General features: G+C 46.6%; 1 protein-coding gene across 4 annotated transcripts; it reads right to left on the reverse strand.

Moving 5' to 3' along the window:
• Positions 1–19,281: 19,281 nt before the first annotated feature.
• TMEM260 (transmembrane protein 260) lies at positions 19,282–53,743 on the reverse strand. 4 transcript variants are annotated; one of them, XM_054827702.1, is made up of 16 exons: positions 53,586–53,743; positions 47,985–48,016; positions 47,089–47,240; positions 34,050–34,227; positions 31,837–31,950; positions 29,303–29,482; positions 26,802–26,842; positions 26,344–26,427; positions 25,851–25,968; positions 25,496–25,668; positions 24,176–24,347; positions 23,054–23,202; positions 22,015–22,191; positions 21,407–21,460; positions 20,892–20,982; positions 19,282–19,809 (listed from the first exon to the last, which is right to left on the reverse strand). In XM_054827702.1, exons 1-16 carry the CDS (start codon positions 53,707–53,709, stop codon positions 19,537–19,539), a joined length of 2,112 nt encoding a protein of 703 aa, XP_054683677.1. In that variant the 5' UTR covers positions 53,710–53,743; the 3' UTR covers positions 19,282–19,536. The 4 variants fall into 4 exon arrangements, with proteins under 4 accessions (XP_054683677.1, XP_054683679.1, XP_054683680.1 ...); XM_054827704.1 differs by lacking the exon at positions 26,344–26,427; XM_054827705.1 differs by lacking the exon at positions 47,089–47,240 and having other exon boundaries at positions 53,586–53,701.
• Positions 53,744–71,789: the final 18,046 nt, after the last annotated feature.

Raw genomic sequence — 71,789 nt, forward strand, 5'->3', positions numbered from 1 at the left:
CTGCTGCTGGTTTGCTGACGGTTGGCCACATTTGCCATCAGTAATACATGGAAGATCAGTCCTAAGGACACTCAAAGCTTTGGGCTGTAAAGGGGTCCCTGACACAGAGCGGAGCTGATGCTACGACGAAAAGCAGAGCAGAGGCTGCCTGATCCTGCAGTGACTGCTGACAACGTATCCCTTTGAGCTGTGTGCTTGGGGCATCCTTTTTGTTCCCAAGAGCGTACTTATTTGTTAATATGCAGGGGAAAAATACCTTTGTACAGGTTCTCAGAGAAGGTTTCACCGTTTCAGAGATGAGTTCAACCCCGAGTTTTCATTGCACACAGACAGCAGCGCCATTTCAAAGGTCAGTTCCACTTTGTTCAAGTCTTCAGTGTGCTGCAATTACTTTTACTTGAGCATCGGCTGGTTTTACAGGTCTGCTGAGAACTGCTCAAACCAAACCCATGGGTACAGAGGAGTTCCTCCTCTTTGACAAACCTATTAGCAACCAAGCAGCATCTGGAAACCAAATGCCTACACAGTGCTTGCTAGTCCGGAAGGTCTGCTCAGGTAGTAGTAGTATAATGTGTGATTTAAGTGCCCGGCATTGACTGATGCATTATTTCTTCTACTGATGGCTGTGTGTGCAACACACTGATTTTACAGATATCTAGAGAACAGGGAAACCAATTCAGAAAGAAATCTTTCGGGTTCAGGGTATATATGTGTCTGTATATAATGCACTGTAGGATGTAAGCCTCTGGGAAAACCCAGAGCCTTTTGGAAGCAAAACATCTGCAAGATCCCACAACTGAGTGGCTTAGGAGGAGCTGAGAAGCTGACAGGAAAAGGGAATGAGTGTCTTCCTACGAGCCTGCAGCAGAAAATGAGCATCAGGTGGGGGGGGATCTTTTGAGTTATCAAATCCAAATTCCTGTTTGCAGTCATGTCATACGGTCCCTTACTCAAACCGAGTGCTAAGATGCCAGCTTGTATTGCAGAAAGTAGAATAGGCAGCCATTGGACTGGCTACTTCAAACACAAAATTTGAAATGCTGAAAATGCTAAAAATGGTCTTTTGCAATGTATGTGATGTTACATTAGAGACCACAGTTCAAGGAAGGGGCTCAAATAAATGGTTGCCAGTTTCGTGTCTGTCAAGGATAGGAAAGCGTTGCAGACCACCAAGAGGTCAAGACAGAACATTTCATTATACCAAAACCACAGCCCTTCATCTCACAAGTACAACAATGCCTCCAGGGCAGGCACTTCAACCAGGACACACACCCTTCATCTGTGTTTGCCAGAATATGCCAAAAGCCTGAAAAGTGGTGTAAATTGCCATGGTCATCAAAATATGACAGCAGCTCCGGGACTTTCTGGGAAGCACCTCCAGCACCAAACAGGAAACTAAAACACCCTAAAACCCATTCGAGGACAAGAAGGGCCCCCTTTAATCACCAAGTCCTTCCCATCACATTCCCCGGCAACCAAGTCATACAATCTCATTTCACAGGCTGAACAAGCATCAGCTTCAAATGAGCTGGAGCATTTGCCCCAAGGCCATTCCCAAATCTCTGTTGTCTGAGAGTCTCAGACTCTCTTCTGATATCCAGCCTGAATATATTCTTCATCAGTTCATGTCTGTCTCTATTTACAGCAGCACGGCCCATTAAAGCTGGGCAGCCTCATCCCTTTCACAACCAGGCTACACACAACCAGCAGTCACATCCCCTTCAGCACACATGATTAATCCTGGCTGTGCCCATCTCCTCTCTTCATTCCTGCCCTAAGTTCAAAACAGTCCCCTGTTTCTGTTCCCATCTGATGTCCCCAGTCTCAAACCCAGACAGTGCACCAAAGGAGCTCATGCAAAGATCTATCTCAAAAAGCAGAGTGCGCTGCAAAAAGGAGATCGTGTCTTTCACTGCAGAGATGAAGTTGGGGTGGACAGATGCCCACAAAGCCTCCAGATGCTGGGAAGGTTATACCAGCCGAATGCAACCTTGAAGATGTTCATCCTTTGCAGAATGTTGCTGCTTCACACAGTGCTGGTAATTTTGGGAAACTCTCTTAAACTGGGCCAGGTGATTGCTGCTGTCATTGCAAATGTTTTGGAAATGAGTTTCACAAGCAGTCTGGATCTGGGTTGCTCACCTGGTAATTGGGGCACACATTTTTTTTCCGCTTGGCACAAAGCCCCAAATAAGCCAGCTGTGCGGGTCAGCAGGAATTCGTGTTTCCATTTTTTTTTTTTTTTTCCCCTTTTGTTGTAGTATTGGAGGCACTGGTTAAAAATAACTATGTAAACCCACTGCAGGAAATGAATGTTCCTCACTCAGCACTTCAGGCATGCTTCTAGCATGCTTCATCCGAAAGTGTTCGCCAAGGCTGCATGCACGTTGGGGTCAGCCTGCCAGCTTGGGCCATCTTGAGCCCCCAGTCAGCACTGGGTGCAGCTAGGGCAGCACACAGGCAGGCAGAGCAGTGCTGTGTACCCCTCCGTTTCTTAGGAACAAGATGCCCCTGGGGTAGGGGACTCAAGGTGGGAACCTGCCGTCAGGACCCGTGTCTCTCCCGCTCAAGAATCCCATTCCTCACTGTCCTTTGACTAACAGCAGTCATAGGATAGTTAGTCCTCTTAGGTAGAACACCCTGAGCCCCCCAGATGAGTTCCCAAGGTTGGAGATGAATTTGGGATAGGGTTTAGAAATCAAGATGGGCTTTCCAAGACCTAGAAGGCCATCCTAAGCACCTTCCTCCTCTGTGACCGATATACCCATGGCCAATTAGCCAAACTACCCAGCAGGAGGGAGCTGGTCCTCAGGGCTTCACCCTTGGGACTATTCATGCAGGAGAAAATCAGGACCCCTAGAAATGCAAGGCTTCAAATTAAGAAGGTGACCAAGAATCACCAAATTTCTTCCTAGTCATTGTTTTTATTTCACTGCTGCTTGAAGTACCTTTTGGAGAAATTTCAAACCCATTTCAACATTCATGTAGATTTGATCACATAATCGATATATAATCAAATCAATATCACGCAATCAGTATTTATTTGAATTTGAACAAGGATTGTTGTGTATGATGGTAAAGAAAGATCACATCTACAGGTTGTCATCTTGCTCATAGAAAAAATGTTTAAAAACCCCCTACAATCAGCATCAAGTAGATTGCTTGGGAAATAATTTTCGTTCCAAAATGTAATCATCTATATTGGATAGAACAATTTGTTTGTTAAAAAGAAAATAAAAATGGAGTTTGGGAGCTCTCATGTCTATAAAAAGACTACTTTTCCTGGCATTTATAAATATTAATATGGAACGCTAGCGAAGAACAATACATAACAATAATGAGAATCACCAAATCCCATCATTTTTGACATTGTCATATCAACAGCTTAAGGATTAGCAGGTGAACTTTAAACATATTGCTTCCAAATAATAATAATAACAGTAATGATAATAACATCTGAATGAAAAAAACCCCTTACTGCATTATATATTCTTGATGGCTTTCTTCTTTTAATAGCATTTACAGGATCATTGCTTTGAATGTTTGGATGACATGCTCAAAAAATTAACCTGAAGAAGGCGGAGGTCTTCTTATCTCTTTCCATTCTTGCAAAGCTTTGCTTAGCCTCGTCTTTGTTTCCCACTAACCCCTGACACTGACAGAGTCAAAGGCCTATCAACTAATACCCTAATTTCAGGAGGATTTTATATATACATATATCTATGCGTGTCTGCAAATGTTTTGTGCACGTGTGTACATATATGCATAAAATGAAGCAGTGTTTTAAAAGATAAAGTTGCACCAGGTGTCAGTTTTCACACCTCTTACTAAATACGCATGGTAAAAAACGATGCCACAATTTCATTGAAAATCCAAGCTATTGAGATCTAATCGCTCCTTAAGCTGTGGCTTTATTCAAATCTGGATCACCAATAGGGCTTGGGATGTAAATGAAGTGCAAAGAGAAATAAAGCAAAGGCAAAAAAAAAAAAATCTGTGATAGCCCTTTCCTTCAGCCATTTGATTCCCAAGTCCTTATCAGTCAATTAATGCATACTAAAACTTTAGTGGCAGCCTCAGTTTAACAGACCTAATAGCTAGAGCAAGTCCCAAGCATTAGCCAAACAAAACACACTTTCAGCAGCCTTAATATGAGACTGAAAAAAGGTCAAAATAGACAGGCTTTACAGAATAAATCCTGAAGATCCATTCTAATTTCCACTCAAGGATCTTTTAAGCAGTTCTTGGATGCTCTTTATGGTACTTTGATCCAAGCATAGTTTCATTAAAACTTTGTGGCTTGGTATTTTTAAACCTGATAGCTTCACTAAACTAGTTCTCAAAATGTTAGCTAAGCCGCTATGCATAAAACTACTTTACTGTCATGGTGTCTTCTAATATCACCTAAGTACAGGCTGTTGCAATTTTGAAAATGAACCTTTTCTACATTCACTAGATCTCAGCTTGGGAATTTTTGCTTTCGCTCCTGAAGGCTGTCTCGCAGTATAAAGGGAAGGTGCTGCCTTACCCCCTTCTTCTCCCCCTCCTTGAAACCTAAAACTAAAATTAGCTGCTGTACCTTATTTGTTCTGGAAGCAAGTTACACAGTACTTTTATCCACCATGGTTTCCAATTGCAGGATTAACACTAGATGCTAAAAAAACCACCCTAGAAAAATAACAAAACATTAAAAGTGGTTTAAAATCCAGTTTAATGATGGCAGGATAAATTCCCTAAAGACCCAGGAAAACAAATGTTACTTCCCACCTTCATAACGTGGCATGTTAATAAATCTGATTTAACTGCCACAGATAAAAACCCCTGCGTCTCCAGAGATTGTCCTTTGCTCCCCTGAAAATGAGGATAGCTGAAAGGTTAGGCGACAATTTTCTTCCTTTCGCCTGGTGTTCACAAAAGCCTTGATTTCTCGAGGAGCTTTTGTGGTGAGTTTGCATTACAGTAGTTAGGAGAATTACAGAAAGATGGCTTCAGAAGAGGCTGGGCTGAGTTTTTGAGAGAAAATATAAACAAAGGATTATTTTTAAAAATAGTAATAACAAAACTGAGGAGATGGGATTCGCACAGGCACCCTGTCCAGCCCTGCTCCAATCTGAGCCAAGGGCCAAACTCCCACTAATTTTCCCGGGAGCAATTTGGTCAGTGTTGGGAAAAAAACCAGCAAAACTTGCAAGAGAGCCCAAAAACACTTCTCTGGGCTTTCGGGTGGGAGACTATTTCCATGCATGGTGGGCATTTCAGGCCATGGTGGACATTTAAGGCCAAAACAGGAGCTTATTTCTATCACCGTAAATGGAAGTGCAACTTCTGTTACCTGCGTAGTCACTCCCAGTCCCGCACGGGTACAAAACATCACCCTGAAATGGGCCCAGTGCTGGTTTTAACCACAACCCAGTGGCTCTCTTGGGCTGCCCCAGCCAGGGGCTGAGCCCAGGATCCCACCCTCCACCTCACCTCTGGCCTCAACCCAAGGAGGCAGAAGTGAGCCTTTTTGGCACCCAAAACCTCAGGAGATATTAATGGTTTTGGGAAAAAGCCTGTCCCATCAACCACTTCTTGGGCAAGGGTTGCTTTTGACTATCTAATGGGATAGGCGCCCACATCTTTACTCTTTAATCCCTCAGATACTCTCTGAAAAATCCATAAATTACCGATTTTGCGAGCAGCCGTTGCATGGTGGGTTGGGACGTGACTGTCCCGCTCCTGCCTGGGTCCCCATCACCTGGCAGAAACGGTTTGGTTGTTTTCACTGCTTCACACACCTCTGACGGGTCAGCAGAAAATCCTGTCAACTGAACGTCTGACAAAAGCGTCCTGATGTCAGGTATAAAGAATGCCACCTACAGCTTAATGTCTGCAAAAAACCCTCCGACTTCGGGCAAACAATGAACGTTTTTGTCTTCTTAATGCCCAGTATGCAATCGAGTGGAAATGCTACTTCCATCCTTAATCTACAAATGAAATTAAAGTTGTTGAAAGACACATGATAAACCAGGATCCTTTGTTTCTTACAGAAGAGGGGGAAAAAATTGAAACCACTAAATATTTTAGCAGATTTACTAAATTTCCAATTAAATCTGGAATTATGGCAGAGCCTGTATCTCCCTCTCACTCCACCACACACATTTTCTATTTAAATAAAGTAGGTTAGACGCGGCGCTCCCTCCACCCACCCACCAGAACAGGAATATTAATGAAGCAGATCTGTTGCCGGCACGCTGGACCAGCGGGGATGCTCGGGCATCCCTGGGCCGTAGTGCGTGGGAAGGGCTGGTTTACAGGGGAACAGCCCCGGCTATCCGGAGGGAGCGGGATATGCTAGGCAAGAGCACCCTCTGCCCGCTGGCAGGAGGGTCTGGCTTTATTAACATGCCCCCCATCCCTCCCCCTTCTTCCCTTTGCCGAGGAAAGGTCACGGGAAGCAGCTTACACAAGCCAGATGAGGTGGAGACCAAATCAGGACCAAGATTATATGTCAGGTACTTAAAGGCAGGAGCGGAAGAACAGCGTGCAGTGCTGGTGCATGCTTTCTGCCTGTTTTTAGCCCTTCCTTCTCATCCTGCAGAGCATCAGTTGTGTCAAAGTAAGGATAACAGGCATCCCCTCGCTCCAAGGTTTCCAGTATATGTAGCCAAGTTGGCTCAGACTTGGCCAAAAAGGTTTGAGAGACATGGATGCACTTATGGCTCTTCCAATCTGGTCCAGTCCTGTTTGAAATTAAAGGGGAAAGGGATGTGGTGGTTGGCCCTCGTGGGAGAAACAACCTCACTGTCCCCTCCTCTGCTTGGGGGAAAGGTGGGGATTTCTCCCCAGCCAGGGGTCAAACAACAAGGGACAGGCAGACCCGCAGGGAATCGCTGACCCTGAAGCCTAGACCAAAAAAAGGTAAGATCGGCTGTAAGAACAGGGTCAGATCTGTACTGGGTCAGGTCTTGGGTCCAGCCAGTGTGTTGTCCCACCTCCACCACCAGCCTCAGTTGGGAAATGAGGTGATGGAAGAAGCACAGAGCAATGTTCCCCAGCCACATCCCTCAGCTTCCAGCAATTAGTGCTTTAGAGATGCCTTGAGCGGGGCTTTTGCATTTAAGACCATCTCCTCTATGTTTTGGCTCTGCATCCCCTCTGACATCTGTGGCAATGTCAGCTCAGAGACGTACAAACACCAAAGAGGCCAGGGAAACATTCGCCATGAGCGCTGCCTGCAGCGAGTGAGACCAGCCGCGGAAGTGTGCTGTACGGGCTGGGCTGCGTGAGCAACGCGCGGGCGAGGATGCCCACCTGCACGAAGGCAAAGACGGACCTCCCAGCGTGGCTTTTGGTGCAGTTTATCCTTGCATGCTTTTCGTCACCCCTGGGTACCGCTCACAGGCACAAAGCTCTGCTCCACCTGAGCGAGTCCAGAGGAGGCCATGAAGCTGATCAGAGGGCTGGAGCACCTTTCCTGTGAGGACAGGCTGAGAGAGTTGGGATTGTTCAGCCTGGAGAAAAGGTGGCTCCGGGGAGATCTAATTGCAGCTTACCAGTACCTGAAGGGGCCTACAGGAAAGATGGGGAGGGACTGTTTGTCAGGGAGTGTAGTGACAGGACAAGGGGTAATGGGTTTAAGCTGAAGGAGGGTCGATTTAGATTAGATGTTAGAAAGAAATTCTTTACTGTTAGAGTGGTGAGGCCCTGAAACAGGTTGCCCAGAGAGGCTGTGGATGCCCAGTCCCTGGAAGTGTTTAAGACCAGGTTGGATGGGGCTTTGGGCAACCTGGTCTAGTGGAGGGTGTCCCTGCCCATGGCAGGGGGTTGGAACTGGATGGGCTTTGAGGTCCCTTCCAACCCAAACCATTCTATGGTTCTGTGATTCTATGATCTGCAGGGATAGCTGAGGAATTTCCTCCGGGCTAATGCTACGGCAACACACCTCAAGAGAAAGCAACATGCAATTTTGGAAAGTGTTTCCTGTCACCTGGTGAAAGCTGACCAGGGGAGACCAGAGGAGCATTTACACACCCACTCCTGAGTTTCTCCTCTGTTTCTTGGCCACCAGGATGAACCAGGACATGCCACTCGCTTCTCCCAGGAATTTGGAGCTGGCTTGTGCAGCTGCCTGCTCAGCGCACGCCTTCACCATAACGCTGGGCAGCTCTCGGCACACCAAGCCATCCTCAGAGGGACCGGGAGGCAGTCGTGTGGGGCAGGAGGGACTCACAAAAATTGCCTTTGCTTCATCACTGACCTTTCATCTACCTTTCTTATGCATTAGCTAAGACTTTCTGTCCCTGGACATTCTGTGCATCGCTCCCTCCCGCTTGGTCTCTGCTCCGGCCGCTTGTGACATTGCTCAGGGTGGGCACCCTCCTCTTTCTTCTACTCTTGGGCACCATCTCGCACAGGAGAAAGTAGTTTCCTGGTGCCACTAAAACAAAATCACACAGAGGAAGATTCTTTTTTTTTTTTTTTCCTTGCGTAGCAGCTAAGCCAACGCAAAGTTAGTACAAGGCTTTGCCATGGCACAGAGCGGTTGAGAATAAGGCCAAAGAAATCAGCAATTGCGCTTATTTTCTCCTCTTAAAAGCAACTCAGTTGGTCCATTGCAACTTATTCCCGCTGTCTCTATTCATATCTTTTCTTCTAGGCAGCTGCCAATTGATGCTGCACGTTTGTTTTGAGTGGAATATACCAGCAGGCCTGAGCTCTAAAATGTTGTTTCGGTCATATTTCAATATTTAGCTTATACACACGTCTGTGTAAGGCCTGGTTTTTCACAACCTTGTACGCCAAGAGACCTAAACAGTGTTATTTGCTTGTGGTCAGAAAATGCAAATTGCAGCTGCAGAAGGGTTTGCCACCTTGTGTGGGATTTCCTACACTGCAGATGCCCGCCCCTGAGCTGGTGACCTGGGCTCCCTCCAGCGCTGACTGAGAGAAGGGGGTCCCCGACCACCCGATCCCCCCCCCCCCCCCCCCCCCCCCCCCCCGATCTCCCTGGAATCGCTGCCTCGGGATGCGATGAATCACCCCGCGCCGTGCCGGCGGGGATGCAGCCTGGTCCCCTGCCAGGAGAGGCTTCCTTGGGCTGCTGGGAAGAAAGAAGGCTGAGTTGTGAAGGGGATGGTGCAAGGTGGGGATTTGGAGAGGTGCCTTCCTGCCCCGCTGCTCCCACCCTGGAGATCCAGTCAGGAGGTAGGTCAGGATACGTCCCATTTTCCATGAGACATCAGTAAAGCTGAGAAAACAGACGCGACCACCTGAAATTCGAGGGAAGCCTGCAGAGATGTTCAGTTATTATTGCAGGGATGTGCTGACCTTCTGGAGTCACCTTCCAACCCGAGCTGGACACGACCTGCAACCATGGAAGTGTTTCCATCCTGTACCTGTCAGGGCAGGAGTGGGGGAGAGCAGTGACATCGAGGGGTCCCAGCAGACCGGAGCACAAAGGCAATTTGGGGAAGTGTGGGCCAGCAATGGCAGCTCGGAGACAAGCCGTGATAGCAAAATCCTCATCCTCTCCACCATCTCCCAGCGTGATGCTCGTGATCCTGGAGAAGATCACGAGGCAAGTAAACTCTTTTTTATTCTTCCTGTATTTTTGTATGTCTCTGCTCTAGTAATAAAGGACTGCGAAATAAATCTACCTGCCCCAGAGAAGACCTCAGACCTTGTTTGCAGTGGTAGGTAAAGGTACATAGGCCATTTTCTGTAGCTCACTAGCTAAATCAAAAATAGTCCTAAGAAACCAAAACCATTGCTGTGTTCAGGTTGATTTCAGGACATTTCAGTCACAAGAAATGCATCAGAAATATACAAAAAAGCGCAAGCCAGCATGTAGTTATTATCATTTTATATTTTCAGAATTGAGGTCTGAAAATCATAGAATCATAGAATCATAGAATGGTTTGGGTTGGAAGGGATTCAGGGTTGGTTTTGGTTTTGTTTGTTTTTTTTTTAAACAAGATGTATGACTTCTCATTTTGAACATGGACAGTTTCCGTTTAAAAATGGACCTGTAAGGGACAAGTCTGTGAAACCAAAAGGCTCAAATAACCCTCCAACTGATGCAAACCATTTCACTGCAGCATCACAGGGAAATGTTTCAACAACAGAAAAGATAACCTAGTCTAATCCAAACCGACTGCCCTCCAAAACCAATAATTTCCATAATTCCCAGTGGGAATTCCTCCTCATCATTGCCATGCGAGTGGTAGAAATACCCAGTACCAACAAGCTGACCTGGGTACCTCGGTGGGAGATGGACAGCCCCAGACACCAGGACGTTTCCCTTGGCTAATGCTGGAGAAAGAGCTGCAGAAGGAAGGTTTCTGATGGAGGTTGCGGACAGGCTAATGAGAGCAAGGGCCCCCGTGTCATGAGCTCATGGAGGGAAAACAGCCTCTTCTGACCAAGGGAAGTGGACGCAAAACCTCCTCGTAATGGGTTCCGTCAATCTCCACGGCTTTTACTCCCTCTAAGGGGAAATGGAATTACCTGCCAGCCGGCTTGCAGGGAAGGCACTGCTGCAAATTTACGCCATGTTGGATGAAACTCCACCAAAGGGAAGGGCAAGAACAGCCTTTCCTCCTCCTCGGACCTTGCATCTCCAATTTTGGGGGTCGTGGGTTGGTCACAAGAGAATAGCAGCCCCCATTACTTTCCTGCCTCATTAGAGCTGTGGGTTCCAACTTCTCGCCAGTCTAAAGCTTGGTAGAAGGCATGGGAGGCATTTGGGGTCTGAGGGACAACCTTGCCAGCCCAACAACGATCGCACAATGGCTTGAGATCACAAGAGTTCTTGGCTGCTTTCTCTTTGTAGAGATCTCCACGTAGATCTCGGACCCCAGCCTGGACTGGGGGACTCCACCATCTCTGTCGCTAAAAGCAGAGCCAGCAGAGGTCCAGGACAACTTGCTCCTGCAGGTCTTGTAGGCACTACCATGGGTTATGCGATTAAACAGCGGCACTAAGTTTGCAAAGCTGTCAATCCCATACCTTTCATCAGCACTTAATTCACAAAAAAAAAAAAAAAGAAAAAAAAAAAAAGGCAAAAAAAAAAGCGCCATACCAGCCCTTAAAAGCTTTGGAGCTGCATTTTCTCATGGCTGCAGTAATACTTACTTACAATATGGACTCTAGCTGCTTTTTATGTAACTGCTGCTCTTAATCAGCTCAGTATTAGCAGCTCTAACCTGCTCTTGCTTGATTTATTTTATTTTATTTCTAAAACAAACATAGATTTACAATCTCTCTGATTTCCCAGCTTTTATGCCACTCCACTGAGGCGCTTTAAACATCTCATTTATCTCCCATACGTTGGGAAATTACAACCCCCTCCTCTCCAAAACAAACAAGCAAGCAAAAAAACCTCCAGCTAAAATCTACACAGTTGGAAAGTGTTGATTTAAACAATAACCCTGAAACAAGATAGGGAGAGACTAGAACATGAAAACAGACCTTTTTTTTTTAAACTTGCACAGATTGAGCTCTGAGGTTGTTTGCATCAAATGTTGACTTGTTCCAAGGCAGCATCTATTTATATGTTGTGAAACGGGAAGGAAGCAGCGTGAAATATATTTTTCAGTTGTTTCAGAAAGACTGCGCCGTTGCATTTGTTCCAGGGCACGTTTCCCTCTCCTTCCCTTCCTGCCCACTTCATCTGTACTTGTGCGAAGGGGGTTAGAAGCAGTGGGAATAATTTGAAGTATCCTGTTTTCCGAACAAGGTTTGGATGGGAAGCACGTAACATTTTTTTCTGATTCTTCCCTAATCAGACAGATGATTTGAGGGCTATGCTTGTTCCTGGTTGATGTGTTTGCTAATACAAAGGACTGTACTTCAGAAAAATATCTACCCATTTTGCACTAGTGAAAACAATGCTGTGCACCAATGTCCTAGTCCATTTTAATAATTGAATAATTCACTGAATGCAAACAATAGCAGGTTTTAAAAAATTTTTTTCTCGTTTTAGACTTCTCTTACATCTTTTCCCTATCTCTCTCCCGCCTAATGCAATCATAGACTCTTTACGCTACAGTATGTGAAACTAATGGGAAACTTTCTCTTCCCAATTAATATTGTGTTAGACATAAATAAGCAACTCACATTTTTCCATAAATAAAAGGGACAACATTCCCCTCCTCATAATTATCATCGACCTTATTTTTTTTTTCCACTCTGTAACAACATTTTTTATTTACCCACAGAAAGCCATGTAAAAATACTGCTGGAAGAACCCGATACTACAAGATGCATCGTCTCCCTATTAGCAGCCAAGGTTTGAATTTTTAATTCAAGATATCACCCAAACACTGAACGAGCTCACTGTACTTTAACGAGCAAACCCAGCAATTTCACAAAACACGAAAGTCTCCTATGTATTGATGGGGAGGGGTGGAATAGTTCTAAATCTAAACCCTCCATTCCAGACCACATCCCCAAATGTAAATAAGCACACAAGCATGTTGCTACATATTTTTACAGAAATAATTACAAACAGCCTTATCAGCGGCGGCGAATTCTGCAACGCACGCATCATTTATCCGTTGTGCCCTCTGCTGGATAGAGCACACAAGGCAAGCAATATTATTTCCAATTAATTTTTGGCATCATCACTTGGCATCTGCTTTAGGAATGCAAAGCGTGAAATTTGTAGTAGCAGGTTTAATATTTGATCCAGCCAAAAATATTTTTGCTACAAGGACTTACCTTTGGTAGTGTTTTCCTCCCCGCTCCCCCTCCTCCGCTCCGTGTTGTTTCGTTGCCACCAAGCCTTGTTTACGGTCCAAATGAAAAAAATCTGCCACCGAACACCATACGTGGCAGGAATAATTTCATGCTGTGCAAAATTTGTTTCATTTCACATCCTGTAAGAATAATTACTTAGCATAATGCCACTTAAGCTGTATTTCTAGCTGCAAACATTAAGGAAATGGTAAAAAGCTAGATCCCGGTCGGGAGAAAAAAAAGGGTATTTAGGGGTCACCGGGGTTTCTTAAAACTAGTCGCTTTTAACACCAGGGACAAGAAGAAGAAGAATTAAAACGTTATAAATGATGCCACTGAATTAAAAAACACAAAAACTCCCCAATATTTTCAATGATATCCGAGGTCACCCATGTGCTGGGAACCTCGACAGGACACTGCCTTCCGAAACAGAGGACAAAACACCTGGCCCATATTGCCCACGTTTCTCACGTTTCCTGTAATTAAGTTTATTTGAAGGTGAGAGTTACCCAAACAGCCCTAAATAAAAGAAGCTGGATCCCCCTCACGCCATGTCATTCACTCTAATTTTTACGTGATGGAAAATAGGACTGAGTAGGTTTGGAGGAGAGTCGATGTGGTGGATGAGCAGGGTGTATTGACCAAATATCAGCATAAGTTGGGCAAAAAATACCTTAGCACTTGGGGGCGGTGCGGTATGCTGTGCCAAAGGAGGCTCCGACCTCCCTCCTGGGCCCCCACAAGAGAGAAAAATCCTCTTTCGTATCTAGTCAGAATTATTCATGGTTCACTCTTACCTTCTAGCAAAACCAAACCGCAGTCCTCAATCAAATGCAAGACTGGCACGGCCTAATTAAATGAGCTCAATTAAGTTTAAGCATCAAAATTATGATTGTGGATTTTAAAAAAAATAAATCCAGTTTTCTTGATGCCAAACCACAGCTTGGAATCAAGTAGCAAATTCTTACTTCTTCATTCCCAAACGTCGGCAGGAAATAATCGCTTACAGAGAACTTCTCCTGAGAAGTACCTTGTCCCCCTCGGTTTTTAACCAGCAATGACAACGCTCTTGGACACCAAGTATCCAGGCTGACCTTCATCTTCTTCGACCTTCCTCACTCACCAGCAAACCCCACTTTTGCTGTAGTTTGACCAACAAGGATTTACTGATAAAATTCACTGATAACCAGTATGTTTGCGTTGGGTTTGTACAACCCGACAAAAGGCAAAACCTCGGATTTGTTAGAAGCAGGCTGTGAAGGATCGCTGGATGGATGGAGGCTGTCAATCACAGCACACCATCTCCAACCAGCCCTCCGCCGGCACAAATTCCCCCAGCTCCACTCATCTGAATAAAGTTATTCCAATTTATACTCATTCTCCTTGTTTTCACTCTGTTGCAAGAAAGCCTTTATTGAAATGTCAAGTTTGAATATAACAGGAGTGTCAAGAGGCAGCAAGGGAGAAATAATAAATTTTAGGAAAAAAAAATCGCAACGATTTGGGCACGCAAGTCATTCTTCTGGCCTGGAAACAGGCAGCAGATCCTCCCTGGGGAGGCTTTATGAGCAGCAGAGTCCTTCAGATGCAATTTTTTTAAGTGGCTTTGCTGCTAAATCAAAGCACAGGACAAAAAAGGTCCCCAAACCCATCCAAAACCATGCTACTCTTATGCGTTTTCCCCCAAAGTTCCGCAAGCTGCTGCTGTATCTCACCAGCAGCGATGTGTTACAACTCTAAAATACCCAAGAGCACTCAAACTCTCCCGTAGAAGGGACAACACATGGAGGACATGGTGCCACCAGCACCCTCCATCCTCACTGCATGGCCCTTCGTGGCCGTGGAGCTGGGCAGCATCTCGCAGCCATCTGGCAGGGGCAACACCACGAGTGCTCGCTCCGGCTTCGTCGGGCAGATCCCAACCAGACACCCTTTTTGGAGTGTACTGACAATGATGTCTTCATTCCCTACCACAAGTGGTGCAGGAGCTTTAGCCGCCTGTTTGCTCATGTAGCACCGTGCCAAGCTCCCGGTCCTGGAAGTCTCTGGAGAGACGATGAGGGCTCCGGCATGGGTGGGCTTCACTGGGGTACACGCATTGGCATCCCAGTGGGAGATGCCATCCTTAATGTGGGCACCTCGTTTCTTGAGTCCTCCAAATGCAGAGGCTGGGGAATACGTCAACAGGATTTTGTGCTCTAAAATCCTCAGCTCGATGTCTTCCAGGCTGAGGTGGCCCATGACGTTGTCACTTAACACATGTAAGATGCTTTCACGACCTGGCAAAAGTTTGATTCTTTATTTAAAATACGCAATGGGGGACACGAGGAGAGAGGGCAATAAATACGTTTAAATTAATGCAGCATTTACCAAAATCAACATTAAAAACAATTCACATGAGAACATCCAAGTGCCTCCATGCTGAAATATTTCCCATTTATAGATCCCATCACCAAACCTAGGGAAGACTTGAGGACAGCCAGGATTGTCCGTTGGCATACAGAAACGTCAGCACCGCTCTGCTCAACCCTTGAGCGTTTACAAACTGTCAAGAACGATGGTGCCACCTTACAGATCTTCTCCCAGGCTGCTTTTGGGAAGCCTGGCCCGTGAGCAGGTTTTGGTAACGCGCACGTACACATCTAAGACACGTGGACTTCAACTGCAATTTAGCATGGATCGCCCTCTGCCGCGTCTGGCTCCGTGGCAAATATAAATTGCCAACATCCTCATGATGGACAAGACCAACAATTTAGCAGTTGCCTCTTCCCCCCCCCCCCTCCTTATTTTTTTTAAAACACCGCATTGAATCCCAACGGGATTTGGGGGTTTTGTTTTAATGGTGAGGCAAGAATTTGCTGATCCTCCCTGTGGCGAAGTTACTTTCAAGTCAGTGAAAGTTCTTGGCCTGCGATGAAAAGTCTTTGCCAATTAGCGCTCGACAACTTCAATTCATCCCTCCTGGTTCAAGATGAGTAGGAACCTAATAAGGCTGCGATAAAAGGGCAAAAGGCACCGAGTACCCAAAGGGGATTAATGGGCTCTTCCATTTATTTGTCTTCCTAACAGCTGAACTGTTACAACTATTGACGGTCTTCAAACGGCCCGGGCGCGCGGGGTCTCCAATGGCCATCTCCAGCTCCCCGGCCCCGAGGGGCGAGGGCTTCCCCCTGGGCGATGCCAAAACCAACAAAGCCCCGGGGATCAGGTAATGAAACTTCAGCTTTCCTCCCCCCGCCACCTCACTTCTCTTTGAGATTTATTTACTGGCAGCTGACAAGGGGCAAATTCAGCTGGAATTGTGTAGTCAAGGCCCTGTCAAGCCTTCAGAGGCACCCTTATGTCGAATCACCTTCCTGACTGGCATGTCGCTGAAAAGCCCTCGGCGCTGGTCCTTAACAGCTCCCGACAGCACAAAGGACACTCCAGACAGATGCCTACATGGCATCCTGCAGCATTTTAAAAGAGAATTAGTGGTTTTAATTATGGTCGTCGTATGAAAGGAAACCATGCAAGCTCAGCAGGAGACCTTTGATCAAACCCTTTTGCTAGCACAATGCCGCGGAACTGTGACTATTCCTAGCAAGGGGCCTTTTCTCGCTGAATGACTCACCAGTGATCTTTGAATGCAGACAAGTTCCTCGCCCTCCCTCTTCATTAGCGAGCATTTCTATACAGGCCCTATATAGTGCGTGGAGTCTCGGAGCTATACAATGGGGGGGAAAAAAGAATCCCTACAGATTCTGGCCTCTACTTAGGAAGTGCTGAAGGACTCTGAGTGACTTTATTCATTAAAACAGGTTGCTATTAATTAACTGTCATAATAAAATAAAGAACTATTATTTGCATTTCTTAGTGCGCTCCCTTTAGTAATATGTATAAAAGATGCTTGTAACAAAAATGAATTTATAAGGGAGAAAAAACCCTCAGAAGTCTCTTTTTTTTTCTCCCCCTCCCCTTTTATTTTTTTTTTTTTTTAAAGGTCTAGGCAGCAGGAGCCTCACTAATTATTGGGACCAGTTTTACAAGAGAACAAATAGAGGTAAAACACAAATATGAAAGTAATTAGGAAAATGCAAAATCCTGTTTACTTGGCAACTGATTCATGCAACTGAGACTAACGAAGAGCAAATCAGCTTTGCTTGTTTGATAAACTTAAGGGTGCCACCTAAGAGGAGCTGATAAAAATTAAACTTCTGCCAGCATCGCTCAGCACCGCCTTTTAGCGAACAGGCTCAGAAACATCCACGCAACTGCTTCGTCTACAAGCACCAGCAAATCTCATTTGAACAGATTCGGAGGGAGGAATTTTTCTGACTTCCACGGCTGTTAAATCATTTCCCCTTCGCGATCGGCCATCAGGGATATCTTCGAGCTGAACAGCCACGGACACCCCTGTCACACGTGCACGCCAGTCGCACGGACACGGCGCACGTGAATGGCACGGTTGCAACCGGTTTTTGCTTTTCTCCCTAAAAAACATCATGTTTCCACTGCTCTTCACACCTGGGGAGGCTTTTGCCGGTGGGAAAGTTCTCCTTGTAGTTGACGCCACTGCTTATTACAATATATGAAGATACGTTACTCGCCGCGGGCCGCGGGCTCGGATACCTTTGTCCAGCCCCTCTTTTCTCCCGAGTAGATAGTGGAATCCACAAAAGCTTCCAATTATTTCAAGACTATGCAGCTAAGGAGAGGCATCTAATCAAGATAAAGAAAACCCTCGGCTCAGTATATTTGCTTGAATGGATTTTCAATAATGCAGGTAACAAAAGCATTGAAAAATTGGATTCCTAATGCTTTTCTGCTAGGCTGAAGGACTGATTTTGAGCAGGGAGAAGAAAGCCAGCCCTGAGAAAGCTGCACAGAGGAATGTATGATATTCCCCCGCTCTGTACAAACACTTCTGTGGGGATTGAGAAAAAGGAAGAGATTTAAGTGAGGCACGGTCGACCTGAAATGTAGTCAATTACAACACAAAGAGTTAAAATGACACCCCTGAACTGTTCCTCTTCCTTCTCTCCCCTCTGCTTTGTGGCTTTGCAACCCAGAAGCCATAGTTTAATTTCTTTTTATTGCTCATTTCTCATCTGCTGTTTGTACAGAAATCGTTTATACAAGGAACAGGGGAAATTGCTATGGAAATCGCACCATGAAAATAAATCAGAGCGAGAGGCAGAAAAATAAAGGATGGGGTTTTTTTGCAGCCGGAGTTAAGAGATTCCTAGATGGCGGTCTGATTTTTATACAGGCAGCATCCAGTGAAAGTCAACCTGGGAAAATTCAGCACTCGGAGAGAACAACAACAAAGTAGTCCATACTTTTAAAGGGATCTATTAGGATTAGTAGCCGCACGAGCCTAAATCTGCACCTACATGCGTGCACAGCAGAGATCATGCATGGTACCCAAACTAGACTGACAGAGCATCCACACACAGCACCCCTCGCTCCCGCACGCATCCTGCTCCAGATGGGAACCTTCCAGAGGGGCTGCTTGATAATGTGATCTTTACAGAAGTACTTCTTTCTTCTCTGAAAATTTTACTAGTCCGAATGAATTCCTGGACTGGCAGCAATTTCTCTACAATAAAACACTGGGCTGAGATCTCACAGAACCAGAGAGTGAAGTATGAAAATTCAGATGAACAGAATTTTCCAGTAACAATACCAGAGTTTTGGGTCTGTTTTAAGCATTTGAAGGTCACATCAATCAAGAGTATTTTGAAAAACATGTTATTTTATGTCTTTTTTTTTTTGAAAACAAGTAGCTGAGCTCTTGTTAACCAAGTCACTTGGATTTTGGGGTCAATTGAAAAGCAAGATGGATTCACACTCTGTTCTTTTGGTTAAAGCCCCCAACATCCCTAAAACTGCAGTTCTGGCATCCCCTGCACCTGCGAGGACGTGGCAGAGTAGAAGAACGTTGTGGGCTCTCACGGAAAGAGGTGCCACAGCGCCGGTGCCAAGAGCCACGGGGAGAGCGGAGTCCCAGGGGAGCTGCTCTCGCGTCCTCGGGCAGGACCTCACCACCACGGTCGCTCTACCCCAGGCGGACACGGCGCAGGAGATGCCACGCTGCTGCCTAGTCACGGTGCTCTGCAAGGGAAAAAACAAGTTGCTTGCTCCATCTTGGAAAACTAGGAGAAATAAAGTCTATCCCAGCATAAAATCCCAGCGTAATGAAAATAATTGTCCCCACAAAGTGTGTGTGGGGGGTCCTTACCCACCATCCCACGCCAGGACATTGTGTCTGCAGCACCCCGGGGCACAGGCGCAGCAAAAGAACAGTGAACAATCACGCTCCAGCGAAGGGCACCGTCCCATGTGCTTGTCCTGATGGAAACCACCTAACCACCCTGCCCCGGGACTATAAAAACACACAGACACACCACAGCTAAAGAAAAATGGCTGTAGAAAATATCTTGGCTCGGTAACAGAAGAAATATTTAAAGGCTAAATATATTTTTTGCATCTATAAAGGATGCTGCCTTCATAAAAAAGAAAAAAGATTTTCACAGTACAACAGATTCACAGGTTTCTTTTAAAAGAAAACTCTCATTTTTGAAACCCAGTATTTTATTTAGCAATGAGCTTTTTTCCCCATACGCAAAACAATACAAACAGTTCATTTGGCAACAGCAATCAAAGACCAAACAACAGTACGTTCCTGCAGAGGCAATCACGCTTGATTTCTTCTCTGCTGCCACTTCTGTCGCCTTTCAAAACCATTCTCATGTTGGCAAGGACTAATTCAGATTTTAAGTCCTGACTTCAAAATTTCCGCACTTCAGCAGGCGGGTGGAGGACCGGGCACTACCCAGCTCGCCGCCTCAGATCTTCTTTCATTTTCCTCAGCCCCTGCAGCTCTTTCTTCAGGTGCTTCACAGCCTGCAGAATATCCGGCCGCTGGGGATCGTCCTCCGCTTTCTCGGTGTACAGAAGAAAGTGTTTCACAGTTTCAGAGAGCAACACTTCGGGATCCACATCCACCCGACGGAGACGCAACATCCTCTCACAGGCGATGGCGTAGTTTTTGTGCCAGTTCACTGGGTGATTTGGATGAGAGTTGACAATTTCTTTGTATGACTGTTAAAGGGACAAAAAAAAAAAAAAGAGGAGGACAAATTAATTGAACGAAGGGGACCAACAGCTCTTAACAGTGCTTCAAAGCTGTCCGTAAAAGAACAGATGCTATTTAGATGTCTGAGTCCAGAGTCGGAGCATTTCTGTAACTCACTCCGTGTTTGCCATGCGACGTGCAATAGCGTGACTCAGATAGCCAAGGGGGGCTGACACGTGTCCCTTCCTACAGCAGCTGTTTGTTTAGAAACATTACAGACGACGGTGATCACCCCACCGCACGTTATGCGCTTCCCCGAGAGAGGTGGTACACCAGCCTGGGGGGAAAAAAGAGATTTAACTGCTACGCCTGGAAAGACATTGGCTCAGTATTTCAGGAGATCCCGACGTCTTCCACAGGACTTAAGCAGCCCGTTGACTTGAGTGGGAATATGCATAAGCTCAAAGTTCACCTGCCCAAGAACTTTGCAGAACAGCAAAAATCACAGTAAAATGGGCAGGAGATGAAAGGAAACTGTTTGTTGACTCTTTGCTGGGGTATGAAACACTCCTCCTCTCTGCTGACACACACTGATCGTTTTGTGCATCTGTTGGCATCTTGGGCAGTCGAGTATTTCCAGAGATACCTACACCAGCTTATGCGTGTTATTCTTCGGTGTGAAATGCAGCAGAATTAATTTGCAGTGATACGACTGTCGGATTTTACACTTGCTGGCTCAGATGCACGACTGTGTAATGACAGGGAGGACAAGGGCATAGAGGGGACTTCAGGACAAGCAAGCTCTTGGCATGGGTTTGGAGCCCAGCACAGACAACATAATTATAGCAAAAGCAGGGTATCGACTGGTTAGCTTTTGGCATCCTCCGTGACCGAGGGGGCAAGTAGGAATGGATAAAATCCCTGAATAAATCTCTTTGAATCTGTGGTTTGGATGAACGAGGGAGAATGCATATTATAGGGCTGCAAACCTATATGGAAACACTGTATTTCTATGGAGTTGAGACATTAAAGAAAAAAAAAAAGAAGAAAGAAAAAAAAGGATGAAGACTGCAGGGATCATTCATAGCCACCAAAATGTATGACTTACACTGTATGCAAATCTGTAAAGTTGTGATTTAATTTCTGCAGTCACGCTGGCAGTTTCTGCAAGGTCAAATATAAAGAAAGCTGTTTTCATCCTAGGAAAACAAGAAAAACTTCCATATAACAATCGCTTAACGTAACCAGCTTGCATCACGTGGCTACACACATCTTCACCGTGTCCATACAGCTCTTTCATTGTATGGGACAGTACACCAGCTTCTCCATTTAATTGTCAGCAACACAAATTTCTCTCCATGATATATTTTCTCACCCTATGCCCAAACTACCCTCCGCTCCTTCGAGATACTCTGAGCAGAACCTTTTGGTGAACAAAACCACCACTTTCCTGAAGGATGTGCCAGAAGCCATGCACCCTTCATCTCATTCTGCCAATCTTTTCCTTCCACATTTAGCTCCAATGAGGCCACGCACCACCAAGCTGCCCACTTGGGTGTGTACTTCCACGCCAGTGAGTTGGCATCGCCCACCGGCTGTTGGAAGGGAGCAAAGGAGCATCACCTGGCTTGCCACATCTCCTCGTTGGCGACAGCTTCCCAGGAAGAGGGCTTGAAACTAAATGGGAACGAGAATAAAATTCAGCCATCAGATCCACGTCACCGTGTTTCGCCCACCGTGCAATCAGCCCTTCTAACCCAGGCAGATACAGACCTCCCGGGCAGGAGAAAACCCATCATGAAGCCTATGGCTCTGACAGCAAGGAATTCAGCTGATCTTCAGTCATTCATAAAACTTTATTCCTCTCTCTCCATAGAAGGAGCCTCTGGTGTTTCACAGCATCCTGGCTATCCTCAAAGTGAGAGGTGCTTTCTACCATCCATCACAGTACAGTCTATGACATTTAAAGCTTTGGATGTTCCAAGTCCTCAATGTTTTTTGGCTCCTGATCAAGTTTTAAGATCAGAATTGGACCTGATATTTGACTAGGAACATCCTCTCTGGTTTTAATACTAATAAAAATACCACATGCATATTTAATATATATTCCAAACCACAAAATACTATGATTACGGCTCATGTTTAATTTCTCTAACACTGCAACGGATGTGGTTATGCTGCTGGCAGAGGAACGATGAGCAGGAAGGAGCAGAGTCACCTCTGTCTCGTACCTGCCGTAGTCTTCAGTCCAGTTATAGAGATTTCTTGTAAGATGAATCCACTCCTCTGGGTCAAAGACAACGTTGGAAGGAACCAACTTTTCACACGTACCCCATGGCCAGAGCGAATAGCTCCTTCTCCAGGTCGAGTCCCCTTCATGAAGACCTATGCAGACAAACACTTCCTTACTGCCAAAAAAAAACCCAGAGAGAGCAATCGTGAGGCCATGCCAGAGACCCCAGGCCACCCCACCCCGCACCGGTGCAGCAGACAGGTCTTAAGCAGCACATTTTCTGCAGCACGGATACCTGTCCGGACCATTTCACATCGGAAAGGGCACGTCCTCGGGTCGGTCTGCAAAACAGCCCTCCCGCTGCGAGCGAATACCCCAGCTGGCACATCTTGTGTGACCAGCACAGGAGACACATCCTCTGCCCTACGTCGGACCTCACAAACGTGCCAGAAGCTGTCGGAGAAGCCCGTTTCTCCCGGACGGCACCTGGCAATGCTCTTCTGCCTACCCACACTCACAAGGCTCACCCTGGCTAGTCTAAATGCAGATGCTATTCTTATTCATGTGAGTATCTAATCCTTTCTCCACTCTTACTAAGCTATTTTTATATGATGATTATTCCTGGAACACATTCATTCTATGCTAATCAGTTGGCCACAATGTTCACGAAGGAGAAGCAGCAGCAATTTGCTCTCCAACCATCATCATTTTGAGTACATGGGAATGTTACTTTTTTTGTGATGAATTGTATCAACGACAACAACAAAATAATCAGGAAATACTCTCGGTTGATCACCTTCTTATTTTTCCTTCCTAAAAACCAAAGCAACCTCAAAACAACGAGCAACATTATATCCAGATAGAGTTACTTCTGCATAGATATTTGCTTTAATTGCAAAAATAATCTCACCACTGGGGAGGAAGTCAGTGGAGAAAATTGGTCTTTTGGATGCAGTACCAAGCTGTTCCATAAACAATTTCAAGAAAAAAAGGTTGAAGATTTTAGGAAAGCCGTTACATATGAAAGAAATGCTTACTGTTTATTTACTTGGAGGAAACGATGGAGATTAAAAGCAAGTGTCCCATCGGGTAATACTCCTTCCACAGGATTCCACCGGTTCCCAGGAAAATAAACGCCAGGTAAATGCTTTGCCAGCTTGGGTAAATACCATTCATAAGTCATCATCTATCACCAAAAATATAAGCAAAATTAAAACAAGAAACAAAGTTTTCATCCATTTTACATCCAAAAGCTGCAGAAAATGGTTTCTGCAGGAGGAATGACTCAGTAAGGTCACCCCCCATTTCAGCAATTGCCTGGGACCACACCATCGACCAGGTCACCAGTGGTTTCTGATCAGAGGCACGCGGTCCTCCCTGTTGAGGGGGCAAAGGAAATGCTGGGAAGAGACACAACAAAGTTTTGGGTTGGTTAAATATGAGGCGTTGGGTTTTGGGTTTCTCAACAAGTCACGAACCCTTGCACAAACAAGCGCAAGGACTGATGGGGCAGTGGAAGTGGTGGTGTACCCGTCTGTAAGGGGGATTTTTCTTCTCCCGTTTCTCAGGAAAAAAAGAAAGTGCAAACAGCACCCAGGGACACACAGCGCCTCCGTTTTAATGTAAAAAAACTAGAGGCAGAAATCTGCAAAACTACCTTTGGGGGACCAAGATAACAGAGGGGGTGCAGGGAATGAGCCTCAGCATGGTAAAGTCCTTGGGAGCAACCCCAAAGCCACATCGCCCATGGGGCAACTGCTGACCTGCTGCCCTCCAGGCTGCTCCCAGAAGCCTTCTGCGGCCCCAACATCTGTACTTGGGGGCAACTGCAGAAAGCAGCAGGGACAAAGCTTCCTCAGCAAGGCAAACACCAGTCCTGTGCCACATCTGGGTATCTGCCATGATGAAGAACTTGGGCTTCCCCTTCTCTCTACTGGCTGTCACCTCCCTGTCGCCTTTTTGGGCTTGAATGGGGCTTGCACACCACACTCCATCCCAGAGCTACCCACAATCCTTAAAAAAAAAATCAATTTTTTTCTGCATCACGAGTTTTATTTGAACAAAGAGACCCCCTCGAGGAGAGAAAGGAACAACTGAACTTTTGCTTCCGCTTTTTAAATCTGTCTGTTGCCTCTTTTAATATTACTTTCTGAACCTACCTCCTGGTCCACCAAGGTGATATCTGGCCTCATCCCTTCGCAATAATGAAGGTAACGAAGAGCATTCCCGGGTAAGTCTCCTCTTAGCAAGATCACTGCACCCATCGGCATAGAGGACAGCAGATTCCTTGCAAACTTATCGACAACATAATTGTTGCTCTGATCACAAACACTTAAGAGAACAGATAAAAAACAGTATCTTAAAAAAACGTATTTGCATGGCTTTGCGTATCTTCAGAACAATTTTATGCAATAGGTGAAGTCCTTTGCCTTGGTCAGATCTTGCTGAAAATCATCATCTCCATATCCGGAGAAACCAAGATACAGAAATGAAGCATTTAGACTACAGTCCCCCAGAAATCAGCACCAGAGACACAAGCCACTCGAGTTTTGCCAAAATACACACTCATTGCACGCCTTCACCTTAATTCTGATTTTTTCTTGGGCTAAACCTAGAGACTTACTAGTTGGAGCTGGAAGTGCCAGCACAAGGATGGTTCTATAAAGTATATGAAATCCTCCCCACCCTTTTAATTAAAGATTAAAAAGCCAAGTATTTGTACCGTCAGGTAGAAGTAGCTTTACATTACCTGAGATTAAATTCTTTTTGTTACACAGTCGTGTGTGCACACACTCCAGGTACAGACTCCAGAAGAGGACACTCCATGGCATTGCTCAGGACATGGGAAAAGATGTATGCAAAGGAAGGATTCCCAAATATGAAGTTCTGCGTGTTCTACACTTCACCAGTTGGTCAACCTCTACCTGAGCATCCCTACTACTACGCTGATTCCTACCCGAGCCACTGGAGAGTCTTCAGCATGGTTATGGAATAAGGAAGACCTACATTACAGATCTAAGTCTTCGAAATGGGAAAAAATTAAGAAAAAATGCCAGGGCACAAGGTTTGCAGAAGCAAAGTGAGGGAAGGAAAAGGTGACTGTTCAGGTCAAATGAATTCTGCAAACCTTCTTAGGGCATAATGCAGAGATTTATGAGTTTCTTTCATTAGAAGTTTACGTATCTACAGAGTTTTCTTCCTTCAACCTACACGACACCCCCGCAGACAGCCTGGTGTTAAGCGTTTCGTGGTTTTGAGGGCGATCAAACAAGGGCGTCCTGCAGGCTGTGACCACGCACGCTCAGGTGGGATGTCAAAACTGCCTCTCCCACTTCAAGCCAAGGACAAAACCCCCAGGAGCAGGGCTGGGGGGTGGGGGGGGGGGGTACGTTACAGCAGCACCCCGACTGCACGGCATCCCGCAGCCCCGCGAGGCTGCGACAAGACACGTGCCCCCCCGGGGGGGGGGGATTCGTTACCTGTAATTTGCCCAAACTTGAGAAGCGACGAGAGCAAGAGCGGAAAGCCACTCCAGCCACGGCGGTGCCCGGCTGCCCTCCAGCACGGCGCTTCCGACGGAGGCGAGCACGGCCAGCCCCAGCCCCGCCAGCACAGCCACCACGGCGCTGCTCTGCAGCCAGAATCGCTCCACCTAGGAAACGAAAAAATCCCAGGGATCCCCATTTCCGTTTCCCCAGCTATAAGGAAACAGAATAAATAGCTGTATTTTTGCACCTTACGCAGCTTCAAGGCAACCACCTGCTCCTGGTTAGGTGGTTTTAAGGCTTCTTCCAAAAATTTATGCGCCAGAGCGGTTTTTGGAGTGGAACTTACCACGCCCAGAAACAGAGGTTTTGTAATATCCAAATTTGCTCTCCAAGCAAAGAAAAGGGAATAAAGACAGAGCATTCCGGTGAAGAGCCAGATCACGGGTGATTTCTGCTGCTTTGTCCTATAAAAAAAAAAATAAATGTAGCACTCTAGCGGCATGATGAAAAAGGAGACAAAAGTTACGCGCGCTTGAAAAACAACTCTCTCTCTGCATACCTAAATGCATTTAAAACAAGGAGCCAATGAGCCTTTCTTTACCTTTGCAATTTATGAAACTTCTGTTTTCAAAGCACAAACCCCTCAGGATTTCAAGAGTTTTAAGCTTGCCATCTACACAACCCTTGCCACAGGGTTACCGGGAATATTTTGCTTTTAATTAATAGACGACCACAGCCAATTGCTGAAATTTTTGCAGCAGCAAGCAGAAGGCAAAGCAAGCCGCCCATGCAGCCAGCAAGAAAGCGCACGTCGGAGCAAACGCTCTCCTCCAACTTACGGCAGTGCTGTGCTCACACAAGCCACAAGTGCCAGGGCGAGGACGGGAAGGGAGAGCTCCGACTTCATCTGTGCCAGCTGAAAACTGCGGAGAAATTAATGCATGGATGCGTCATCCCCACATCGTCCCTTGCACTCAATTAAAGTGTCAAGAGAAACAAGGAATAAGCACAACATAACAGTCGCACTCTGCTGTGATTAAGTCTCCCAGAAATGGGAACAAGCTCAGTTTACGTATCAGGATTTTGAATGGAAAATGACTGGGGAGGGAGATCCAGCATTTTTCCTTCAATGGAGATGACAGACGGACGTTCATGCATGCTGTCCCTGCGCCGGATGCACACAGCCCCAGCTCTGGACCAAGCCAAGGACAGGCAGGACAGGAACCTCTTTGGCCAAAATGACAGCAGCATCAACAGGTTTCTCTCCACTAAAAGGCACAGTGAAGATTTTACTCACAGCAGCATCTCTCTCATGCTGGATCCTGTCTCGGACTTGGCCTAGATAACAAAGAAAGAAAACCCCTGAGAAACCCACACATCGATTGCCATGTCACTGGGGCAAGAAGTCTTTCCGTTTTCTGTTTTGCAGAGCCCTGAGCGCACAGGGCTCCTCAAAACTCCTCCAGGTGGTACACCAAGGTGGCCACAGGGAACAGGAATGGCTTAAACGATCAAAAAGACAGCAAACTCTATTCAAACCTTCATGGCAAGGTTTTCTCCCACATTCCTGTTTTCCATTATGCCACTGTGCAGGGTTTACCACCTGGATAAGCATTTCTTCAAGGTGCTACCAATCCATTACCCTGTGACTTCAGCACATCATATGGTTTAGCTATGATTTCCACTACATCATAGAATCATTCAGGTTGGAAAAGACCTTTAAGATCATCGAGTCCAACCGTAAAGCTAACCCTGCCGAGTCCACCACTAAACCACGTCCCTAAGCACCACATCTACACGTCTTTTAAATACCTCCAGGGATGGTGACTCAATTGCTTTCCTGGGTAGCCTGTTCTGATGTTTGATAACCCTTTCAGTGAAGAATTTTTTCCTAATATCCAATTTAAACTTCCCCTGGCACAACTTGAGGCCATTTCCTCTTGTCCTATATCCACACAGTGCATTTATTTTCTGGGACATCTCCCCACAAGCTGAGACAAGCACGTGGGCCTCAATTCCTGCTTGCTTACCAGACTCGCCCCTGTCCCCTCTGCCCTGACGGAGGCAGAGCTGTGTGAGGTTTATATGAGATACACGAGAATTTTTATTGCAGAGACTGCAATCCATGACATGAGTCTGGGAAAGAAGACCTGCTCGGTGGAGGTGAGGAATTACCTTCGTAGGTGCTTGTTGGAAAAGCAGTGGCTACCAGATAACAGATAAGGTAAATGGATGCAGGACATCTGGAAGGAATATTTAATCTCCACAAAAATGGAATAGTTAATTGCATTCAAGATTTAATTTAAAAAAAACACCAACAAGAAGTCTTAGAGGATGGAGAGCCAGCCCACAGCTCCTGAAGCACCACTGCCACCTCCCTGTTTCTGGCAAAGCCCCACCTTGCTGGCACCTGACACCTTCTGCCCCCAGACACATCCCTTGCAGGAGATGACATTTCTGATCCTCGACTTACAGGTGGAACCCTCTCCTGAGTCTTTTCTCTGTTGTTTTGTTGTTTTTTTTTTCACCCTGCCTGCCTTTAAAATGGAGCCGTGGGTCGCAAGGGCTGTCTGTCCATCCAGGCAGGACTCTGGCATTAGCCCAACTGGCGTCGGGACCAAACGCTTAGATTTTGCTGCATTTATTGCTCCTGCTTCAGACAAGTTCGTCGTAAATGTGATTTGTAGTACAGGATTACACACAGTCCATCCCTAAGCCTCCTGAACATCAACTTGAATTCATCGCATTTGATGGAGAAAGGAGTTAAGGGATTTGCATGCCTTGGTATCGCGCTGCCCAACCGAGTCTCATTCTCAGGAGACGGCTGGGAATAGGACAACAGGGGAAATCTCAGAAGTCCTTCAGAGGATGGATCTTATCTCTGTAGGAGTTTCAGAAAGATTAAGTGGCAGCAATAGGAATTATCAAGTCTTTTGCTTCACATCCTACAGCCACCCGGCTTCCCGAGAAGGATGTAATGGAATGTCAACGGTGCTCGCCGCATCACACCGGCCGGATGCGGCTGCTGCACACATGGGGCTTCATTTCTGAGGACGTGGGGCTTCAGGACCCCAAGGATTGACACGCTATGTAAACCATGCCTTTTTCTCCTTTCCCCCCTCCCAGTGGTGCGATTCCCCAGCCCTCTGAAGCAGGAAGGACAGAAGGGTGCCGGGCACTTGCTTTCCTTGGGTGGCCGGAGCCAAACATCTAAGTCAGGGCTCAAGGAGCCAGATGCAAACCCCACGCTCTGCAAGCAACCATGCGCTACCTCCTTCCCTCCCTCTGCAAGAGCACAGACCAGTCAATAACTCAGATCTGAGGATTCTGAGACACCCCCCAAACCCACCATTCATTGCAACTCAGTATTAGTAAGTTAAAAGGAATCTTTTAAAAAAGTACAACGAACTGCTTGCGACCTCCTTAAATAGCTGAGTTTAAAATTAAAAAAATAAGACAATTATGTCTGAAAACAAGAAAAACACAAAACTGATGTCACCATCTCCCTCTAGCACAGGTTGCTCTCTGGGATCTTATAAATATGAGACACCTGTACAGCTCCCAGTAAATAATACAGCTCACCCCATAAAGGCAAAGAGAATTATTTCTTTGCTTTCCCAGCCATGTGATCCACTCCCAGGAAACCTGACAGATCAGAAGGTCAAAATCAGAAATAATTATTTAAAAAAGAAACCATTTTCAATTTCTTCCCCTGCAAGCCATTAATCCTCACGAATGGAAAGGTTCTGCTATTGCATAAGTTAAAAGAAAGTAATTTAGAAAATGACCCTTATTTACCAGATTGAACGTCCCATATTCTTCCCTGAGAAAGTGGGTCAAAAATCCTTGAAAAGTCGTCTGGTCTCCCCATGTCCAACGGGCTTGATTGAGGTAGGACGAAGCCGGCAGATAGAGATAAGGCAGCAAACCAGCCAAGAAGCATAAACCCAACTTCAGCAAATGGCCTAGGGACAATTCCTGCACCAAAATATGTCATATTGCATAACAATGTTTATTTTAGTTTAATCATGCTGGAACTTCAAGAACAGATAAAGAAAAACATCAAATATATTTACACAGAGCTGATCTCTCAATTTATAGTAAGTCCCTACAAAATGCTATGTTAAACCTTATGATTTTGTGGATTACTAGGAAACTGCATCAAACTGATCTCCTTTGCATGGCAGGGTGAAATTTAAGTGAAGCAAATAATATTAGCTAGGACTCATGAGTATCATACTCATTGCATCTTTCACATTTAAATCATGGCATGACATGCATAGATGGCTGAAGCACTGCAAGGCTGAGATAACCCACTTTGCAGCGATTAAGAGTTGGCTGGTATTCCATCTGGCAAAAAAAAAAATTAAATAAATAAACCCCGCTGCTCTAGTACAACTACACACATCATCACCATCATCAGGAGTCAGTTTTGCCATTTACTTTATCGCGATTACACTGGCTAAATTGGATAGGCCAACTTTTGGGGTGGGATTTTCAAGACTGCCTAAGGGGTCAGGAAGACAAGACTTTCAAAGGGACTTCTGTGCCTAACTCCTTTAAGTGCTTTGGAAAATCCCACCCTAGAATATTGCACGCTTGCTTTATCGTTAGCCACTGCCCTGTCAATCAAAGCACTTCTTCTGCAGTTGGGGTTATGGGGAAGAGGCACCATTCAGAGCAATGCTCTACAGAGCAGAAAAAGTAGCTTGGTAACGGTGGTGGCCACAGTTCCTTCAGAAGCAAGCTGGCTCTTTTTTACTGAAGAAGGCACTGTTTTCCATCAAATATCCTTCTTATCAGGTGGTTTTCTACAGCAGGCACTACCGGGCTGTCTAAAGTATTTCCCGGGAATATTATTATTGGCACAGGTTTGTCCTTGCTGAAAATCACAGAGGTGTCTCTGGACCTCCCCGATTAAAAAAAGAAACCAAAACCAGGCTTTAAAGAGTACAAATAAATCGCAGAAGTGAAACATCATTTTGTTGAAGGAAATACATAGTCAGAAAGGGGTTTGCTGGAGACATCGAACAGATTTTGGATCAAGATTGTCTGAGTTGCATCTTATCTCTCGCAGCTTGCATGCATCACTCCAGGTTTAGTTATACCCTGCGCCATTACCCAGGACCACACCTGATTTATCAGGTCGAGGGTAGAAAAATACAGGTAGGACCGGCCAAGCAGAAACCTGCCCAACTGTCAGCTGCGAAAGAGAGCTGGGGGGGGAGCAGACGGAGCCTTCTCAGGGCCACACGCAAAGTGATGAGAGCATCTGCCCTGCTGGTTTCAGGGTAAAGTAGAATTTCTGCAACACGTCTACATCCAGCCTGATGTGCTGACTCACAGAAGATCCCCTGCCGAAGACAAGAGCATCGCAGGGCCCCTGAACGTCATCTGGGAGCCTCATCCAGACGGATGCATATCACTTTCACAAGCCAGGCATGTAAAAAGGTGTTTTCACCTTCTTACACAACTAGCAAGCTTAATAGAAGAGGTGTAGAAGGAGGGACATCTTGAGCATGGGATCTCTGGTAGGAGACGAAAGGGACATACTTGACCAGATCAGGGGCTCGCTGTTTCACCGAAGGTCAGCCTTCCTTTGGTCTTGTCCAGCTGGCACGAGCCAGGCGCTCCTCACCCAAGAGCTGATCTCTCGTAGGACTCACAAGTCCTGGCTGTGCCAGAGCTGGAGGCACGTCCCAAGGAGATGCTGAAGAGGACTCACCCCTAGAGACAAGGATCTGCACCCTTACTGCTGCGCTGCTTATTCGGGCTGCGCCTTCAACTATCGACAGCAGTCGCAAGATGCTCTGCAACCAGCAGACACAGCTTTCATTGTGGAATCAACATACCGAAACTCATCTCCGAATGAGTTGATGGCATGAGAAAGCCAGTGCCCTCAGCCAGGAGAAGCCGTGGCCAGACTGCGCATGCCTGTGACTTCTCACCAACAGATATATTCACCTGCTTCCCCGTTTGCTCGGTCACTGAACGTGCTCTTACTTCCTACATGCTGAGCAGCTTTTAGCTCCGAGTATCGGTCTCGTAGTTGCGTATGGGGTATCTGCTAGCAGGTGGGGCAGAGCGCTGCTGTGCCAGGACACGGGGCAGGTCACAGGTTGCTGGTGTGAGCAAAGCCTCTGAATCATCATCGCTGTCAGCTCTGGTGTCAGACTGACGGACCGTAGCTTCAGAGGGTTCTGACCGACTAGTTTAGACAAACCATTGACTGTCACTGTTCGTACATCAACATAAAAGCGGCACAAGTGCTTGGAAAGAAGAATTACTCGCTGCCTTACAAAAACAGAGGCACGGGTCAGCAAAATACATACCGTCTTTCTGAAAAGCCGGGAGAGAACCCAAGGCACAATACAAGCGATATAAAGCACTATTGTGTGCTGATTGCACAAACTGAGCCCACAGCAAAAGGCACCAAGTTTAGAGACCTGAAAGGGGGGAAAAAAACAAAACCAAACACCTTCACAATTATTCCTTACAGTTTGCAAAAAACATCCAGAGATCAAAAGGGCGTCAGCACGCTTACAGGAGAAAGGCAAAGACATCGGTGAGCACCAGTCAAGTGTAATACAGGCTGGTTTTGATTATTTACAGGGAGATTTCAGTTGTTTAACAGAAAACATTCTTTAAGAAGTGTCCAGCTGAACAGCTATGTCCCCATGTATACAGAGATCCTATGTCGCACCATCACGTATGTCAGAACGATGCGACGGGGTCCAATTCCTGAACCCCTGCCGCACAGGGGAGGCTGCCCAGCAGTCAACTTCAAAAGATGTCATTTTTTCAAAAGCCATACCCTAAAATAATGCCATTATGTACAGAGATCTCATTTTATATAACAGGAATGATTTTTTACCCCTTTTTCAGGCACAGAGAGCTAAAGCGAGGGCTACACAAACTTCCTGAGCAAAGGGGAATTAAATGCGATATCCCTCATTAGTCTAAAAGCTCGTTTTCGAGCATCTTTGAAAGAGTTTTCTGATAAAACGGGTAACATATCCAGACTAGGCAGCACCGTGCAGGGCCACTGCTCCTCCTCTGAATTTGCCTCCTCCATCACTTGGTCCACGTTACGACCTGACACCATGCCCCAGGGCAGCTCCTCAGGGGGCAAAAAGCCACCAGAGTCCCACAGACATTGTTGGACAGGAGCCGACAACCCATCTTCACCTTCCATCTATCATCAGAGCATCGTCTCTACTATTTCTGTCACCGGTGACGATGGCGTGCGAGATGCAAAGTCTTGCCTTGGTGTGGTGATGGGATCACCTGGTAATTTTTAATTGACCAGCAACCAACGTTGAAGGCTGCCTGGCCATGGAAACACCTGCCATAACTTCTGAAAAACACTTGTGGGCTTCAGAGCTGCCCTGCGGGACCCAGAAAAACTTCAGTAATTTTTCAAGTATATTGATGAACTCCAAGCAAGCCCCTGAAGATGTTTGCACAACCATCTGATTTATGAAAAGCGCTGTGTGAGCTTGCTGTTGGCTGCCTGGCTTCTTCAAGGCATGGGATGCCAGACACCCAAAAAACATTGAAACAAGCTCCTTAACTGCTCCTGAAAATCCCATTGGAAATTGGGCACATGAAACATGGAAGCAGGTTGGAAAATGCCCAACTCCATCTTTGTGGAGTTCAGGTTGAAGGGATCTTGGGACAGTACTCATCAGGAAATAACAAAAAATAAAAATGGTGAAACAAGGTCTCTATAACCACTGATAAAACATGTTATTTGAGAACCCGGGAAGCTGAGTAAACTACCACTGCAGACTTCTGAAATTCTAGCCTAGCCTGACAAAAATCCTTTTATTCACACAATTTACAGGAGTCACAGCAGGCAAGTCAGTTGGAAGAGAAGAGATCAGATGTTCAGGCAAACAGAAGTAGAAAGAACAAGACTGCTGAGTAAAAATATCACTTGGCTGCCTAGTCTGTTTATAAAGTAGAGAATATAGCATGGAATTTAAAGTCTCTGTATTTAACAATGCCATTATTTTAGGGGCACGTTTAATTTCAAAAGAACTGATCGAAAATTTGGTCATTTCTGTTTTTTCAGTAGAAACCTGGGTTTCTGACTAGATGAAGTTTTCCATAAAATATATCTATTTACCCCAAGGCAAAACAGCAGTCCTGAAAACAAAAACTTGAACACCCACAGCCTAGTTTGAGTCTTTGATGCACGAAACCAAACTTTGCACTAAAACGTTTAGCTGAAAATTATTGTGCTTTTCCTGATTCCACCCTGTGTGTATTAAACAAACCAACCCCAAACCCATCCAACAGGTCCCAACTCAACTCTCAACCCTCAAGCAAAGCAGACAGGTTTTTCAATGTTTGGCACTGTTAAACATCCAGGTAGGGCAGGGACTGACATCACCCAGCACCGGTACTGACCCCAGTCCCAAAATTTGGCCTTCTTTATTTAAATAAAACTAAATCAACACTAAATGAATAGGAACTTAAACAGACGCGTGCTAAATAATTGGAAAAAAAAGAACTATTCACTTTGCTTGAGATGTTTTACCTTTGATCTCTCTCTTGCAGTGGATGCCTCCTCAAAATGCGCGGTGAGAGCCATCAGCAGCCCCACAAACAGATTGTTTAAGCTAAAAACCTCCGCCGCGATGGACCACTGCCATGTTAGACGAGAAAATGAAAACACCCCCGCAGCAAGGATTCCTCCAGCATATGAGCCAGAAAGCCTGCAAACACAGATAACATGAAATCTTCTTTTCCAACAAAAAAGCCTACTTTATTGTCCTTTTTTTTTAATTTTTTTTTTTTAAACATACTGTAGCAGCAGAAATGATGACTGCCACCCAGCACCCTGCCAAAATATTATATGGTTAATATCTTCCTAATAATTTCTTTGCACTGCATTGCAATTAGGAAGAGCAGGCGTTAGCCAGCCCGTCTATTTGCAAGCCACTCAACACCAAAGACTCGGCTTCTTCTCGCAAGCGCCATGAAAACTTCCAGTATTGAATTCGGTTCAGAAACCCCGATGAGCGACGGCCCGGCGGGTCGTGGTACGCCGAGCCAGGGAGTCACGCTTCTAACGGGATACTCTCCGTGTGCAGCCTTAAATTCATCAAGGTGCTGAATAAAGAGCGGATTAGAGCTCTTCGTGATGGACAGCATTAGCAGAGCTTTCCCAGGGGGGGAAGGTTGGAGCGTCTCAGGGGTGGGTGAGGATTGTGGCGCCCGGCGTCCCGGCAGGGTCAGGAGCAGGGAAAATGGGGAGCCCACGAGGTGGGATTTAGCCCAGGAAACCTATGACACCCATTCTGCAATAGCGGCTCTTGCCACCCGGTCGTGTCAGGGGCGGCTCCGGCTCTGCCTGTTTGGAAGGTCTCCCCTTCGGGAAGTCACCCCGAAAAGGGCACCACAACCAGCTCAATTACGCCTTATCCAAAGACAGAAATAGCTGCGGCTACGATCAAAGCTCCTCTCCAGAAATTCACCCTCCTGCTGCGAGACCACAAATTGGGTTATTTCTTTAGTCCCACCCCAGGTACGCACGCTTCCATTTAGTCCTAACGTTTCCAACAGGTTTGAAGCAAACTGATGATAGGCTAGCCAACTTCGTCATCAAGCTACCCATGTAATTTGTTCCTAAATACTGGCCATATCCTCTAGCATGGCCAAAGTCCCCAGTTGGCTTGTTAAGCCCATCAGGGATCAGAGTGGATGTCCATATAGGACTTGATTATGGGGTTCCTCACATAACTCTGAGATAAATGGAGACCAAGTCAACAAAACCTACAGCCCCTGCAAACAGAGATGAGGGAGCTGCTGGCACTGCACTCCCTAGCAAGGGCTCCTCTCCTTAGTTACGCTTTCTTTCCACCTTCCCAAAACGACCTCAGTATACTGAAAAGCCAAGCTATTTCTGTAGATGTCAAAGAAGGACTTGCGCAGTTGGAACGGGAATTTTGAATCCATTAAAAATGGGAAGTAGGGTGTATGGGGATGAGAGGACTGGGATGAGGGCTTGGGAAGACCAGGTCTCTACTGCTCCTCCTGCCACTGACACTGGACATCCTGGGTGGCCTGGGACAAGCCACTCTGCTGCTGTCACCCCAGGTATCTGCAAAATAGGACTAATGTTTTTTATCTCCTTTGTAAAGCATTTTCAGATCTGCAGCTGCAGGAGGTAGCTGGAGGGTGAGAAGCAAGGCAGTTCAGTTAACACTGGAGAAAAAAGAAACCAAGTTTCAGGTGTCTGAGGCCAGAGTGAGATAAGCTCAGGGTGACACAGAGCTTCAGCTCAAGATTGTAGGAAGGGGTCTTGAAAAATCAATGGAAGGGGAAAACGAAGTCTGAGAATTCCCAACTGACAGCAGGTGGGACTCCTTCAGACCAAATCCATGTCTGCAAAGTAGCCTATAAGCTTTCAGCCTCAAGGGCTCTGGTTGTCCTCTCCTCCTCCCTGTCACTAGAAGGACGTGGCACCTGAGCTGAAAAAGGAAAGACACAATGGAGTTTACAGGAATCAAGTCAGGAGTGGCTTCTGTTCCTGAAGAAAAATACCAGGACAGGGTAGCGGGGCCACCAGTATTTGAAAACCGATAGATCCCCGATACACAAACCCCACTACACAACATCCTTAAGTTTTCACAGAATCATAGAATGGTTTTGACTAAACTCTTTAAACAGCACAAACTTCCAGTTAGAAAGAAACAACTTCATAAATCCCTTTGAAATTCTTGCAGGGAAATTATGTTAAAAAGAAAAAAAGGCAAAACAACCTTCCCAAAAACCTTGGGATGGAAAGCAGCATTTTAGGCAAATGTCCCAATGATTTACCAATTCTCCTTGTCTTTCCCAGAAAAGACTCGAGCGTGTCATCAGAAATCAAGTGAGATGAAAGAAATCCCATCCTGTTGATAAAAAGTCACAAACCTGCAATTCAAGTTTTATGAAATAAGGCTTAAGCAAAAGCTACTCAACCCAAAGCTTAAAGACTTATTCCAGCTATGTGGGGCAGGGGACACTTCTGCTTACTGTCCAGCGCAGGGTCAGGATCCAGCACCGAGCATGTCCACAGGTCTGTTTGTCAACAGAGCTGGTGTTGCCTTTAGTTTCCTGTGAAACTCATGGAAAAGCCAGGCTGCTAAGCTTACTTTGTAAAAGCATGGAGCACTAAGCTCCTACAAGTATACTAGATGCTAAAAGACCAAATGGAAATGTGTTGCATTCTTGAAGAACATCAAGACAGTAGCGTTGGGGAAGGCAAGCTGGAGAACAAGAGTTTTTTTCCAGATTCTGTTACCAGCAATGGAAAAATGATGGATTTACAAGTCTGCTGATTCAGAAGGAAACACTCTGGGAAGTGGAAGTGATCAGTCCAGGTATCTCCAGATGAGGATGAAGACAACCCGGCAGAAGAAAAACCACGTCCAGCAGGTCCACCCAATGCAACAGTTCACAGTGCAAACTAGCGACAAGCAGAAATGAATCCCATGCAACTATGTCAGCATGATGCCGGGGCCAAATTAAATCAACCCTGCCTTACTGCGGGGCTGACATGGTTACACTGCTCATTTTGATCGACACGAGGATCTCCATGCACCACTGCACTCTGCCATCTGGCAGCCTCTTGGTCCTCTCCAGCACGGAGTGACACTGTGCTGCGTCTCTCCTGCCTTAGCATAAAGACGGCCCCCAACCCACACACTGTTCAAGGAGGTGACAAAGCAACTCAGGTACAGACAACACAGGTCAGCCACCTACAGCACTTTGGACCAAAGGGCAATTTCAAGGTGGGAAAGGCACTGGTGGGTGTTTTGTCAGGTAAGGCAGAAAGAGAAGAACAGAAAAGGCACAAAGATGAGAGTAAAACAGAGATGGGAAGAACTGAAAGAACAAAAGGATGGAGCAGAGCTCTAGACCCAAGGTCAAGAAGCTTGAAGCCAAGAAAGAGGATGAAAAGATCTGCAAAGAAGGACAGCGCAACCTACAACTGAAGATGCTGTTGGTGACAACATGTTGCATAAGGACATTAGGAAGCCGGAAGATAACGGCTGCTTTAATTACAGGCCCAGACAGCATTTTTGTGGCTAAGACAGAGTATGTTGTGGAGGAAGGTTAGCACAAGAGGTAAAGAAGACTTCCCATAACTCCAGTAAAAGCTCGACAACCCAATTACCTATGTTGAGATGGAGAGGGAACAAGACCATTTTTTGTGTGGAAGGTAAGAAGGGTTGTTCTCATGGTATATAGACACACGCCTCACAAAAATCAAACACCAATGTCTGGCACAAACATTATAAATAATTCCTGCAGTGAAGCTTTGCTGGACAAGGAGCATGCACACACGCTTCGGTCTCTGCAACCCAGCCTGGAGACCCACACTCTTCCATCCACATTGGCTGGAGGCTCGTAGGTGTACTGTGGTCAGAAGGAAACAGTTGGGGTTCTTTTAGTTGCTTAACACCATCTCTCCTTTCGACAGTACATCAGGGCTTCAGAGCAGAGAGTAGCAGAGGTTTATCTTCACTTGACTTCTACTCATGCTTCTGTCTTCAAACACATTTTTCAAATACAGTTGAGGTGTTAGAAAAACCATGGCAAAGACCCGTGACAGCTGGATCCTTGACCGGTCTCATGTAAAACCAACATGTAGGAGGGCTTTTTCCCATTGCTTCTGGGGAGCAGGGAGGTTAGCTTCCTGCTCCCCCAAAGCCAGCACATCTCCCCCAGTCTTTGGAACCGGGATGAGAAAGAACAGATGACTGGAACGAGAGAGAGGATCAAGGGGTCTCCAACAATGAAGCCATGGCAGTGGTTATAACCATCCGGTGTTCGTCTGTCAACACAGTGTAGGCATAAAGCTATCTTGCAGCGACTCCCTCAAGAAGAGAGGCTTTACAAAGAGCAAAAGGTGGACAGAGCCCCGCTATAAGGCTCTGGCCAGTGACAGGGGGAATCCTGGGCTTGGGCTAGGTAGGGACTATCTCTTGGAGAAGAAAGCTGGGTCACCTAAAAGAAAGCATTCAGAGTAGTAACACCCCGCCGTAAGAACAACCTCAGCGCACAGAAATCAGCTCATGAAAGAAGAAAAGATTTGCAGCCAACGCAACAGTGGGAAAGTCTTCATAACCTCTCCCAGGGGTACTACAGCTACCACCACCAGGTCCACTTCGAGAAGGACTGAAGCACTGAGCTTGAATAAAAGCCGCCTTCTGGGCTCGTTCTTCTTACACAGAGGAAAAACCAAGAGAACAGCTTGTATTTTTGATTTTGCAAAATAACTAGTTTGGGGCAAGACTTGCTCAAAGCACATGGAGCACTTTTTCAAAACAAAACAAGGGGGAAGAAGGTCCCTTCCTATCGCTCCAATAACTACAACATTTGATCGTTCCCATCATCTCAAAACGCACTCAGAAGGGACAGAAACAGTCAGCAAAGGAGAGGTTATGCAGTCCTTTGTGAGAAATATTTTCCCATGGCATCCCTAAACATAAAAGACTAAAAAAAAGAAATAAAAAATTATTATTTTGTTTTCCTTTTCAGGCACCCAAGTGAAAGAATGTGCAGCTGGGCCTCAGCTCCAAGGACGCAGCCAGTAGAAACTTGCTTTAATCAGGAATATTTCAGCTGCATGTTTTTGTTAAGACTTTGCAGGAACAATGGGGAAAAGTGAAATTCGGTATTTTAATCTGGTTTTGCAATTATAGTTATTAGCTTCTCATTTGTTGGCAATCACTAAAACATATCAGTTTGCGATTTAAAATTTAGCCTCTCCTCTAAGTTTGGTAAAACCTTCTATTAGGCAAGAGCACAGGTTACAGCTATATGCATTTAACAAAGAACTCGATCAGCGCTTTTACTTTTTATTTAGAAAATAATGGCAGACATTTTCTATTTGGTACTTTGCAAAAACTTATTAAATGATTGGTATAAAGCTATATATGGATGGGAATTGGAATTTAATTAAAATTCGTTAAATGCAATCTGCAGTGCACTGGATTCATAAAGAAGAAAAGTAAGATAATCGGAACGTTTTATATTTGAAGCTGATGTATTAAACACTGGAAACACCTATCTGTACCTAGTGAAATAAGCGGATTATTTCTGCCTTCTGTTCCCTCCAAAACTTTACAGGTAGCAGATCTCAGCCTCACATCTTTTTTTTTTTTTTTTTTTAGTCAGTGGAATAAGAAAAAACTCTCTCACTTTCAAAAATCTCCACTAATAAACTGATTTTTTAAATTTTTTTTTTAAATTTCAGTCTCTCCCTGCATCTGCAGATGATGACCCTGACGTCGGTGGTTCCCTGTACAGGCTCCCAGTACATCACCAGCAACTTCTGCCTCTGCACTGCTGTGACTTTGCTTTGCAGCAGCAAAGATATATCCCTTCAATGTATTTTTAGTTCATGGTATAACAGAGTATTGCATTAAAGATTTAACATTTTGAATTTAACTTAAGAGGTTTCACTTGTTTAATTTATAAAAAAAAATTTTTTTTTGATGTAGGCTAAAAAGAATGGGACTTGACTCAACAACAAAGCTTTGCACAGATAAATTTTAGATGTGCACGTGCATTGCTGCTGAAATAGAAAAACTATTTAAAAATAAAACACAAATAAAAATCCAAACACGAGTTTAGGACCTAAGTAACAATAATTATCCTCCCAAAAAAACCCCCAGTCCCTCTGGGTTTGCCTGCCTCTTACTCACAAACACTCGATGGACAAAAGGCGGTTTCTCTTGCTCTCAGCGCTGAAGAGCCAGTGCAGGTACTACAGGGAATAGAAAACCAGATTTTATTCTTCCTCAAGGACCTGGAGATGAATAGCCACTTAAGCCCTGCCCGCAGCCTCCGCTCCCGGCGCCGGAGGAGGAGGTAGGAGAGCACGGCTTGGCTCGCCCAGCCCGGTCGAGTCTTCGTGGCCGCAAGGATAGAATAGAAACCGAGCAAACGGGCAGGACCACCATAAAAACCCACAACCCCCAGATGGGCACCGTGGTTATAACTGACTGCCATCACGCGCGTCAAACGGGGGTTTAGCATCACGCGACTTCAGCGCTCCCGCGGACCCGCAATGTCTCGGGGTGGGGGTGAGCAGGCAGCGCTCGATAGACCCCCGCATCCCGCTAGGGACTGCCACCACCCATTGACCCCTCTTAAAATTCTCCTATGGAAACACCACAAGTCGAAGAAGGGATGGCCCAGCCTGGTTAAGGACTATTGAGCTAGTGAGGATTTCGGCTAAGGGGAGCCGGTCTTTGCACCCTCTTGCACACGTCCTCCTGGACTGGATGCGTCCAGTAAGGACACCACGATGGATGCGTCCAGTGAGGACACCATCTCTGTAGGATCGCAGTGAGTCTCTGCCTGTCCCCTTGTTAAACGCAGGCCCACGGAGGTCACTAGCACGTGCAAGAAGCATCTTGCATGCCACCCCTCGGGTCCCGGGGCCGTGCCACCTCAGCTCCTCTCACCGGGAGGACCAAGCTGCCCCTGCGGTGGGGTGGCCCAGGCTGGTGGCAGGGACCTCGGTGGGTCCGGACACCAGGGATGGAAAGAGCCACCCCGCAAGGGCTTGGCAGGGGACCAAGGAACGGGACTTCCCGACCTCAAACCTCACACGCTCCTGGACAGCCGGCACCATGCCGGAGCAGAACCTGCCCGCCTGCAGCGGCCCCTTCCCAAGCAAGGTTGGTAATTAAATTCAACGTCCCCATGCCAAGCTATCCCAGAGCAGTTCGGTGAGTAGCACAACTCACAACAGATCGATAAAACGCAAGTACAGCTGCGCTACTTTAATAAATACCCCCCCACAGTCGCACCTCTCTAATAACGAGTTGTAAAAATCGTGCTTCCAGCCACTAAAAATGAGAACTTCTCTCCCAGTGTCTTTGCAAGCAGAAAGGGTATATTAGTTAGACCCATTATGTGATTCACAATCCCTAGAAAATAGGTACGCCTTTATCCGGGGCGCCTGTAATAACCCCTGCCTACTTCCGGCAGCCAAAAACCCCAACCCTCGGTAGGAACTGACTTTAGCTATTTAAATGTTTTATAAGTTTTTTTTTTTTTTTTGGTAATTGCAGAAACTTTTCCTAATCTGACATTTGTTAAAACCCCTTATTAGAAATTATGCATCCACAGGAGAAAAAAAAAAAAAAAAAAAAGAAGGGGGGGTGGGTGGGTGGTGGCGGTGGAAAGAATAAAATATAAAATAAAATAAAAATGAGCTGGCTTCACAATTACCAAGTCAGCCCATGCAGCCCTTCGCTATTGTACGGAGTGGCATAAACCCCCCCGGCGGCCTATCAGCTCCCTGGCAGGCAGGGGGCTGCGCTATTCAAAGCGAGAGATACAAGCTGCAGGGCAAAAACCTGGCAGCTCCCATCTGACCCCCCAATCCCCGGCTGGTGACAGCTCCAAGCTCCATGGCAAATTAGCCCTTCTCACATTACAATTGCAGGAGACAGATTCCATTAGCGGTATCTGAAATTGAGTGGAGAGCTGCTCCGTTATCAGACTTGACTCATAAGCGCCGCTATTAATCAGAGCTATGATAGCATTTATATATTTCAAGCTATCTGCCGCCGCTGTGATATTCCGCTACAAAGGGTTGATGGGACTTAGGGAAGGGAACAATGGAGCTTTCTGGGAAAAGCAGAGTAAATCAAGAAAGTCTGTGACTTCCGCACATTCTGAAGGGATTGCGGTTTACATAAATTTTCTCCCAATTGGAGATTGAGCTCTTCCTCATCTTACACATGGGATTTAGTTGTCACTCAATGGTAACAGCTGTGAAAAGGTGAAGCGGCCCACCGCTCAGAATATTGCCTCCGCTTTTAAAGCAATTAACCCATGAACAGGAGGATACCTGGTGATATCAAAGGGATTAGGCCAGGCAGTGCATTATTAACATTTCCTTGAACTAATTCTAACTCTGACTAGCTGTCAGAAAAGACTCTTCAGTCTTTAAAAAAAAAAAAAAAAAAGAGTTTTTTGCCCTGCTTTTTTTCCCTCCCTGCTTCAAAACGAAGTGGAGTTATTGCAGGCTAATATGCCTACTTTAGAGCAAAAGGCAAATGAACAGATTTGGTAATGTCTTCAAACAGACTGAACTCAGTGCTGGTTCATTATGGGGACAAGGGGGGGGAAAAATAAATATATATGTATATGAACATTAGTCAGAGGTCACGGTAGATATTCTTCTAAAAGCAAATTAATGCTTGAGTACCTTCCCTTCTTCTCCCCCTCCTAAAACTTCGTAACTGCTTGTTACTAAGCGTAGCTGCATTTGAAACAGCCAAGATCTTGGTGCTGTGCTACAACGGCGATAATCTATGATAATCTGTAATCTGGAAAAATACAAATATGCCCTGTAAGGAGATTCCGCCTTCCCCAAAGCCCAATATTTTAATTTCCCACGATGGTCGAGGGGGCACCGGCATGCCAGGCGGGAGCGCTCCTCTCTCATCCCTCCGTCTTCCCCAAACCATGCCCCAAAAAAAGGAGTCAAACCATCTGGGGATGACTCCCGCTCCACCAACGCCGCGTACCCGAGGGACACGGAGTATTTCCCCACTCGTCGCAGGCAGCAGACAACTTTTCCCAGCACCAATTAGTTTTAGGGGAGCATCGGCCATGAGGTCTCTCCGGGGAGGACCACGAAGGTGACCACCCTCCTGGTGCTCCAACACACCTGGTCCTTCTCAGAGACCTTCCCACGAGAGCTCCAGGACACACGGCACCGGAGCAAGAAACATCAGGGCCGTCAGGATGGTCAAGTGCCATTTCCAAAACACCTTGGTGATTTCAAAATGATCAAATTATTTTTGATGATTTCATTATAAAACATGCTTAACGCTCCTTTTTGGTGGTGGTGGGAGAAGAGTTGCCTCCAGTTTTCATATACATCCATAGTGTGCTGCTTGGAAGGTTTGGGAAGCAGGGAATACATATATACATATATTAATATATATATAAAAGTCCAAAACTTAGCATAATACCCAGAACTTCAAACCAAAGAGACGTGACCCGCTTAATTTAATGCAACATTTTCCCCCTTTTCAAAAACCCGTGTGCAACTCAGCCAGAATAAAACCGGCAAAAACTTACCGAAAGTACTTGGGCAATGACACCTTCTACTCTGCTACCACCCCTGCGATAAATTAACTTTGTATATTTAGATACAGCAAAGCGGCCAAGCTATGAAAGGTATACACGGGGAAAAAAAAATATGCACTTAAAGCAGGGAAAAGCATCCTATTTCTCTTTGCAACAGAGAATGCAAAGAATGCATCATCTGTGCAGAAAATGACACTTTGGCAATCATATTAGAAGAAGATAATTGGTTTACTTTGTAAACTTGCTATGCTTTGCCTCCCACAGTAAAACAAATAAAATAGTTGTTTAAAGAAACAATCCTATAGCCGCACTTGCTGCATCCTAAAAACATAAAGCAGCTCCCCCCTCTTTCAAAGCAAAGATGAATTATTTGCCTCAGTTACAAACAGTCTGAGAAAACTCTTTGTAAATACCATTTTACGATAATTACAAGCAATTTATTAAGACTGTGCAGAGGCGGGGGGGGAAACCCCTCATATTTGAGAACTGATTCAAAGGAGTAAAGCGCTCGTTCGGCGATAGTCTGGATTACTGACAAAAGGGCTTTCTGCATCAACGCGGGTCGACGTAACTTTGAACAATCTGGGCTTTAAAAAAAATAATAATTACATGAATAATATCATATAATATAATGAATAAACAAAGAAGACGATGGGGTTGCTTCCTATCGACCCCAGCAGTGCCTGCGCGGAGCATCCCTCCAGCCATCACCAGGCAGAGGAGAAATCTGTTTTAAGGAATAAATTCAATCCTAATCCCGCACACGCCGTAACATCCCAACCACCACCCAGCCGCGGAGGGAACCGCAACTCTTTCCTCCAGCAGTAAAAGAAATTGTCCCGACCCACTGAGGAATAAACTGAGGATATGCTTCTTAAATAAAAGGGGGGGGGATAAAAAAAAAAAGGGAGAGATTTACTGTACAGGGATGCTGGGAGGCACAGAAAAACCCCGCGAGGGTAAACAGCAACCCTGCCCGGCTGGTGGGGAGAAAAGAAAGGTTTTAGAGGTTAAGTTCAGGTCAGACGACAAATGAAATTGTAACAACCCAAGTGACATCGTATAATGTCTTCTTCCACTCGATCAATAGGGCAGCGTCAGCCCCATTACCATAGAGATGGCTTCCTCCCCGCAAAGGGTGGCTATTGTTTGAGCAGAGAGATTTGCCACTTGAACCGTGTTGCTCCCGAAGGATGTGTACTTCATCAATTATTTGTATTCCTAACATCTACATATTTTCATATTAACATCCACATTTCGTGCGGCATGAGGAAACGGCGCGCTTTTTTTTTTTTTTTTTTTTTATTTCCCCCTCTGGTACCTTGCGGGGGTCACCCCATCAGCTAAATTTTAATTAAACTACGAAAATGCGGGGGGATTTGATAGACCGGTTTAGATCCTTTGTGAGTGCGGACAAGCCCGGTTAAAACCAAAACACGCCGCCTTCGGATATCTACGGCTTTCACGCAGACGGTGCCAGTAAACACTTTCTGAAAGATTTTTTTTTGTTTTTAAGTAGATGGCAATAGAAAGAAAAAAAACTTTTTTTGCTAAATGAATGTCGGAAAAAAAGAAATCAGTTTTCAGGGGCTTAAAAGGAAAAATACAACACTGTCATTTGGAAATAAAACTGACTTACAATTCATTTCCAAAAAATCAATCGCTGCTAGGCTGAATAATTGATTCTGTCAGCGCCCTGTATCTATGAAATAATTTTCTATAAGTCCTAACAGTTTCTATGATCTCTCAGTTCCAGGTTTTCCATTCTTTCGTGCAAGTTTTAAATTTGACAGAAGCCACATCTTCCAAATCCAACAAAAAAATACATTAGACCTCTAGAAGTGTAAAAATAATTCCCAGATTTAGCCTGTCGTTTCTCTTCGGTATTCTTATTTCTCTAACACGATGATCACATCGTTTCATACACACAAAATGGGCACGTAAGGAACTGTCACGTTGGTGTTAAAATTAAAAAGCGGGGCAGATCTTCACAGTAACTGTAATAACGGGAATAACCGTAATAAAAAAAAAAAAAAAATCAGAACCCGATATTCAAAAGCTTTAGCAACTCCTTGCAGGAGTTTTTAATATAATCAAAACGAGTCGCGCTCTGACGCTGCGGCTGGCACTGTGCACGGGAGGGCAGCGCCACTTCCAGCTCCCCAAATACGTTGTAAAATACAGGATATTAAATTAAATACGTTGTAAAATACAGGATATTAAATTAAATAACGCCGACTTAATTACACGTATTACCCAACAGTAAAAGCAATCACTTTAAACGCCTATAGAAATATTTGGGCATTACTCGAGCGATTCCAGCAGGTGGGCTTTGAAGCCGATGCACTGCTACGTGAACGGCGACGTTGCAAAAAGCAACTCCTCTTCAGCAGAGGAAGATGCACCCGGACAGACGGACCCCGAAGTTTAAGTGAGCTCAGGGGTCTCGGGCTGTGCAGGATCTGTCCCCCCTGCCCCCCAATTTATTCCTGCTTTTATTTCTAGGTTGCTCTCGCTCTCTGAGAAGGTTTCCCCGAGGGGCGATGTGGCTCTGGGAACGGGTGGGAGAAAAGGGCTTTTGTCAAAATAATCTCGGTAAGGAAGCGTCCCGTCTCATCCCGAAACGCCCCGATATCATTTCAGATTTCCCTGTTTGCAACCTGCAAACGTGCCCTATTTTCCCTGCAAAAGAACATCAGAAATTGTTTGTACGGGTTGCGATAATCCTCTCAAATATGGGTCAGGCTGAGGTTAAGAGCAGCCACAACTTGCACATCAAAGACGAGCGGGGTTAACAAAACCCCCCCAACCACGTGCGCATCCCGATTGTTCCCTTTTCTCCCGACGTTAGCAGTCCGGAGAAAACGGATGGGCTCCAGCCGGTCCCATCCATCCGTGTGTGCGTGTCCCCCCCCGCCGCAGACAGCGGCACCTACGCCGGGGGCAGGCGGCCGGCACCGATGCTCGCCCTGGTCCTTGGGTACCACCGGCAGGCAACTGCCCATCCGCCTCCGCCGGGAGCTGCAATTAAACCAAGTTCACGGTTTCCCGATAGGTGAAGCTCATCCTGTTAATTTAAACAGACCATCTGCATCTTTCGAGAACGACAAACTTCATTAGTTCTGGTTAGTTAAACCGAGCGGTGATTTGTGATAATGAGCCTGAACAACCTGTCACGTCTGTGTAAGGGAAAGGGAGCACTTTTTATTATTACTATTATTATTATTATTTAACAGAAAGGGGAGGGGGGGGAGAAAAAGAAAAAAAAAAAAGAGGGACCTTTTGTGCAGGAAAGAAGGTCAAATTCAGATTAAACCGCTGTTAGGTTAATCAGAGGAACTAATTACAGCTGGGAAGGGAGGGGGGAACGCTGGTCCGAAGGCCAGAGGGGAACAGAGGGAACCTTCGGAAACATCCGGAGCCGACGGGGAAAAGCCCCGCCGGCATCACGCCAATGACTTTACCTGAAAACCGTGTAAAAAAGCAAAGAGGCGGCAGCTGCTCCCACCAAGCCGCAGAGGAGATTGACTCTGTAGGCGGGGGAGCCGACGGGCAGCAGCCCCGTCGCCAGTTTGGCCAGCAGCGTGAACAGGGGGTAGCCAGGAGGGTGGGCGACCTACGGACAGATCGATACGGGGTTGAAAAGGGGTGAAATTCTATGAAATCGAAAAGAGAGCAGCACGCCGGGGTCCAGCGGCAGGAGCCAGGGGGGTGTCTCCGAGCGGCGCCTCTCCCCGACCCATCCTTTAGTACCAATTTTTAACTCCGCAAATATTTTTCCTTAGTGGATTTGGCTCCATGCCTCGCCCATAATAATGAGGCGGCGAGAAAAGGAGGTGCCACCTTTCATTAGCGTGCCTTAAAGGGCTCCTTGTTTGGGTTCACAGTATATTAGGGTCATTCAAAAGGCTGTTTTTTCTTTTTTTTTTTTTTTTTTTTAAAAAAAGCAGCTTCTCAACTATTTTATTGGTTAGCAAGTTGAAAGACCACACTGCTATCGGATTACCACCGCGCTGACAGTCCTAAGGTCTTGCCTAAAGGGATCATGCACCATAATAAAGTTTATTAAATAATAAAACTTATTAAAATTGTTAACCCGATTTATTTTATTCTCCCCAGCTTATACAAAATTTGGGTTGATAATAAGCCAGCTACTGTATATACAGTAAAGGCTTTGCTTTATAATTTAGTTTAATTGGATTTAAAACTTGAAGTAAATTGTCGCGTGCTGTACTTATAAGTTAGTAAAAACTGTGGTTTGAAAATAAATTAATCTACTTTACTCCATGCTTAATTAAACTTCCTTAATTCCTAAAACTGTTAATGAGAGCATTGATTAAACAATAAAACTAATACTTACTCCAAGCTCATATGCGGCTGTGATCAGCTCCCCTGTGAAAAAATAATGTAAAACCAATAATTACTATTAGGAAATGACACTCCTCCAAAGTTTTCAAAATCCAAATGCTTGCATTGGGGTTTTGCATTAATTTGACTGGATAAAACTGTAAATCTGTAGAGATTTAACAGCATGAAATTTTCTAAGAATATTTTCTCCCTCTGATGTCATTGCACAAAATATCTTTTGTATGTTTTCGCGAGACTTTTATGAACAGATAAGTGAAAGTATAGGTAGGCTCGGGTAAAGAACGGCCCGAGATATTCAAAACGCAGACATTTGTGCATGCGTATTTTTAATTTAAAACCAATTGACTCAATAACTCTGAAACACTACAGCTTGCAACGCTTAAGCTGCATTGTCTCTTAAATAACCCCGTTATTTCTCATTAACCATCCCCCTCCCTGAGCTCTATAGTTTTAAAAGAGGGAAAACAGAATCATTGATCGTGCAAATCTGCATCCACGTATTTGGGAACGCTGCTCTCCCTTGATGCTAAAGCAATTCTTGCAGCATCTGCTCCGCAAGTAACTCTTTTACCTGCATCCAGCTGCCGCTCCCATTAGAAACACCGGTTAGATTTTGCGTTTCATTTGTATTTTACGCCAAGACAAATAACTGCCGCAAAAAGATCCACGTTAGCATCATAGTTAATAATACTTGACGTTTTTAGAGCACTTGACACTGAAGCATTTTGCAACGCTCCCGAATGGCGTACATTAAATACGTTCAATAGGCACAACGCATTCAGGGATGAAGGGCACAACCAAGGGGCGACAAAATGAAGAATCACGGCTGGTTTTCCTTCTTTCCCTCAAATTTTGTGATCCAGTTTTGCAGAGCTTGGTCTTACTGGTCCTGCTAATTTTGCAAGTGCCAAGGTCACGGTGGCTTTGTCCCATCGTTAGACGGTAAAGACGCAAAACGAAGGGCGCTGCTGGCTTTAAACGCTAAATTAACAGTATTTTAAATTTCTGCTCATTATTACGCCCTTACCACCCAACGCAAAGGAGGAGGATTGTACAAACGGCACCTTTAAATATGGACATTACAGTCAACAACAGATTTTAAAAGGAAGATGCAAGGCAACCCGCCACTGGTGCTGGCAACTGCTGTAAAATCACAGCTATCGCGACGCCTGGGGACAGCCCTGCGGCTTTCTGCACAAAAACCCCTCTCAGATGGGGATTTTACCGCACTTGCAAATGCTGGCTACTTTTATTGCTACTCTATTTTAGGAAAGTTTCAACCCACTGCAAGACGGCCCCAAAAAAAAAAAAAGCGGATGCAATGGGAAAACTACGTATCCCGAGCTGAGCCCGCTGGCAGTCGGCAGCTCCGATGTTTCAGGGGCACAGCGAGGCTGGGAAGCAATCGACCCTCCCTGCACGCAGCAAAAGATGATGCTAATAAAGGAATCCCTAAATTCGGCGTCGCGGGGGTTCCCCAGCACATGCTGCTCTGCGCAGCGGCTAACGGTGGACGTCCATCGCCCTTCGTGGGGATGCTGGTCCTGAGCCAGACATGGCTCCACCTTCGTTAAAGTCCTTCTGGGATACAGCAATACGTGCATCTACACCGGCTAAAGATTAAGATTAAGTTCACGCACGTTGCTGTGATATTGGTTCATATCATGGGCAAGAAGAACCCCAAAGCAATAGACATAAACCAACCAGCAAGCTGGAAAAAAAAAAAAAAAAAAGAATAAAATACTGGTGGATGCCATCGCCAAGCTTTGAAAGCCAACAGCACAGCTTTGCCTCGTAAGAATTAAGGTGAAAAAAAAAAAAAAAAGAAAACTTGCAAAAATAAACTCCCAGGCTGCAGGCTCGTTGACTTCCACTTCCACTGGGAAAACCAAAACGCGCACCTACACCCGACACTTCAGACAGGTTAATTCTCCATCTCCCACCCACGTGCCTGGGCCCCACTTACGGTCTCCCTGGGCTTTACGAGCGAAGATACGGGCTGTGTAAGTGCAGAGTACTGCTACTAAATGGCGAAACACACCCAGGAACACTACAGCATCCCCGTTTTGCCACAAACGTGATGTCAATGTATTTCTCGTGGGAGAAAATGACCTGCGGCACCTTCAGCCGCCGGCTCAACTTGAAGAGTTTATTCCCGCGTAATCATGGTGTAAATACGTTTCTGACCGTCCGGTTCGACTGCCCAATAAAGGGGTTCAGGCAACGGGCCCCACGCTGCCTGAAAATGGGTTTATCCCCAGCAAGGTTGGGAGCTGATGTCCGAAACGTCAGAGGGAAGGTTTGAGTTGTGGGGTTTGGGTTTTTTTTTTCTTTTAACTTGAGTTTATTTGATCCCTTTTTAAGCTGTTTTACCATCTCCGGATGTTTCCGAATTAGCTCTACAATTCATTCTCTCCTTTCTTTATTATAACACTAAGTAACACGAGAAAGCTGCCAATGAAAATACCTATTGCCTTTTACATTTTAGGATTACCGCAAACTTCAGGAACAATTAAAAATATACCGATAGCTTAAAAAAAAAAATATATAATAATAGGCTCCCTGCCTGAAAGCAGATACAGCAAATCCTTAAGCACCTCTTTACTCACACAAGTAGCTTCAGTGCTTTTGACGGCACAAGTTTGAGCCCCGTGCTCAGGAACGGGCAATTTAATCGCCTCGAGCGGGGATGTGCAGAGACCTTCGAGGGGACTCCGGCCAGGTGGCAGCGCTGGAGCATCCCACGGGCCACAAAAAAACCAGGGGAATAACCCAAAAAGTCTTACGGCAACGCGCTGGAGTGGCTGCCAGCTGGGAGAGGCACGAGAGGACAGCGGGGACGAGCCCATCTCTGTTCAGCTCCAGTAAGCACGTGCAATTCAGGCAGCAGATTTAGAAGAAAATGCAAAAAAAATTAAAATAAAATAAGGGGACATGGGGAGTGAGGTTGCGGGCTAGCTGGGGGACACCGTGCCAAGAGATTTCCTCTAATATAAATTCCCTCTAAGGCGGTTAAAGCCCCAGTCCCGGGGCACCTCTCTGCTGTGCCCCTGTTCGCAGCACACACGCAGTTAGCGTCCTTGACACCTCTGACAAAAGTCATTAGCAGAGAAGTGATGCACGCTGCACGTATATACACATATTTCTATACGCACAGCAGCTGCGCTAGGAAGAACCAGGATGCCTTCGGAAATTAGGGAAAGAGCAATCCCCCCCCCCGCCTCCAAAATGGGATGAAATAACTGCGATAACCCGGGGGAAGCAGGGTGAAGCCCACGGCTGCTCGCTCTACCTACCGGGATAATTCACATCAAGCAAGGAACGAATCCCAGCATCGATCCGTCACCTCATCGGGAGAGCCCGCATCCCGCTTTGTAAAGGGTGCTAATGGTTATTTGCATCCCAGAGGCGAAACTCAAGCTCGAGCACAATTAAAAACCAGGTTCCCGAGGCTTCGCGCAGCACGAACAGCTCAGAGCGCAGGCACCCTGCGTACGTACAGACACGCGTTTCCCATCAGGGAGCACTTTAAAAGACAAAATGGTAACAACTGTAAATATGTCGATGATCACGTATTAACTGATACAACCAGAAGGAGCAAAGCCGGCCCCTTTCACAAACTTGGGAGCGAAAGCAAAAGCCACGAGGGACAACACAGCGGCCAGCCTGGCCAAGGCACGCCTCGTCCGAAGCGTGGGATGCACGCTCTACGGAGAAGGGATTTAAAAAGAAATTCTTTTAATACAGCTCTGACAACAGGGTGCCTCTGATCCAAACATGGGAACGGGGAAAACGGACAACGCAAGGTTGCGCCAGTGCCCATCTCCACGGCAAAATCCCTGCTCTGAGAGCCGGTTAACGAGGATGAGCTTGGTGTAATGAAAACGCAGCTCCGTCCCGTTGTCTTTAAATCAAGTAACCCTCACTTGAATCCCCGCTCACCTTTACATTTGCGTGTGAAGAACACACGCTGCCTTAAACCCCACGAGACAAAACCAGCCTGCTTTCACCAAGCAGCACTGTCTTTCACGTAACTTTAAACGATAAATAACAGCAAATTTCAAAGAACTGTAGTTAAAACGTATCTCTCCACACATACTGCAGCTGTAAAACATAAGTACCCATTAAAAGCCCGTTTATTTCTAGGAAATGTTATAACCAGCGATGGCCAAGAGGCACAGAGTTAAACAGACCCACTCAACGCTCTTCTGGGATACGAAAGAGGAAAATATTCTGGGTACCTACTCCATCAAAATAAAATCAAACCGTTCCCAAGAAAATCCAAGCCCTCCCACCCCCAAATCACAGCTGCACACTACAGAAGGAAGGCGCTTTTAAAGCGAGACCAGACTAAACCGGCAAAACCACAGAAGGACCAAACAGGAGAATTTTGTCCCATCTGGTGGGATCGGCAGCACGGAACACAAAACATCGGACAGTTTGTCCCTTCCAGGCAGGCAGATCCAGAGATTTCACTGCTGCACTGGCTGCGGCTCCACGTGCCAGAGAAAGTGATACCACATCTGGCAGGACAGCACATCTGCCTTCTGACACCACCAGCTGTCCCCAGGGCTCCTGACTAAATCCTTCGCTGAAAGGCTCGGAGAGGCGGGGGGAGAGGGCTCAGCACCGGGTGGCCAGAGGGCACCAGCCCCACGGGGTGAGCACACTGCACCGACCCCAAGGGGATGAGCCCCCCAAGGCGTGACAGCGATGCACCAGGCTCGGTGGGACGAGCACCCCATGGGTGGGGACGGCCACGGCCCAGCTCTGGGGGTCTGCGGTCCAACACAGGGTGTGATGCACCCACCTGTGGGGTGCGGGCCCCCGTGGGGAGGTCACAATGCACCAACCCCAGTGGGGTGAGCAACTGAAATGCGCCGGCTCCTACAGGGCAAGCGACCCTGCGGGGTGACAGTGACCCTATGGCATGACAGCGATGCACCAGCCCCTGTGGGGTGACAGCAACCCTATGGGGTGACAGAAAACCCATGGGGTGATGGCAATGCACCAGCCCCTACGGGGTGACAGGGACCCTACGGGGTGACAGGGACCCTACGGGGTGACAGGGACGCACCAGCCCCTATGGGGTGACAGCAACCCTATGGGGTGATGGCAATGCACCAGCCCCTATGGGGTGACAGGGACCCTACAGGGTGACAACAGTGCACCAGCCCCTATGGGGTGACGGGGACCCTATGGGGTGACAGCAATGCACCAGCCCTTATGGGGTGACGGAGACCCTACGGGGTGACAGCAACGCACCAGCTCCTATGGGGTGACGGGGACCCTATGGGGTGACAGCAATGCACCAGCCCCTATGGGGGCACGCACCCCATACGATGATGCAACCCTATGGGGCGCAATGCACCAGCCCCCATAGGATGAGCGTCCCTATACAGTAACTGCGATGCACCAGCCCCTAAGGGCTCAGCCCCCCCCTCGAAGGGTGACCGCGATGCACCAGCCCCTACGGGCCGAGCGTCCCTATGCCGCCACCTCCCCGCTGGGGCGACCCCACGCCCCGGCCCCACGGGATGCCCCGCCGCCCCTCTCCCGCTCACGGGCGGGCTGGCGGCGCTGGGTACGTTACCCGCATCCCCGCCGGGCAGGGCGGGCGGCAGCGTGGCCGTGTAGAGAGCCGCCACGGCAGCGCCCAGCGCCCCGGCAGCACCGCCCGCCCCGGCCCCGGCGCCGGCCCGAGCCCCCGCGCTCATGTGCGCCGCTGCGCCCGCGCCTTCCGGGTTCGGCCTCGCGGGGCGGGCGGACCGTGCCACTCCACCGCCCCGCAGGGGGGGAAGAAGCCCCGCCCCGCCCACCTTCCTGCTCCCCTCGGGTCTCCTCCCCGGAGCGTCCGGCATCAGCGGCGCTCGGATAGGGAACAGACATCGGCTGCGGGCCCTCTGGGGCGATTCAGTGCGGCCTCCCGCCTTTTTCCTCAGCTCTCCCCCCGCCGGAGGAGTTGGTACAGCCATAGAGGGCGGGGCGGAGGAGCGCCCCTCAGTGAGGGCGGCAGGGCGGGACCACCGCGCGGGGGGGGCGGGGCGAAACCACCACGGAGCGGCGGGGGGGGGAACAGGGGTCCGCGGCCTTCCGCGCCCCCCCGCGGTCGCCCCCTCAGCGGGCCCTGCTCCGCGGCCTCCCGGTACCGGCCCGTTCGTGGCCGAGCAGGACCCCGGCGGGCCGGGCGCGCTGAGGAGGGGGCACGGCGGGGTTTGCCCACGGTGACGGTGCCTCAGTGCCCATGACCCGGACCCGGACCCGGACCCGGGCCGCCCCGAGGGCTCCTGAACCCCCAACTTTGAAATGTATTTTAACTACCGTGCTCCCAGCCTGGCTCAGCGGCTTCTGCCCGCTCTCGGCCACCACAGGCCCAGGCCAGCGGCTCCTCTTGTGCTGCTGGAGCTGGAGCCGGCGGGGCGGTGCGAGGCCCAGCCCCAGGCCGCAGGGCCCAGGCCGTGGCCTGCCTCCACGTACAGGTGTGCAGGACGCAGGTAATAAAGATTTATGGCCTGAGCAGGGTTACGCGAGACACCGGTGAAGGGAAGGATTGAAGGTGTCAGCGTATAGAATATTAAAAGCAGCGATTCCCGCTGCGGGAGTAGTTAAGGAAGGCAAATAGCATCTTGAGACTTACCGATAGAAGACTAAAACACATCCATAGAAATCATTATCGGATTGTACAAAAGAGCGGTGAGGCCATACCTGGAGAATTGAGACAGATTAAAGAGAGGCTTTTGAATACAAATGGAAAAGGTATAAAAGAGGGTAACTAGGATAATAAACAGCCTTATGGATTAGATCTAAGTGGAGACGTTAGAAAATTAGGTTTGTGTTTATTAAAAAAAAAGCAGGGTTAAGGATTGACATGACTGGAAAACTGTGCATCCTGTTCTGGGGACTGCAGAAGCTGGTGCTGAAGGACCCCGTATGAAACAGCCGGCACAAAAACCCCGAAAGGGCACAAGCCAAAACCGAGAAAGGTATTAAGGGAATTTAGGGACGGTCTTTTTACACACTCTGGCAAAAGAAGCTGAAGTTATGACCCGCTCAGAAGTTCATCGGGTTGCCTGAAGGGACTGGTGCGTGAGAGTATAAACGCCGGTTGAGCGGTGGCTAGGCCCCTGTGGCTGCCTTCCATCCAGAAGGCAACCCCTTGGCTCTGTGGTGATCAAGTGAGCTTCAACATACTCAACTCGTTGGCAGGTTTCTGCCGTCGTTGGCTGAGGTTCATCGGGGAGAAAAAAAAGATACGTTGCAATCCTCCGCCAGCCATTGTCACTGTGGTAGTGAGAGGGGTCATTGTTCCCGCACCCGTTGGGGCTGCTAAAATGTAATTTTAGCAGCAAAGTGCGCAGTCTGTGTGTGAATGCAGGCTGGTGGCGAGGCTCTTTATCCGAAGCGTGGCTTTTTTCTTTGCAGTATTTTTCTTTCTTTGTATTTAACTTGGAAAAGGCATCCAAAGACAAATGTTAACCATGACTGATTACAATTATATTGATGGGGGCGGTAGCAATTTAAAGGCAAATATCGAAATGTGGAAGAATGGCTGGTAATAATATGGTAGGGACAAACTATTCTTTAATTGTCCTGCAAGTTGTTTTATATCTTTGTCATGCAGAAACTGGAACTTTTAGGGTGCCAGTGACAAAGTACTTTGCTGTAATATGGTAGGGCAGGCTCACAACAGCCTTTATCTTATTGAATAACTACCACTGTTTCAAAGGCCAGGATTACAAACGCACTTTATGTCGGCACAAACGCTTTGGAGAGTGCATTTACATGTTTCTTCTGTAAGCAGAAATCTATTAATTCATGAGATTTGACTCCCCCTTCGTCACCAGGCATGACCCAGGGGTCCGACCAAAACAAGAAGGACATGCACACCCTCTTTGTTTTTGTCAGAGCCAGGCAGATATTTTTCGACTCTTTTCATTTGTAATCTGGAAGTTTTGAGTTGTCCAAACCCAAGTTAGATTCACCTCGCCGCAGAGCAGCCCAGCGACCCTCCGGGCTTTCTCAAAGCCTTGAGGATGGGCTCAACAGCAATAATAAAAAAGTATTGCTTAGAAAAAAACCCAGCACACTAGGGTAAGTGGAAAGCTTTTGAAAGATGGCCTTGTGCTACACATATTGATTTATTAAAAATATATCCCTGGAACTTGTAGCACGAGAGCATACTCTAGTGGCAACCGAGCAAAGAAAGTGCTCATGGTTTGTGCAGTGTCTTGATGTGAGACACCTCCCACCTTTTCACGGGGGGCTTATTCTCTCCTATCTCCTCCTGCTTCATGCTTTGCGCTCAGCCTGACAGGAAATACCCAAGGCAGGCAGAGAAAATAAACAGGAACTTCTAAAGTAATTTTAAAAACACAGCTTGAGAACTTATCTCCCCAAAATGGCTGTGTACTTAGAGAGTTGTCTTTTTACCAGGCTCTGTTGCAGATTTTCTCCTGAGAGACACAGTTTAGAGGAGGCAGGAGATAGGAAAAGGGAGAATAATACTTAAAGCAAATTCTGTTCACCCATGGCAGTGTCATTACAAACTTGAATGAGCACAGTTATTGCAAATAAATAAAAACAATAGACCAGAACCAGTTTTACATAAGAAAATAGTGAAATACTGTTCAATTAGTCCTAAGCTTTAGTTAAACCTTTTCTTTTGCCCATCAGGTGATAAGGTTAATACAGAAAGCACTCAACTGCTGTACTTGTGTAACAACAGTCAGCATCCATTTAATGAACTTACGTGTATACACATTTAGCAAAGCTTCAATATTGTCAGCGCTGGACTGGCGCAGAATTTTAATGGCAAAGTAGCCAGCCTGGTCTTCATCGTAAACAATATCCCCATGTAAGGAAAGCAGGTCCTCATGGGGACCATTAACAATACAAATAAGCACTGCTTCTATATTTAAACAAGCAGTTTGGCAGTATTTCCACTGACGACGTATGCCTGCCTGCAAAGCACGAAAAGGAAGATTACGCTACTTTTATTTGTTCTTAAGTGGCTTGAATAAGCTGCATTTTATGACTTCTTGGGGTTTTTTTCAGGGGGGAGGAAGACCAGGCTCGTATCCCACATTTACAGCAACATGACTGCAGTAGCTAGACATGGTGCGGAGGGAACGTCCTAGTGGAATAAAGCAGAATAAACGGGCATGCAAAGCTGGGCAGAGGTGAGAAACCCAAATCAGTGTGTGCAGTGGGAGGAACGTGGCTGTAACCAGGTCTGCTGGCCGGGCTATCCGCACAGCATGGCCGCTAGCGTCATGCTGGCTGTCACCTGGCATGGGGAAGGGGACCCAGGGTGGCTGGGAGAATCTGGGGGCTCACATCCACGGGATGGTGGTTCCACCACTCGCAGGACAGCTTGTTCATTATTTCAAAAATCAGTTTCATTTTCTTCCCCAAATAAGAAAATAGACCAAACTAATTTCCTCATGCAGCTCTTATTTCCCATGATTTTGCAACTTTGTAAGACAGGCTTTATTGTCTTGCAGAAGACCTCCAGTCCCTGCCTCTACCCGTCTTAGCGACCTTCCAGCTGATTTTCTGACACACTGGGCAGTCACAGATCCCATTTGTCTCAGCTGGTTTTCCCAGAACTCTGACAATCAGCTCTATGTTTTGACACCTGATTTCCTTAAACTAATATTATTTATTTATCTGCATGCCTTACTGGCAGACTCAGGTCTGGTGTCTGAGCTGCACAGTGACTCCACAATCGTGATAGAGACCATCTTACGAGTGCAGCTGAAGCACCACATGAGGGCCCTGCTCCCTTCATCCCCAGACCACTGAATTACTCTGTGATAAGTATTTGCAAGAAGGGAACACCTTTTACCACTGCAAAACACATTTAAATGCTTTTCATCCTTCTTTTAATTACAGATGTAGGACATCAATTGTCATCTTGTGCCTCGGTGAAACGCCCAAACACAACATGTAGCTGAAGACATGCAACAGCAGATGGTGCTTCAGGGATCTCCAGTGGTTCAAACTCTCCTTTTGTCACCTGTGTTCACAGTTCCAGTAAAACTCATCAAATAACTCATTTAGGTAAGAATTTTTTACATTACATCCAGTCCTCTCTGTTTCATTCCTATTTATTAAGCTACAATCAGGTTATATCAGCCAAGGGTCATGCTCAGAGAACTTGAGGAAAGCATGAGTGTGAGGCAGGAGAAGAATTGCACCCTCCAGAATCACTGGCCTTACTTGGGTTTACCAGTGCCTCCTTACCTGGGCCTGCCATATCTTCATTGTGTTCTTGCATTGAAGAAATCCCCGATGCTGCTACTGGTGGTTAAGCAACCACAGGTTGTCTTTTAATCTAGTCAGAAATTGATGGAGCTCCAGAGGCAGTTCAAAACCGTGTGTTCTCCCATAAGGTCGTTGTATTAGTCTCATCATGCTAAGGTTATAGTAGGAACCTTTTCTCCTCCAATCTATTCTGCGGAGTGCGGAAATGAGGTTACTGGCCAGGACTGTGATGTGTTGATATATGGACAAAATTAACTTGTGAAAATGCTGAATGACAGCAGGAAGGGACTCCTGTTTTCCCCACATACAAGCAGCCCTGCTGAGGTGAGGTGTGTCAGCATGCAGAACATGCCATTTCTGGGATAGTTCCCGTTACCTGGAGACCTCTAATGTAATAAATCCAAATTTTGAAGGAGAGAGGGCTGAAGGGTTAGCCCAGGGGCAGGATTTTGAGTTTGTTAGGCTGAGTGAACTGGTTTGCATTTCTTAGGCTGACTTGGGGCAGATCTGTGGCTCAGCCCTCTTAGTCCTTGCTCCAGTGGGTGTCAGTCCTAGAGATGGTATTTTTATTACACAGGAGCAAAACAATAATTTCTCTCTTACATTCTCAGTAATGGCTGAACCACTTAAGCATAAATCTCCCATAAAATTCAGGCTGGGACAGTGAGATTCTCCATTGCTTGAAAAAACAAGCTTTTGCCAAACCTCACCCGTGTTTCCTTCAGTATGCTGGTGGCTGAGAGGACTATGTCTGAGCTGAGCAGATGGACCTCTGCCCTCTGTACGTGCTCTACCAAGCAAAGATCCTGAACATGCTCCGTCCACTTGTTTCAGGGTCTGTACAGCTCCTGCAGTTGTTCTCCTTAGAGGTCAGGAAGCACAAAACCAGAATCAAGGTATTTTGGCTCCATCTCCATTTCCTGTAGAAGGCCAGGCTAGGAAACAGATTAAATGGATTATATTAAATCCAGATTAAATCCTGGCGTATACCCAGGCCTGACTTGCCCATTTTCATTGCCAGTTGCTCAGTGCCCATGTGGCCAGAGCACAAGCAGTCCCTGTTCAAGCTCGCTGCCTTGTGGAAGATGTCATCGGAAGGACCCCAAATTCAATTTATCTGCTGGACCGCAGCTGTGGGATGGCACCACAAGGAGCAGGGGCCCAACACCAAAAGACCAGATGAGGAAAGCACACTCTGCCCAAGCTGTCTACATCACAAGTAAGGGCACATCTGAGCATGTATTAAAACACAGCCCAAACCCAGATCTCCTCTCCAAGCTTGCTTTATGCTTGCATCTAAACATCAGCTGGTAACCTTATAGGATGGCCATGAGGTGATCTGGGGAATGGGCCTAGGTTCAAATACAACCTAGATCACAGGTGCTGTCAGAGCTTTTCCTGCTGAGGCTGAAGCAGTGGGACACACCAATTTCTGTATGTCAGACTCTCAAGAGTTAGAAAGCACCAGCACAAAACTTCAGTATGCCCCTCTAGGGCATGAAGGTTACAACAACCTTTACCCAAATGCCTGTGGTTGGGTTTTGTTATTTTTTTCCACAAGTCACGCCTCATTCAATACCTAAAATGGATAGTGATGTGGAAATAAATCAGGGACCATTTTCATAATCAAGAGGAGGTGATGAAGATGCTGGAGGATCTAAGGTGGCTGCGACAAGGGGCTGCAGACTGTGCAAATGAACGGGGGACCAAAGGCAGAGTCCCAGTAAATTGTCGCGAGTGAGGCTTTCCAGGGATGGAAGCGGGACAGTTGGACTAGTCCCATTGAGACAGAAAAATTCCAGTCTGGCACTGCCTAATCATGGATTTGAAGTAGAGTGACCTTGCCCTGAGCATCTATTTAACACCAAATAGCTGTTGACAATCACACGAAAACAACAATTTGACATAAAGCAAGAGACCGAGGTCTTTGCAGAATATAACATTTTCTAAAACTGTTATTTCAAGTGTGGATAAAAAAAATCAATGCGTACCTGGGGCAGTTCTTGAGACATTCGAAACCTTCATGTACAGTAAGTGAAGGGGAACAGCTTCTACAGCCTCCTCCCTTCTCTTGCATGTAAGAGCCCAGGAGAGGGTGACTACAGTGTTGCGTGGTCAGTAGTCACTACGAAGTCTGCTTTTATGTTAGTATGCCTGATTTTGCCACTGCTTATACTTCACAAGCCTCAGACTTCTCCACTTTCTGTGACCTGGTATTTTCAGGCTCCTCACAAGCCAAAATAAGAAAAATGCATCTCATTTTTCAAAGGCCAGAACTGCTGGTGCAGAAAATAGCTAAGTGCTAGGGACTGAGCTCTGCTTCTGCCTTCATCCCTCACTGCCTTCAGCTGATTTACTCCCCATTTGGTGTAACCGAAAGCAGAATTTACCTCTTGCTGTTTTTCGATGGCATTAAGGCCTTTAAAGAAAATCCCACAAAAAGATTTAGGCACAAACAAAATCTCCTGCTTTCCACAAATCTATCTGAACTTACACTGCGAAAGGAAACGCAGAGGAACCGAAGCCTTTTGCAGGGGATGGGAGACTCTCTAGCAGGGGCAGCTGTGCATATATTTACACATGATATTAGCAGGAAAAAAAAGACAAAATGGGTGCATCGTGACCCAAGGTGGTCCAAATGTCCTGCGCTATCATTACTGCTGGGGTCAAAGGTGTTGCCAGTTGGTGACTTGATAAGCATGATGAGCTAATGAGCGACAGCTTAATCAGCACAGATAATTCTTCTGCAATATATGAGATAATTACACCCTTTTTTTCTGATTTTTAGGAACCTTGTGGATTTTTTCACTCATAAATATGAGATAATGCTGTGCAACTTGACCTTCCCAAACAAAGCTTTTGCAGAAAGCAGTGTAATATCCACTGGTTGTTCATGAATATAGCTATCGGCTTATCTAGGCTGGATTTTTGTCCATTGCAGCTGACCAACTGGAAAGAACACCAGGAAAACTGCAAGAAAAACCTTTAAAATTCATTTAATTTTTTATATGCATGGATAAAACCCATCAGGTTCTGAGTTCAGGGAGTTGTTTCTGTTATTTTCTGGGAGACACCAAGGGTGGGATGGGGACATCTGCGGAGGTCTCATCTTTCATCTTCCCAGACAGGACCCAGCTCTGCAGCACTTCTGGGAAAGGAAGCTGTCCGCTAAACGCCATAAGCCTTGTATAACCCATCCCTTCACCTGGCACTTCCTTCCCCTGCCCTGGCCAAAATCACACCTCTGAGAGGCTGCCAGTAGGGTCTCCTGAAACAGCCCTTCTGCCTAGAGGCTGGAGACGAAGAGGCGCCGTTCAGACAGCCCCTCCGTGTTAAAAAAAGGCCACAGCAGAGCAGGAGGAGGGCAGGACAGTCTGCGGACTCCAGGGTGGTTGCCTTGAACCACCGCATTAGTCCTGCGCTCCAGACAAGATGTGTCAGAAGTCCAGATTGGAGGGTGGGGGATATCCTGTCTCCCACCTCCTTTGGCTCGCTTGAATTTCTCCCATCTTGGGCCGACTGGAATTAAAATAAAGAGTCAGGACTGCGTGCTGCCAAATTCCCTCGGTTGCGGTCAGATAGGAACGGCTGCCCATCTCCGCCCCTCGCTCATTTGTTTGTGCCTGTAATAACTGGATTTCCCAGCTGGTCTTCCAGCCCAGAACCTGCTTAACTCCAGTGAGCAAACACGAGTAGGGGAATTCGGTCCAAGCAGGCAGGTGCAGTGGCTGGATAGCTTGTGGATTTCCCTTCTGCCGCAAAACAACAGTTACTGCACATATGTTGCAGAGATAAGCATTGTTTGCCATCGGTAGAGGAAAAGCCAGAGGCTCGCTGCAATTTGGGAATCTTGCTGTCAAAGAGATGCAGGAGCGGAAGGTGCGTGTGAAAATAAGGGAGGATGCTCTCTCAGCAGCCGAGGAATAAGGACCAAGCATTTTGGCTTCGACTTCTTGCAAACAGGGAGTGCATCTGCCCCAGAGATAGCGAGTGCGGAGTTACATCTGTGTCCAGCACTGATGAGAGCATTTCTGGAGTGTTAGGCTCAGGTTAGGCTTCCCAAGGAGACTTGTTAAAACATAGGAGAGGTCTAAAAATTGCTGTAAGCACCAATAGGGGTGCAAAAAACCCCTTCGCAGTTCCACCTAGCAATCTACAGCTTAGCAGGGAGGAGGGTAGGCGGTAACTTGACCGTGGTCTGTAAGTACCCCATGAGGAGAAGATTTCTGACACTGGAAGGCTGATTAATTGAGCAGACAAAGACAAAGTGGGCCTGAAGTGCTAAAAGCTGCAATTAGATAAACTACACCTAGAAGTAAGGTGAGCAGTCCTGAGTGAAGGGAATTAAACGCTGGAGAAATTTGCCTGGGGTGGCAGGTCCTAGTTCATTCCTCTGCGTGGTGATGCCCACGCACCCCGCTTTCTCCTCTTGATGTTCCCTGTTTCTTTTTTAGCTCCCCTTTGTCTTTTCCAGGGAATGCAGGGGACGTTAAGGCTTGAGATGACTTAAATATCCCTCAAACTATGCGTGGAGACAGACACCATAACAAACAGCCTAACAGAAGGTCCAGGCGAGTGGGGTTCACTGTTTACCCACCGGGATACCCCAATTCCCAGACCAGCCGGGAAGAGTTGGCTTTCCACTAAAACATTTGCTTTAGGGATGGAGACTACAGATTTCTTCCCCTGTCCCATGCAATATTTCTGAGGGACTAAGGCAGGCAGAGTGGTCCAGCCCCATATATAACATGATCTGTACATACAACCAGTGCCACCAGTGGCACTGGCCTTATTCCACCCCGTAAAACAGCATCTGCTTCTGAAGTCCATGGAGCTCCAGGAAGCCAAGGCTGGGAGGAGAACAAGACCTCCTGTTTTTAACAGCCTCTAATCCCTGCCCTCCATAATCAGTTTTAAAATGGCCATCAAATCTTCCCTCTGCCTCTAATTGAAAAAGTGATGTCAGCAGTAATCTGCTGCCCCATTTTATCTCCATATATTTGGGCAGTTTGGACTAATGCATTGTTTCATAAACATATGTTTTAATGCAGCCGTGCGTGTACACACACACACACAAAAAGAGAAAGCTCTGAACGTGCTGCACTAGTTACGGAGGCTAATGCCTTAAATATTACTTTTAATACTAATGTCAGATTATTAAAAACATAATCCATTCTCCTGATTGGACCTAATGTAAGCAGGAGGATAAGAGGGCTTCTATCCATGCATTAACACATTTCATGGAGTGTAAAGCCACTTTCTTCCTCTTAAAACATAAGGTCAGGAACTAATAGAATCTGTACTTGAAGTGGGTTTTTAAAACATATTACACAGAAAGTTTAGTGAAAGTTAATCTGTCGATAAGTGTCGGCTGGAGCTGTGTGGGTAAACAAGAAATAAATGTAATTCACATGCAATTTTTTCCTGTTAAAAACCTATCTGTGCTCTTTAAAACATTTATGTTTAAATAGAACAGAGACCAGCACTTAAGAAGCACTCAGCTCAAAGCAGCTTTATGTAAATGTGTCGTAAGGGACTAAAATAAAGTAAGCTACCCAAATCTCCCAAAGATAAAGGGAGAAGGGCTCTGACCCCACGTGAATTCTACCCCCATCCCATCCTTGTGCTGTTCCTGGGCTTCATTCCCGTTCTCCCTTGTGCATCTCTACGTGGCGGCATTCCCTGTTTCCCTCCAGGCTCCCCCACACATCTGCTCTGTGCCCGGGCAGCCCTGGGGCTTGGGGATGGTTTGGCAGCAGTGGTGTTGGGACAGCATTCTTGGCACCCTGGTCCCGACCAACGGGTCTGTCACCTCTCCATCACACTTGGTCTCTGCCAGCCTCCTGCTTGCCAACTGCAGGACCTCCTCAGCCACACATTCCCACTGTGGTGGGCTGGGTTGTTTCCAAAACCATTGCCCATTTCCTTTGCCCAACCTCTGGAGAGCAATTTGGAAAGCCTAAACCAGGCGCTGAAGCAAAGACGATATCCACAAAGGGCTGATTTTTGCACAGGACCTGCAAATTTGGCAAAACCATAATTTTTTAGCAGCCTCAGCTCTCCGATGTTGGCGAAGGCCAGGCGGCTGACCCTGCTGCAACTCATTTAATTGCTTATCTGGGGGTTTGGGGGGGCTGGCAGGCGATTGAGAAAGCAGACTTTGGAGTGCGGAGCTGGGGTGACAGTCCTCCCCGGGGGAAGGCACGCAGCCAACTGCCCAGCTCTGCCTCCTCCTTGCTCCAACAGCGCATCCTCTGGGCTGCTCCAGCACCGCCCTGTTTAAAACAGGAACCGTTTGGGTCCCCTAAAATGGAACTAAGAGTCGCTGCGAGGGGTGCTGGCTGCCAAGGGAGGGAGATGAGAGGGCAGCAGGAGAAGCAGGAGGTGGAAGCTTGCGCTGGCAGGCACCAGGACTTGGCCCCCGTGCTCCCAGCCACATGCCAGAGATTTAAGCTTCATAAACAGGCTCCAGCCACCAGAAAGAGATTGATGACATATGGATTTCATACATTCAGCAAATGAAAGAAAAGCTCTCTATGGCTGCATGAGATTAGCAGAATTTATGTGCTGTTCCTTATAGCAAGTGTCCTGGAGGAGGGCTGTGTCACTGAGATGCTGTCGAGGGCGTGTGTTCAAATCTTTGCACCATCACTAGAAGTCAATTACGGTCATACTTATCTCCATGACTTCAGAGAGGGCTGATGCTCTCCAAGAGCCAGGCAGGAGGCGTAGGGAGGGCATTGCACGGCTGGGGCCACCCACAGGAAAGCAATAGCAATGGGGACCTGGAGGGAATTCAGGTCCAAGTGGGTCCAGATCCTCCCTGTGATACAGGAGACAAGCAATTCCCCTCCTTCCCTATCTTTCCAGTGACACACATTGCAACTGATCTTTCAGGCAGGTGCCCAAAGGTAGCTGGTGTGTGGCACAGGTCCCTGACTGCAGCACAGGGGTGCTGGCAGCATGGGGACTATGTGGTGTCTTCTCCATTGCCAAAATGAAAGTGGTGCCTGGTACGGATAGGCAAAGTGGTTACTCCTGTGGCTGCACGCTGTGCTGGGGCTCAGGGGATTTGGGGGGTCTCCCTGGCTCTGTCTTTTTTAGGATCCTGCTGTCCCATCCCTACACAGCATCATGCAAATGCACAGAGAGGCTGCTCTCTCTGCATAGGGATGGGCCCAGAAGCCTTGTGGCTGCAACAAAGTGGATGAAGGTGCACCCATGCTGGCACAGCCTGCTTCATTTGCAGCTTAACTACGCTCTGTAAATCCTAGAGAAGAAATAGTGGTGCAGAGTATTGGACGAAGGGACAGACAGAAAATAGTGTCAAAATTTTGGCTTTCCTACAGTTCCAGGGAAATATGGAACAAAGTGATTTGGCATTTCCCACCCTGCCATACAATTTAGGCAACACTTGCCAGTTTGTAAATAAGTTGCTGATGCTGCTGTAGCAACCCAGGGTTGCTACAAGTCCTTTGGCCAGCTAGTCTAGTACCACCAAAATCAAACATCAGGACCTTTCATTCAAGGGGTTCAGTTTCCAGAAAAACTCTTTTACCTTCAGGTATCCTCAGGACTGTTCTCCAACACTCTTAACCCTGTCAAACATCATGCACCAATTCATGAGCAAAGTCACTAAAGAAGGAAGAATAAAAAAAGTAAAATAAAAAGCTAGGATGCTAGATAGTGAGCCTCGGCCATCACCTGGCCATGTTATTTCAGTAAAGCATTAAGACAACACTTTGAAACAAATGAAAATTGGTTTGTGAGTCTGATGGTGGTACAGAGCAGGATGGAGCTGCTACCTAAACCCCTTATGTGGCTTCTGTCCTTAGCAGAAGCTGAGCACGCCTCGGGGGATCAAAAATCCCTACAAATGGGAATTCCCTGGCCATCTATAAGGCTGTGATTTTGTCATGGCAGGCACAGGAGCCATGAATTTGAATTAACTCCATGAAATCTTACAAATGGATGGAGAAATACCTCTAATTCGGCTGATTCTTTCTTTCGTTTCCAAAAGATGGTGTCGTGCCATGAGCTGATGGCAGTTCCAATCAGAGGAGATATCACTCAGCGGGGAATTAGTTCTCGCATCTGTGCCTGCATCCAAGACGAAACCAAGGTCAGAACGGGATGTGTAAAATTTGAGCAAGAGCTCGCCTTGGGCAGAGCAACGTTTCAGCAATAGCAGGTCAGTGATGGTGCTGGCTCTAAGCACCAATTAAAAGCAAACCCAAATGGGAGCTCAGGAACTGTGTAAGCCTTCTGCTGACCCAGCAAGGTCTGCATGTCCTTGTGCAGGAGCAGACGTGTTAACGCCTTGTCCTGTGGATCAGTAGCGTGTCAGGATCAGGTCCTGTAATCAGGGAGGCTGGCTACATCACCACCATCCTGCCAAGCCTGCGGCTGGTATTTAGGAGGCAAGGCATGCATTGGGCTCTGTGGACAGTACATTCATCAGCCTGGAGGACTCTGAGGTGGCACCACAGGCACCTACCAGAGAGGCAACCCCATGGGTGCACTGTACCTCCCAGGAGTGTGGCAGTGGCCTCAGCCACTGTGCTGTCCCCAGGGCCAATTCACCCTTTGTTTGTGGTCCTTCACAAGTGTCCTCACCATTTTTCTCTCATTCCATGACCGTGACCGCCTCCAGCAGCCACCTAGATCCTACCAGCTTTGATGACCCAACTCCCTAACTTATCTTTCCTGTTTGGAAGGTCTTCCCCATATGCCCCTACCTTGTAAGAGTGAAAAGAGAAGCAAAGACGCTACCCATGAGAGGAGGCAATTTTGGAAGGCTATCAGGTGGGGCAGAAGGTGGACATTGCAGTAAGGAGTGTTCTGTGTGACCATTACACAACTGAATTATGGCAACTTGTTTGCACATGGCATAGGGAAGGAGGCAGCTCGTTTACCAAGTGTGGGAGCGGCACACTGGACAATACAAGGAGAAGAGGCTAAAAATCACCTGAAAACACAGGCAGCTGAAGTTTAAAACATTAACAAATTTGGCAATGTCTCCTGTTTAGCACATCAGTGAGTATTGAAACAAAATGGGGCCAGAAGCTAATTATATGGAAATATTTCTATTTGCACATTTCACTGAAAGGCAAAACGGAGAGTATAACTAATATATCTCCACAACTGACAGGAATATTAAGTTTTCTGTTGTTTTGCTACCACGGCTACCTTTCTCAGCATGCATTCTGTCCTAGTTCCTATTAAGGTGAGAGCAGAATCAAACTCATTAATTGTCTGCATTTTAGATATGATAAGAATTTAGTGGTTGGTGTTAATTAAACTACAAAACAACTCCTCTTGCTGCGGTGTGCATTCCAAGTTGGAGCAATTAATTCACTCACTTAAACTGATCAAGATTTAATTACCATCACTCTGTGCAATTACTCCATAATTAAAGTAATTTGGTTCATTCCACTCGCTGACAGTGTCATTGAACAGCCATTCATAGTACCAAAAGAAGTGATAATTAACTTAAAGAACAGCTCGAGGCAGTTTTACACAGACTTTTAGTTATTCCTAAATATACCTATATGGGAGAAAGAAGCCTATCACATAATACAGGTGCTTCCCTAGTAAAGGGTCTCAGATATTTTGTGTTCATTTTTTTTTTCTGCCAGCACACTGTAGCAAACCCAATTTTGGGTAAGGCTCTGTAGTTGTCACCAGACAACATGCCATTTCATACAGGCAAGCACAATAAAACCTGGATCCCTCCAGCAGTACAGACGTTCCCTGCCTGTTCCTGGAGATTCCTCATTAAGAAAGAAACAAAATACTCAATAAAAAGCTCCCTCCACCTAGATAACACTGTCAGCTCTTAGATCTTATCAAGTGTCTTCTGACAGAGCAAGTCCCCAGTCGTGGGACCAGGGGAAGGCAGAGGAGTCTCAGGGTTTCTAACAATCAATGTTCTTAGTCCCCAGGTTTGTTGACAATGGCTTGAAAGCTTGATGTAAATGTCCTCCAAAAACTGAGACAAGTGAAGACAAGTTTAAAAAAAAAAAAAAAGAATGTGACTCTGAAGCTAATCTCATGATTAAAGAGTGGTGGAATCTGGCTCAAGAGTTTTTTTAACTTGGAGGGTTGGAGACATGACAAATAAAACTTAGAGCTCACGAAGAGCATCTCCATGAAACCTGACCTGCCATCTATCAGCTCACCTGCTTCCCCCTTCATTCTGTGCAGCATCTTCACCTCCCATGGGGTGTCAACACTTACAGCAGCCACAAGCACAGGCTCTCAGGATGCTTCACCAGCTGCCCTTGGTCCTGTCACAGGAACATTGCCGGTGGCCGTGAGTGCTCAATCAGTTACTGAACATATCTTCAGTGGGAACTACAGTAGATGCCTGCTTTGCCTTGTGCAAGGCACTGAACTTAGAGCAAATGCAAGGCTAGAGCACTCAGGAGTATTTTTGTATATACCAATGTCATGTTTTAAATAATGTTAAATATCTGGTCTTGGTCGTCATGGCACATCTATTCAGAACTCAATTTTGTGCTTATTTTATTCTAGAAAATGATTTTACTGGTAGAATTATTCCTCAGGAATTGGAAGTGAATATTGCTGCCTGTCTTCAGAAAAGGGTGTTTGTACTCACAAGTACAAAGCTGGTACCAGAAACCTCTGTGCTGAGCCACCTTGTAAGAGGTCAGACTTGTTAGACCAGTCTAATCTTTCCCCAGTAACCTTGTAAAATGCCCATGCCAAGCTCTCTGCAGGATGGGCAGAGAAAGAGGCAGACATATCCATCTGTCCTTACTTTTGAAGGATGCTGGGGCTGGAGTGGCAAAGACGACCTTCGACAGATTGTCCACCCATCTCAACGTTAAGCCTTCTCAGCCCATGCGCTGAAATTCAAATACCTTTTGGTCGGGCTCCCAAATGCTTGTTAGCCTTCTGTGACTCAGCAGTGGCTAAGTTAATGTCAGCTCTACCCAGGGGAAAATCTTCAATATTTCTTTTTACTTAAAAAGAAAGAAAAAAAAAATCCCAAACATTATTTTTAAGCTCCTAAAAGAGCATTACAAAAGAATGAAGAGGAAGAAATAAAGAGACTCTGTAAAGATTGCTTACCGGAGTCCTTTTACAATAGTCAGCCACACAACAGAAATAGGTGGACATTAATTCATGCTAACCTTGCACACCTAAATACCATTAATTCATCAAAACTAATAACATTAATTCCTTCAAAAATGAGATTAAAGACAGGCACCCCTTGCAGTCATAATCTGTAGCTGATGACACTAAAATGAAACCTCCAGTATACAAAGCTACCAGCAGAGCTTGCAGAATCTCATAAATTGCAGCTGGCAATACATAAATCCTCGAGACAATATACATTATTTTCCAGGGAGCGGGTGTTTGCACACCAATCTCCAGCCAAAAAGGAAAGCAAAGCCATATAACTTCTCTCCAAACACGGGACTTGTTGTCAGAGAAGCATGATGCCGCTCAGACCAATGCTTACCTAAATCTGTCAGGCCAGAGCAGGATTTAGGGCACGCGTCCTGGGAACCACATTTGTTTTAAATTTGCAAACCCAGCTAGCAGAAACAAAGCAGAACTCAGAGCTGGAGATGCCCTCATCTTCTGGGTACGTGACTTTGGGTACACCACCCATCCTTGCTGGTGGATATTTGAAGAGCTGGAAAAAGTCTTTACTGGGACCTGCTGATGCCTCTGATGGGTACTGAGATGGCGTTAGGGTGAATAAGGGCTCAACTATGCATTGCTTTCTCTCCAGGGCTGCATCCAAAGGCAGCTGTAAGTCATCTAAAAGCTTTTCTTTTGATTTCAGTGGGTTTGGGCCATCGGCCCAGCAGCAGATTGCAAAGTGGCACACTCTAAGGGCAGGCTTGGGCGGTGCTGGGTGAGAAATATTAGGTAAGGTTAGCAAAACTCCTCCGTCTCAAAGCAAATAGAAATCTGAGAGTTCGGCTCCCGTACTCAGGGTCAGAGCTAGCGCCAGGATTTGCATCTGTCTGCTCACTTTCCGTGTCTTGTCCTCCGCCTCATCCTGTCCCCAGAGACACAGAGGAATGAGTGTGCTGTGCAGCCAGCTGCTGTGTCTTGCCTGTCCCTTTCTCCCTCCTTTGCTTATTCCTTGGTGGAGTTGTCCCTTTGTGCCTGTTAACGGAAGTGCTGACCAGGGCTTAATCTGGACTTCGGTGATGGGAGACCCCCTCATCTGCTCCTGAAACATCCTTTTGCTACTTTTACTACTCACATTTCAAGTGCGTATATCTGACCCCAGTGCCTGGCTGAGCATCTCCAGGGTCCTATTTATCTTGTGTCCCTGGTGTGACCCTGCCGCTGAGTTCTGTCCACATCCTTTCCATTCTCCCTGCTGTACCCATCGCATTTTTCTTTTCTTCCAGACTCGGGCAGAGGGTTTCCCCTGCATCCGGCAGGATGGGCCATTAGACCACAGCCTTTGCCCCAGGGCTGCATTTGCCTGTGACAGCAATGGGGCCACTGCCCGGAGGGGGACCCTGACAGTCAGCGTGTGCCATGTCCAGCACACCTCCAGGTGTTGGACCCACAGCCATGTGCTACCTACAGCTGCGGCTGCACTGGTCTGACTTTCACATGGAAATAAGAGAATTGTGGGCAGGCCTGGGAGGGCGTTCACAAACTTGCAAATTCACAGATTTCTGTATATTGCACTCAGAGGTCTCCAGTCTACAGATGATGGCCGGGCTGAGAGCAAGACCACTGGTGGCCACAGAGACCAGAGATGTTTGCAGGAGGCAGCGGGATGCTGCTTGCAGCGCTGCCTAGCCCGGCAGCACTACCCAGGGCTTGTGAAGGATGGCGGCTGGTACCACCGACCCTTTGAGGCAGCACTGATACATCCAAAACACCGGAGGTATTATTTCAGATTAAGCCCAGATTAAGCCCATTTAATTTTAACTCAGATTAAGCCCCTATTTAGAACCTGGCCCTGTTTCTGATGCAGCCAGGCTACCCTCCCCCCCACAGGGCTGTGAATCACCACGGCTGGGTGTTGGGTACCACCCAGCCTCTCCCCCCGGCCCGGTCCTCTTAACACAGACCAGTTAAAATATTAAGTTACTAAAATAAGGCTTGGCTTGTGAAAACTCATTTTAGAGCCACACGTGGCTTTTGGGATGAGGTTTAATGCGTCGTGGCTTCAGGAGGGACCCCAATGCCTGCTGCCGTCCACGGGAGCTTTGGGCAGACGTGAGCACTAAGGAGCTGCACCGGTTTAATCTCTAAATAACGATGGAAGCGCAAGTGTGTGTATTACTCCAGATGAATGTATCACCCACACACGCTACGCTCTCTGCATATTTAATTACACAGCGCTTTGTCCTGCCCTGCTTTTTAAGAAATACTCCACAATACATCAGTGACTTTCAAAGAATAACTGATTTCAATGAAATTTAGGGAAAAAAGAGTTTTGGACCCATTCAGACTAGCTGGAAAGCAGCAGTGGAGAGAACATAATCAATCTCACCCATTTTTCATTCCTGTTTGTGTTACC

Source organism: Grus americana, chromosome 5 (assembly GCF_028858705.1).
Source record: "Grus americana isolate bGruAme1 chromosome 5, bGruAme1.mat, whole genome shotgun sequence".
In the NCBI taxonomy this organism is placed as follows: domain Eukaryota; kingdom Metazoa; phylum Chordata; class Aves; order Gruiformes; family Gruidae; genus Grus; species Grus americana.

What these genes read in the sequence shown, in the direction of transcription:
- TMEM260 (XM_054827702.1), bottom strand. Translation starts at nt 53,709, where the DNA reads ATGAGCGCGGGGGCTCGGGCCGGCGCCGGGGCCGGGGCGGGCGGTGCT. An exon ending in CCTGCCCGGCGGGGATGCGG is followed by an intron (nt 48,017 to 53,585) that starts GTAACGTACCCA and finishes ATTTTTTCACAG; the next exon opens with GGGAGCTGATCACAGCCGCA. An exon ending in CAGCCGCATATGAGCTTGGA is followed by an intron (nt 47,241 to 47,984) that starts GTAAGTATTAGT and finishes ATCTGTCCGTAG; the next exon opens with GTCGCCCACCCTCCTGGCTA.